Source organism: Aegilops tauschii, chromosome 2 (genome assembly GCF_002575655.3).
Source record: "Aegilops tauschii subsp. strangulata cultivar AL8/78 chromosome 2, Aet v6.0, whole genome shotgun sequence".
In the NCBI taxonomy this organism is placed as follows: Eukaryota; Viridiplantae; Streptophyta; class Magnoliopsida; order Poales; family Poaceae; genus Aegilops; species Aegilops tauschii.
This window is the reverse complement of record NC_053036.3, coordinates 643,988,520-644,060,608: the sequence shown is the minus strand read 5'-3', so window position 1 is coordinate 644,060,608 and position 72,089 is coordinate 643,988,520. Positions and strand designations below refer to the sequence as shown.

The window sequence follows — 72,089 nt, the reverse complement described above, 5'->3', positions numbered from 1 at the left end:
TTCAGGTACTTCAGGATATTCTTGACCGCTGTCCAGTGTTCCTTGCCGGGATTACTTTGGTACCTTCCTACCAAACTTACGGCAAGGTTTACATCAGGTCTGGTACACAGCATGGCATAAATAATAGAACCTATGGCTGAGGCATAGGGGATGACACTCATCTCTTCTATATCTTCTACCGTGGTCGGACATTGAGCTGAGCTCAATTTCACACCTTGTAGCACAGGCAAGAACCCCTTCTTAGACTGATCCATATTGAACTTCTTCAATATCTTATCAAGGTATGTGCTTTGCGAAAGACCTATGAGGCGTCTTGATCTATCTCTATAGATCTTGATGCCTAATATATAAGCAGCTTCTCCAAGGTCCTTCATTGAAAAACTCTTATTCAAGTAGGCCTTAATGCTGTCCAAGAGTTCTATATCATTTCCCATCAAAAGTATGTCATCTACATATAATATGAGAAATGCTACAGAGCTCCCAGTCACTTTGTTGTAAACGCAGGCTTCTCCATAAGTTTGCGTAAACCCAAATGCTTTGATCATCTCATCAAAGCGAATGTTCCAACTCCGAGATGCTTGCACCAGCCCATAAATCGAGCGTTGGAGCTTGCACACCTTGTCAGCATTCTTAGGATCGACAAAACCTTCCGGCTGCATCATACACAATTCTTCCTTAAGGAAACCATTAAGGAATGCCGTTTTGACGTCCATTTTCCATATCTCATAATCATAGAATGCGGCAATTGCTAACATGATTCGGACGGACTTTAGCTTCGCTACCGGTGAGAAAGTCTCATCGTAGTCAACCCCTTGAACTTGTCGATAACCCTTAGCGACAAGCCGAGCTTTATAGATGGTCACATTACCATCCGCGTCTGTCTTCTTCTTAAAGATCCATTTATTTTCTATGGCTCGCCGCTCAACGGGCAAGTCAGTCAAAGTCCATACTTCGTTTTCATACATGGATCCTATCTCGGATTTCATGGCTTCCAGCCATTTGTCGAAATCCGGGCCCGCCATCGCTTCTTCATAGTTCGAAGGTTCACCGTTGTCTAACAACATGATTTCCAAGACAGGGTTGCCGTACCACTCTGGTGCGGAACGTGTCCTTGTGGACCTACGAATTTCAGTAGGAGCTTGATCAGAAGTATCTTGATCATCATCATTAACTTCCTCTCTAGTCGGTGCAGGCACCTCAGGAACATTTTCTTGAGTTGCGCCCTTTTCCGGTTCAAGAGGTAATACTTCATCAAGTTCTACTTTCCTCCCACTTAGTTCTTTCGAGAGAAACTCCTTCTCTAGAAAGGACCCATTCTTGGCAACAAAGATCTTGCCTTCGGATCTGAGGTAGAAGGTATACCCAACAGTTTCTTTAGGGTATCCTATGAAGACGCATTTTTCCGACTTGGGTTCGAGCTTTTCAGGTTGAAGTTTCTTGACATAAGCATCGCATCCCCAAACTTTCAGAAACGACAGCTTAGGTTTCTTCCCAAACCATAATTCATACGGTGTCGTCTCAACGGATTTCGACAGAGCCCTATTTAAAGTGAATGCGGCAGTCTCTAAAGCATAGCCCCAAAAAGATAGCGATAAATTGGTAAGAGACATCATAGATCGCACCATATCTAATAGAGTACGATTACGACATTCGGACACACCGTTACGCTGAGGTGTTCCAGGCGGCGTGAGTTGTGAAACTATTCCACATTTTCTTAAGTGTGTACCAAATTCGTGACTCAAGTATTCTCCTCCACGATCTGATCGTAGGAACTTGATTTTCCTGTCACGTTGATTTTCAACCTCATTCTGAAATTCCTTGAACTTTTCAAAGGTCTCAGACTTGTGTTTCATCAAATAGATATACCCATATCTACTCAAGTCATCAGTGAGGGTGAGAACATAACGATAGCCACCGCGAGCCTTAACACTCATTGGACCGCACACATCAGTATGTATGATTTCCAATAAGTTGGTTGCTCGCTCCATTGTTCCTGAGAACGGAGTCTTGGTCATTTTACCCATGAGGCATGGTTCGCACGTGTCAAATGATTCGTAATCAAGAGACTCTAAAAGTCCATCTGCATGGAGCTTCTTCATGCGTTTGACACCTATGTGACCAAGGCGGCAGTGCCACAAGTATGTGGGACTATCATTATCAACCTTACACCTTTTGGTACTCACACTATGAATATGTGTAGCATTACGCTCGAGATTCATTAAGAATAAACCATTCACCATTGGAGCATGACCATAAAACATATCTCTCATATAAATAGAACAACCATTATTCTCGGATTTAAATGAGTAGCCATCTCGTATCAAACGAGATCCTGATACAATGTTCATGCTCAAACTTGGCACTAAATAACAATTATTAAGGTTCAAAACTAATCCCGTAGGTAAATGAAGAGGCAGCGTGCCGACGGCGATCACATTGACCTTGGAACCATTCCCGACGCGCATCGTCACCTCGTCCTTCGCCAGTCTCCGCTTATTCCGCAGCTCCTGCTTTGAGTTACAAATGTGAGCAACTGCACCGGTATCAAATACCCAAGAGCTACTACAAGTAGTGGTGAGGTACACATCAATTACATGTATATCACATATACCTTTTGTTTTGCCGGCCTTCTTGTCCGCTAAGTATTTGGGGCAGTTCCGCTTCCAGTGACCACTTTCCTTGCAATAAAAGCACTCAGTCTCGGGCTTGGGTCCATTCTTTGTCTTCTTCCCAGCAGCTTGCTTGCCAGGCGCGGCAACTCCCTTGCCTTCCTTCTTGAAGTTCTTCTTACCCTTGCCTTTCTTGAACTTAGTGGTTTTATTCACCATCAACACTTGATGTTCCTTCTTGACTTCTACCTCTGCTGATTTCAGCATAGCAAATACTTCAGGAATGGTCTTTTCCATCCCCTGCATATTGAAGTTCATCACAAAGCTCTTGTAGCTTGGTGGAAGCGACTGGAGGATTCTGTCAATGATCGCGTCATCCGGGAGATTAACTCCCAGCTGAGTCAAGCGGTTATGTAACCCAGACATAGTGAGTATGTGCTCACTGACAGAACTATTTTCCTCCATCTTACAGCTGAAGAATTTGTCGGAGACTTCATATCTCTCGACCCGGGCATGAGCTTGGAAAACCATTTTCAGCTCTTCGAACATCTCATATGCTCCATGTCTCTCAAAACGCTTTTGGAGCCCCGGCTCTAAGCTGTAAAGCATGCCGCACTGAACGAGGGAGTAGTCATCGGTACGTGCCTGCCAAGCGTTCATAACGTCTTGTTCTGCAGGGAGAACAGGTGCGTCACCCAGCGGTGCTTGTAGGACATAATCTTTCTTGGCAGCTATGAGGATGATCCTCAGGTTCCGGACCCAGTCCGTGTAATTGCTGCCATCATCTTTCAGCTTGGTTTTCTCTAGGAACGCGTTGAAGTTGAGGACTACGTTGGCCATTTGATCTACAAGACATATTGTAAATATTTTAGACTAAGTTCATGATAATTAAGTTCATCTAATCAAATTACTCAATGAACTCCCACTTAGATAAACATCCCTCCAGTCATCTAAGTATAACATGATCCGAGTTAACTAGGCCATGTCCGATCATCACGTGAGATGGACTAGTCAACATCGGTGAACATCTTCATGTTGATCGTATCTTCTATACGACTCATGCTCGACCTTTCGGTCTTCTGTGTTCCGAGGCCATGTCTGTACATGCTAGGCTCGTCAAGTCAACCTAAGTGTTTGCATGTGTAAATCTGTCTTACACCCGTTGTATGTGAACGTTAGAATCTATCACACCCGATCATCACGTGGTGCTTCAAAACAACGAACTGTCGCAATAGTGCACAGTTAGGGGGAACACTTTCTTGAAATTATTATGAGGGATCATCTTATTTACTACCGTCGTTCTAAGTAAACAAGATGCAAAACATGACAAACATCACATGCAATCAAATAATAATAGTGACATGATATGGCCAATATCACATAGCTCCTTTGATCTCCATCTTGGGGCTCCATGATCATCTTGTCACCGGCTTGACACCATGATCTCCATCATCGTGTCTCCATGAAGTTGCTCGCCAACTATTACTTCTACTACTATGGCTAACGCGTTTAGCAATAAAGTAAAGTAATTTACATGGCGTTTCTCAATGACACGCAGGTCATATAAAAAATAAAGACAACTCCTATGGCTCCTGCCGGTTGTCATACTCATCGACATGCAAGTCGTGATTCCTATTACAATAGCATGAACATCTCATACATCACATATAGATCATTCATCATTCATCACAACTTTGGCCATATCATATCACAAAGCACTTGCTGCAAAAACAAGTTAGACGTCCTCTAATTGTTGTTGCAAGTTTTACGTGGCTGAATTAGGGTTCTAGCAAGAACGTTTTCTTACCTACGTGAAAGACACAACGTGATTTGTCAACTTCTATTTACCCTTCATAAGGACCCTTTTCATCGAATCCGCTCCAACTAAAGTGGGAGAGACAGACACCCGCCAGCCACCTTATGCAACTAGTGCATGTTAGTCGGTGGAACCGGTCTCACGTAAGCGTACGTGTAAGGTTGGTCCGGGCCGCTTCATCCCACAATACCGCTGAAGCAAGATAAGACTAGTAGCGGCAAGAAAGTTGACAACATCTACGCCCACAACAAATTGTGTTCTACTCGTGCATAAAGAACTACGCATAGACCTAGCTCATGATGCCACTGTTGGGGAACGTTGCAGAAAACAAAAATTTTCCTACGGTTTCACCAAGATCCATCTATGAGTTCATCTAGCAACGAGTGATCGGATGCATCTACATACCTTTGTAGATTGCGAGCGGAAGCGTTCAAAGAACGGGGATGAGGTAGTCGTACACGACGTGATCCGAATCACCTATGACCAAGCGCCGAACGGACGGCACGTCCGCATTCAACACACGTACGGAGCAGATGACGTCTCCTCCTTCTTAATCCAGCAAGGGGAAAGGAGAGGTTGATGAGGATCCAGCAGCACGACGGCGTGGTGGTGGATGCAGGGCGTCACAGTAGCAGGGCTTCGCCGTGTACTACGAGGGAGAGAGGTGTAGCAGGGGAGAGGGAGGCGCCAGAGATGCAGGGTGCGGCTGCCTCCCTGCCCCCTCCCTTTATATAGTCCCCTAGGGGGGGCGCCGGCCCTAGGAGATGGGATCTCCTAGGGGGGCGGCGGCCAGGGCTGGAGTGGCCCCCAAGCCAAGGTGAGGCGCCCCCCCACTCCTAGGGTTTCAACCCTAGGCGCATGGGGTGGGCCTAGGGGGGCGCACCAGCCCACTATGGGCTGGTTCCCCTCCCCACTTTTGGCCCATGGGGCCCTCCGGGATGGGTGGCCCCACCCGGTGGACCCCCGGGACCCTTCCGGTGGTCCCGGTACAATACCGGTGACCCCGAAACTTGTCCCGATGGCCGAAACAGCACTTCCTATATATAATTCTTTACCTCCGGACTATTCCGAAACTCCTCGTGACGTCTGGGATCTCATCCGGGACTCCGAACAACATTCGGGTTACTGCATATACATATCTTCACAGCCCTAGCGTCACCGAACCTTAAGTGTGTAGACCCTACGGGTTCGGGAGACATGTAGACATGACCGAGATCGCTCTCCGGTCAATAACCAACAGCGGGATCTGGATACCCATGTTGGCTCCCACATGCTCCTCGATGATCTCATCGGATGAACCACGATGTCGAGGATTCAAACAACCCCGTATACAATTCCCTTCGTCAATCGGTATGTTACTTGCCCGAGATTCGATCGTCGGTATCCCAATACCTCGTTCAATCTCGTTACCGGCAAGTCACTTTACTCGTACCGCAATGCATGATCCCGTGACCAGACACTTGGTCACTTTGAGCTCATAATGATGATGCATTACTGAGTGGGCCTAGTGATACCTCTCCGTCACACGGAGTGACGAATCCCAGTCTCGATCCGTGTCAACCCAACAGACACTTTCGGAGATACCCGTAGTATACCTTTATAGTCACCCAGTTACGTTGTGACGTTTGGTAAACCCAAAGCACTCCTACGGTATCCGGGAGTTACACGATCTCATGGTCTAAGGAAAGGATACTTGACATTGGAAAAACTCTAGCAAACGAACTATACGATCTTATGCTATGTTTAGGATTGGGTCTTGTCCATCACATCATTCTCCTAATGATGTGATCTCGTTATCAATGACATCCAATGTCCATAGTCAGGAAACCATGACTATCTGTTGATCAATGAGCTAGTCAACTAGAGGCTTACTAGGGACATGTTGGTGTCTGTTATTCACACATGTATTACGATTTCCGGATAACACAATTATAGCATGAATAAAGACAATTATCATAAACAAGGAAATATAATAATAATGCTTTTATTATTGCCTCTAGGGCATATTTCCAACAGTCTCCCACTTGCACTAGAGTCAATAATCTAGTTACATTGTGATGAATCGAACACCCATGGAATGCTGGTGTTGATCATGTTTTGCTCTAGGGAGAGGTTTAGTCAACGGATCTGCTACATTCAGGTCCGTATGTACTTTACAAATATCTATGTCTCCATCTTGAACATTTTCACGAATGGAGTTGAAGCGACGTTTGATGTGCCTGGTCTTCTTGTGAAACCTGGGCTCCTTGGCAAGTGCGATAGCTCCAGTGTTGTCACAGAAGAGTTTGATTGGCCCCGACGCATTGGGTATGACTGCGAGGTCGGTGATGAACTCTTTCACCCAAATTGCTTCATGTGCTGCCTCCGAGGCTGCCATGTACTCCGCTTCACATGTAGATCCCGCCACGACGCTCTGCTTGCAACTGCACCAGCTTACTGCCCCACCATTCAAAATATACACGTATCCGGTTTGTGACTTAGAGTCATCCAGATCTGTGTCGAAGCTAGCGTCGACGTAACCCTTTACGACGAGCTCTTCGTCACCTCCATAAACGAGAAACATCTCCTTAGTCCTTTTCAGGTACTTCAGGATATTCTTGACCGCTGTCCAGTGTTCCTTGCCGGGATTACTTTGGTACCTTCCTACCAAACTTACACTACAGGAATCAGCTACTTTGCCGTCTGCCACGGCGGACGGCAAAGGCCTTTGCCGTCAGCCGCGGACGGCAAAAGGCTCCGGCAAAGTAGGCTTCGGTAAACAGCTACTTTGCCGTCTGCTACTGATGGCAAAGTCTTTGCCGTCCGCCGCAGACGGCAAAGAGAGCGCGGCAGACGGCAAAGAAGGCGGACGGCAATAATTGCGCTGTCAGTCCGTTAAGTGGCTAACGGCAGGCCTTTGCCGTCCGCCGCTGATGGCAAACTTTCTAGTGTCTTTGTCGTCCGCCGTATGATGTCATCTACATGTCACTACATGGCAGGTTCTTTGCCATCTGCCACGGATGGCAAATTCTTTGCCGTCTGCCACTGTAGGCAAACTGACCAAATGGGTCAGCTCCCAGGAAGCACAGCTGGATGCCACGTGCCTTCTTTGCCGTCCGCGGCCGACGGCAAAGAGCCCGTTGCCGTCGGTGGCAGACGGCAAAGAGCCTGCATATTGGCTCTTTTATCTGTTTTTTATTAAATCCAACAATTTTCATCACAAATATAGATGACATATATAGATATATTTCAAAAGGCCATTACAGAGCAAACATATAAGATATCCAACACATAACTTCATCATCCAACCATATATATTACATGCATAGTTCCATCATACATAACAAGTTCAACATAGAGGCATCCAACCATATATATTACAATAGTTTCATCCAACGATACATGCATAGTTCAACGATACAAAAGAAACAGAGAAAGGGATAAGGAGCACTCCATCTATGCAAGCTTTCGTCAAGTGAATGAACACTGCAAAATGAAAAATAAGAAAGTTAGAACAAGAAGAGTAGAACAAGTAGAAGAGTAGAACAAGAAGAAGACTAGAACAAGAAGAGTAGAACAAGAAGAAGACTAGAACAATAAGAGTATGTCATTTATGAGCTAACTTACGTGAAATGGATCATATATGAGCTAACTAAGTTGAAATGGGTCGTTTATGAGCTAGCTAAGGTGAAATGGATCATTTATGAGCTAACTTAGTTGAAATGGGTCGTTTATGAGCTAACTAAGGTCAAATGGATCGTTTTTCAGGTAACTAAGGTGAAATGGATCTTTTTTAGCTAACTTAGATGAAATGGATCATTTATGAGCTAACTTAGTTGAAATGGATCGTTTTTGAGCTAACTTAGGTGAAATGGATCATTTATGAGCTAATTTAGTTGAAATGGATCATTTATGAGCTAAGTTAGTTGAAATGGATCTTTTTGAGCTAACTTAGGTGAAATGGATCATTTTTTAGGTAACCTAGGTGAAATGGATCGTTTATGAGCTAAATTAGTTTAAATGGATCGTTTATGAGATAACCTAGGTAAGATTGGTCATTTTGGAGTTAACCTAGGTGAAATGGGTCATTTTAAAGCTAACGTAGGTAAAATGGATCATTTAGGAGCTAATCTAGGTAAAATGGGTCATTTTTGAGCTAACTTGGATGAACTGGATCATTTATAAGCTAACCTAGGTAAAATGGGTCATTTTAGAGCTAACTTAGGTAAAATGGATCGTCTATAAGCTAACTAAGCTAATTATGCAATTTTTGACATAAGTAAGCTAAGTACAGATTGTTTTAGAGCTAACTTAGGTAAGATGGATGGTTTTGGAGGTCAGTAAGCTTATTAAGTCATTTTGGAGGTGAAGAAGCTAAGTCTAGGTCATTATGGTAAGCATTGGAGGAAATAAAGCTAAGTCTAGGTCTTTATGCATGTGTTAAGCAAAACACTAGATAAACTTACCAAGATGTAGGAGGTGTAGGAGCGGGGTGGCTCGTGTCGGTAGCTGGAGAAGGATCGTGCGATGCTTGTCTGGAGTTACGCTGCACCAAAGATCATTTCCAATGTCTTGTTAGCATGATGACACTCAAATGTTAAGACTAGCAAGTAATGTCCATTCAATAAAACTCACCGTGGTCCCAGGAGCAATCACTGGCATCGGCGGAGCGGTCTGACCTGTCTTCTCGCACACAGACTGCACATTTGGTTTTGACGACTCAGTCATACTAGTTAGTAATGAGACAAACACTACATGAATGTTTTGGCTAATCTGCAGAAGAAACTTACCACAAGGAGCTCGTACATGGCCCTTGCCTGCATGTCATTCCGTGCCCTCTCCTCCTCCATCATCTTTGTCGTCCTCTCCTCCAACTCCCGCTGCCTCTCCGCCGCCTCCGCCAGAAGTTTCTCCGTTCTATCTCTCTCTCACTCTGTATAGCAGCCTGCAACACCACTCACATGACCATTTGTAATCATTGATGGAAGCGCACACAATGTAATGGAGAAAGATAACTGAGTACGTATCACTAACCTTGATGGCGAGTTGCACTGGCCGTTCACGAGGCCTTATCTCAGGAGCGGAGCTCGACTGGCGCGCCTTGATCTCCGGGAGAGTGCTAGGACAACGGATAAGTCCATTTCCAATGGCTATGGAGCCATGGGACCTCCCGCCACCAGATATCATCAACAGCTCTGGATCAATGGGACCCTGGCTCGGGTTAAAGTCCTCCCCTTTCCTCGCCTTCCCCTCATCTCTATATCTCACGAGCTTGTTGTGGGAGGAGATGTTGGTGAAGTTGTTTGCATCATCGAGGTCAGACTGAGAGAAAGCCTTGACTTTCTTGAAAGAGGCAGTGTGGGCCATGGCATACAGGTCGTACACCTCTGGCACCTTATCCGCCTTATTGTAGCGTGCCTGAAAGAGAGAAACAATGAAAATTAGTAATTAAAGGGCTCAAGCTAGCATGATGAATGAATTGCATGAATCATGAAGCAAACCACATACCCAGTTGCGCCCGAACTGATATAAGTTGGAGCTGCCTTGATGGTGTGGCACACCTTCCATTTGGGCACGTTTGTCCGTGGCCTCGTTGTGGAGGGCTAGCCATCGTTGTGAGCACCACTCATCGACCAACACCTCCCAACAATCCATCCGATCCGCACACCATCTCGGAGGCGCCTAAGTTAGCAAATAGAAACTTGAGCGCTACGGCTAAGAATTACTAAATGAAGGAACTTAAGTAGAGAAGGCCTTAAGAATTACCTTCATATACTACTCCTTACTCAGGAACTTATCGCGGCACGCCGGCTTGGTCTTCTTGATACCACGCAAGGCGTAGTAGTCTCGAACAGCCTGCACCCGAGCCTCGTGCCGTAAGTTCTGGAGTAGGCGCTTGCAGACATTCTCGATAACATGTGCCGCGTCCTCCTCGTATCCCTCCTCACACCTGTAGAATGTCTGCAATCAAATGAGACAATATTGATTAGTACAATTAATAACTAGCTAGTTGAAGATTTTTAAATGTGTAAAGGAGAAATTACCCAGAACTTTCTGATCACCATGTCTGCCCTCGTGTTGCACACGACACCGTCGATAATCTCATCCGGCGGGGCCGGGGCAGCCACGTAGTGCTCCCAGCTCAATCCAAGCTCTGGAAGCCGACCCTCACCAGGCAACGTGACAAACCCCGGGAAGTTTTGCCGGCAAAGAACTCCAAGGACGGAGTTGGGCCGGCGGACACTATGATGGTGGTCCCAACCCCTGCAGCATGACAAGGCCAACGCATTAGTTATTTGAAAAAACGTGAATGCACAAGGTACAAAAATATTAAATGCACTTACGTACCTCTCCCCATCAGGGAAAATCAACCACCTCTGCTCGCGGGTCACCGGCACGGACGGGAGCAGTGTAGCACCACGCTGGTAGACGGTGCCCCCCTCCTCCTCAAGATCAGTCGGCTCCCCGCCATCATCAGCATGGCCACTCGGCTCCTCGGGCTGATCCGGCCAGGTACCCCATCCGGACGTGTGCTCCTCCGGGGTCACGTGGGCCGAACTCTCGTGGGCCGAAGGCCAGTCGACCCGAGGCTCGTGGGCCCAAGACCCGTGGACCGGAGGCTCATGGACCAGAGTCCGTGTAGCCTCCTCCTCGGATGAGTCCACCCTAGCAGTCACGTGCTCGGGTGAAACGGCTGGGGGTGGCGGCGAGGAAGGCGCCTTAGCAGTCACCCTACCTCCTCTCCCATGACCACGTGCCCCACCTCCTCTCTTCCTACCTCGTCCCCTGCTGGGCACCGCGGTCGACGAAGAAGGGCCCGGCGGTGTGGCTATACTGTCCAGCAACGCTCGGCGGAGAGGTGCGTCTGGAATGGAAGACCTCAGACCACGCTCCCGACCAGCGCCCACCATCTTTCAACACCTGCCATGACAAACAGTAAACGAAATTAGTACAACATAAAAAAAGACCGACATGAATAATAATATGTGTATCACTTAAGTGTATCATCATCAAGTACAACATAAAAATGTAATACCTGACACTACTAATAATCTCGATCAGTATCATCAATAAATGCATAATCATCATCATCACTATAATCAATGACGGGCTCATAGGGTTCATTGGCATCAACATGTGCAAGGCCACCTTGACGTAATCGGTCAAGCATTGACAGGTCATCCGCAGCAGTAACCTCTTCTTGTTCCGGCTCTTCTTGTTCCTCCTCTGGGGTGATGTCGGATTCATTGTCGCTGTCTACTTCAATGTTTTGGGGTGAAGTATAGCGGTTCTTGAAACGCCTTTTGGAAAGACGTGTCTCTTGGAAGAATTCTCCTTCATATGTGTCTGGGTTAATGTGAGGTTCATAATCCTCTTCCTTTGGGGGAGAAAGTCTAGCACGTGGCGGCACTTCATAAATGACATCCCAACCTTTCAGATTAGGATTAGTTTGGCAGGCCCACGGTAGATAGAATACTTGGGTCGCCTGTTGAGCCATAATATAGACATCAGGAACATCTAAATGAGTGTTTTCGTTGATTTCAACTAGCCCTACATGTTCATGAGTCCTTCTAGTCTCCTTCGGCTGAAACCAATAACATTTGAAGACTACGACATTCGGTGGATTTTCACCATAGAACAGAAGTTCATAAATTGCTTCAACTCTCCCATAATACTCGGTACCTCCTTCGCCGATAGCAGATACACAACAATTTGTTGACTTTCGGTCGGCCATAGATAGCTCTTTGCCATAGGTACGAAAGCGATACCCATTGATGTCGTACTTGTCAAATGAACGGACCTTATAGTCAAAACCATTAGCGACTTGTCTCAATTCGGCGTCCATAGAATCTGAATTAGCCTACAAGTTTAATATGAAAGGATTGTTGCATTATGCACAAATTAGCGAATGATATGAAATTGTCTAATAGAAATTACCGTTTGTTTGAACCAAGAGATGAAACCGGGATAGCCACCTCCTTGCTTTGCGAGAAGCTCATACTCTTCGACGGAATCCTTTTGGATCTCCGCTCCATACGAGAATATGGTGACGTATCGACTGTATGACATATCCAGGAATAAGAGTAGTTCAAAGGAAATAGAAGTTGCGAAACAATGTACCGAGAACTTACTCGATGTACGGCCGCACTTCTATCAGGTTGTTGAAGATATACAACGAAATGGTCCGCCATTCTTCGTTATCCAAAGATACTGGATGTGAAACACTAGCTGGTGCGAGATTCCCTTTGAATAGGCTGAGGTTGGATCCACCCTTTTTAGGCTCGTCAGCATTGTACCGAGGCTTCGGATTATGCAAATGATGATTTTTGGCTTCGTAGTGCGCTGTTACGAAGTTTGCCGCCTCCTCTGTGATGAATGCCTCAGCCATCGATGCTTCAATTCTACGTTTATTTTTACATTTTTCTCGAAGCGTCTTCTGCATCCTCTCAGTTGGGTAGCACCAACGATTTTGCACGGGCCCCCCCAATCTTGCCTCGGTCGGGAGATGCAAAATCAAATGCTGCATTGGATTAAAGAAGCCCGGTGGAAAGATCTTCTCTAACTTGCAGATCAACTCCGGCGCCAACTCTTCCATTTCTTCTAGCACGCCAGGCGATAGTTCTTTCGCACAAAGAACACGGAAGAAATAGCTGAGTTCTGCCAGTACTAGCCATTCATCCTCAGGGATGAAGCCACGCAACATCACCGGCATTACCCGCTCAATCCATATGTGCCAATCATGACTCTTGAGACCAAATATCTTCAGTTTATCAAGATTCGCTCCCCTCTTTAGATTCGCTGCATACCCATCGGGGAACATCAACTGCTGTTGCACCCACAAGAGAATTTCCCTCATAGCTGGCCTTCCAAGATTGAACCATGCCTTTGGCTTCGTCCAGTTCTGCTTTCCTTTCGGTTCTTTCATGTTTTGTAACGGCCTATCACATAGCGCCTCCAGATCGACTCTAGCCTTAGTATTATCCTTTGACTTCCCATCTATGCCGAACAATGTACCAAAAAGTGCCTCGGCGATATTCTTCTCAGTGTGCATCACGTCGATGTTGTGTGGGCAAAGGAGGTCTTTGAAGTAAGGCAGATCCCATAAGCATGTTTTGTGAGTCCACGCATGCTTAGTATTATACCCCTTGAAGTACCCTGGATGTTGTGGATCTGGCTCGAGAGCGTTTAACTGATCCAGGGTCTGTTGGCCTGTCAATGCAGGTGGTGCAGAGTTTTTGACAACTCTACCCCTGATGAAGTTCTTCTTGTCTTTCCTGAACTTATGGCGAGGATCAAGGAACTGTCTATGCATGTCGAAGCAAGAAAACTTGCGACAGGCCTGAAGCCAACGAAACTCAAGAGCTCCCTTGCATGTGGGGCACGGGAACCTTCCATGCACACACCAGCCAACGAATAGCGCATACGCCGGCAAGTCATGCGTCGAGTACATGTACCAGACACGCATTATGAAGTTCCGTTTGCTAAAGGCGTCGTATTTCTTGAACCCATTATCCCAGGCTTCTTGCAATTCGTCCTTAAGCGGCTGCATGTACACATTCATATTTTTGCCCGGATAGTTGGGTCCTGGAATTATCAACGTCAGGAAAATGTTCTTTCTTTGCATAATCTGTCTGGGGGGAGATTGAGTGGAAAGACAAATACGGGCCAACAACTGTATTGGGCTGCCGTCATTCCAAACACACTGAACCCATCCGTGTTGATGCCGACTCGAGGATGCCTCAGATCTGCCGCTTTGTCAGCATGTAATTCATCAAACTTTTTCCACGCAACACCATCCGATGTGTGTACCATCATCAGATTCCCATCTGCATCTAGTTCGGTTCTTTTGCCTGTTTTGTGCCATGTCATCTGTCTGGCCGTCTCTTCAACCATGAAAAGACGTTGAAGTCTTGGTACGATTGGCATATACCGAAGAACACTAACGGGGATTTTGGTCTGTGTCTTCTCACCCATACCGTTGTCTACCACAATATACCTAGAAGACTTGCAAATGGGACAATAGTTCAAGTCCGCATAGTCAAGCCTAAATAAGGCACATCCTTTCTCACAGGCATGTATCTTCTCATAGGGCATCTTCAGTGCACGGAGGATTTTGTCCGACTGGTACAGGTTTGCAGGCATTACATGGCCTTTGGGTAGAAAGCGTCCAAATACTGTCATAATTGCGTCATAGCATTCTCTGCCCAAGTTGAACTGAGCCTTCAGAGCCATTACTTGTGAGATGGCATCCAACTGACAAAGCTCAGTGTGCTCGTGGAGCGGACGTTTCGAAGACTCCAACATTTCATTGAAGGCCTTTGCAGATTCCTCCATCTCCTCGTCCGAATCCCGAGCATCATCATAGCCTTGCACCATGTTTTCCATCCCGGTACCATGCTCGTCGGTGCGACGACGATCCACCTCAGCTCGGTCACGTTGGGCAGACTCACCATGAAATGTCCACACCGTATAATCGGGCGTAAAACCACTCTTCTGCAGGTGTTTGCCCATTTCAGCCTCTGTCTTCTTTTCCCAATTGCCGCACCGGAAACAGGGGCACCAGGTTTTCTTTTGGCCATTTGCAAATGCGGCTTGCACAAACCCCTTAGTTTTTGTGAACCATTCAGCGCTCCATTTATTCTGACCAGTGTGACCGGTATACATCCAAGCACGGTCACTCATCTTGACTTTCAGAGCTACTAGACACACAACAATTATATATGTAATTCACCATGTATATATTCATCAGTTGATCTACTTTGTCAATTTTATTACGTCCATGCAACCTACACTCTAATAGGTAATGATAGGTCCTAATCCCACCCGTGTATGTGTAGATTGGGTTTATTTTCCCATGCTATGCTCCGGATCCGACGCAAAATTTCGGCAGCACCTCCCCGCTGTTCTCCTGATACACGTCTCTGCAATAAACAGAGAGGATGTGTACCCGGAGAACAACAGGGGAGGCACTGACGAAATATATGCGTCGGATCCGGAGCAAAGCATATGGAAAAACGAACCCAATCTACACATACTCGGGCTGTCCATGGATAGCGTTGGACAATTCGAAAGAATCAAGGTTATAAATATGCAAATGCATGCATATTTATAACTATGACGCTTTCGAACGGGAGACACATATTGGTTACGCATACTGATGATTCAAGACACATATATAGCTAGCTATCAAGTTTCATCGGAATAGATCAAATAATTAATGGGGAGGAGGACTTGTCATTTGTGCTCACCCACGAACGAAGGGGCAGAGCTCGTCAAACGCACGGCGAGGTCGTCGAACACCAAACCTCGCAGCGATGAAACAACTGCACATTTAAAACTACACGATCAACACAATTATATATGATGTTTTTCATAACAAAATCGAAAAATATATGACCTAACTAATAATTCACAAATATATGACCCCGTCGGCCTCTGGAAGGCCAAAGAACACCTTTTCGGGAGGTGTCGGTGGTCGGGGTGTCCTGTCGGTGTCGGGGTGCCGTGTCGGGGTCGGGGTGCTGTTTCGGGGTCGGGGGGTCGGGGTGTCGTGTCGATGTCGGGGTAGTGCCGTGTCGGTGTCGGGGTGTTGTTTCGGGGTCGGGGTGTGGTGTCGGGGTCGGGGTGTGGTGTCGGGTCAGGCTCGGGGTCGGGGTGTCGGGTCAGGCTCGGGGGGTCGGGGTGTCGGGGTCGGGGTCGGGGTGTCGGGTCAGGCTTGGGGGGTCGGGGTGTCGGGGTCGGGGTCGGGGTGTCGAGGTCGAGGTCGGGGTCGGGGTCTCGGGGTCGGGGTCTCGGGGTCGGGGTCGGGGTCTCGGGGTCGGGGTGTCGTGTCGGGGTGCCGGGTCGGGGTCTGGGTACCGTGTCGGGTCGGGGTCGGGGTGTCGGGGTCGGGGTCGGGGTCGGGGTGTCGGGGTCGGGGTTGGGGTCGGGGTCTCGGGGTCGGGGTGTCGTGTCGGGGTGCCGGGTCGGGGTCTGGGTACCGTGTCGGGTCGGGGTGTCGGGGTCGGGGTCGGGGTGTCGGGTCAGGCTTGGGGGGTCGGGGTGTCGGGGTCGGGGTCGGGGTGTCGGGGTCGGGGTCGGGGTCGGAGTCGGGGTGTCGGGGTCGGGGTCTCGGGGTCGGGGTGTCGTGTCAGGATGCCGGGTCGGGGTCAGGGTACCGTGTCGGGTCGGGTTTTTTTTCCTTTTCTTCTTCTTCCTCTTTTTCCTTTTCTTCCTTTTTTTCCTTCTTCTTCTTCTTCTTCTTCCTCCTCCTTTCCTTTTTCCTCTTCTTCTTCTCCTCCTCTCCTCTTTTTTCTTCTTCTTCTTCCTCCTTTCCTTTTTCCTCTTCTTCGTCTCCTCCTCTCCTCTTTTTTCTTCTTCTTCTTCCTCCTTTCCTTTTTCCTCTTCTTCTTCTTCTCCTCCTCTCCTCTTTTTTCTTCTTCTTCTTCCTTTTCTTCTTTTTTCTTCTCCTCCTCCTCTTCTTCTTCTTCTCTTGATCTCTTCTTTTTCTCTTTTTCTTCTTTCCTAAAACTAAACTAAACCTAAACCTAAAACTAAAAAAACAAAAAAAGAAAAAAACTAAATCTAAACCTAAAACTAAACCTATAAACCTAAAAACTAATCCTAAAACTAAATCTAAATCTAAATTAAACATAAACCTAAAACTAAAAAAACAGAAAAAAGGAAAAAAAGGAAGAAGCTCACCTGCAGGGTGGAGGAGGGGGGCGGTGCGGCCTGGGGCGGCGGAGGAGCGGGGCGGGGCGGCCTGGGGCGGCGGAGGAGGGGGGCGGGGCGGCCTGGGGCGGCGGCGCCGGGCCCGGCCGGGGCGGCGGGGCGCGGAGGTGCCGGCGCCCAGACGGCAGGGCGACGGGGGCGACGGGGCAGGGGGGCGCCGGGGCGGCGGCGGGGGGCGCTGGGGCGGCGGCGGGGCGTGGTGCGACGGGGTGGCGAGAGGTGGGAGAGAAAGAGAGAGAGAGGGGGGTGTGGGGCGCGGCCCCGTTAACGTTACGTGGGGCCTCCCTCTTTGCCGTCCGCGGCACTTTGCCGTCCGCCTTCTTTCTCTTTGCCGTCCGCTAGCGGACGGCAAAGAGGGGGCCCGTTAGGTTTTTTTTTGCAGTTCGTCAGTGGGGGCCCTCCCTCTTTGCCGTCTGCTAGCCGACGGCAAAGAACTGGCTGATGGCAAACTTGGTCTTTGCCATCAGCCAGTTCTTTGCCGTCTGCTTTTTGGAAGCTGATGGCAAAGAGCTTCTTTGTCGTCTGCTAGCGGACGGCAAAGAACTGGCAGATGGCAAACTAGCTGATTCCAGTAGTGTTACGGCAAGATTTACATCAGGTCTGGTACACAGCATGGCATACATAATAAAACCTATGGCTGAGGCATAGGGGATGACACTCATCTCTTCTATATCTTCTGCCGTGGTCGGACATTGAGCTGAGCTCAATTTCACACCTTGTAGCACAGGCAAGAACCCCTTCTTAGACTGATCCATATTGAACTTCTTCAATATCTTATCAAGGTATGTGCTTTGCGAAAGACCTATGAGGCGTCTTGATCTATCTCTATAGATCTTGATGCCTAATATATAAGTAGCATCTCCAAGGTCCTTCATTGAAAAACTCTTATTCAAGTAGGCCTTAATGCTGTCCAAGAGTTCTATATCATTTCCCATCAAAAGTATGTCATCTACATATAATATGAGAAATGCTACAGAGCTCCCAGTCACTTTGTTGTAAACGCAGGCTTCTCCATAAGTCTGCGTAAACCCAAACGCTTTGATCATCTCATCAGAGCGAATGTTCCAACTCCGAGATGCTTGCACCAGCCCATAAATCGAGCGTTGGAGCTTGCACACCTTGTCAGCATTCTTAGGATCGACAAAACCTTCCGGCTGCATCATATACAATTCTTCCTTAAGGAAACCATTAAGGAATGCCGTTTTGACGTCCATTTGCCATATCTCATAATCATAGAATGCGGCAATTGCTAACATGATTCGGACGGACTTTAGCTTCGCTACCGGTGAGAAAGTCTCATCGTAGTCAACCCCTTGAACTTGTCGATAACCCTTAGCGACAAGCCGAGCTTTATAGATGGTCACATTACCATCCGCGCCTGTCTTCTTCTTAAAGATCCATTTATTTTCTATGGATCGCCGCTCAACGGGCAAGTCAGTCAAAGTCCATACTTCGTTTTCATACATGGATCCTATCTCGGATTTCATGGCTTCCAGCCATTTGTCGAAATCCGGGCCCGCCATCGCTTCTTCATAGTTCGAAGGTTCACCGTTGTCTAACAACATGATTTCCAAGACAGGGTTGCCGTACCACTCTGGTGCGGAACGTGTCCTTGTGGACCTACGAATTTCAGTAGGAGCTTGATCAGAAGTATCTTGATCATCATCATTAACTTCCTCTCTAGTCGGTGCAGGCACCTCAGGAACATTTTCTTGAGTTGCGCCCTTTTCCGGTTCAAGAGGTAATACTTCATCAAGTTCTACTTTCCTCCCACTTACTTCTTTCGAGAGAAACTCCTTCTCTAGAAAGGACCCATTCTTGGCAACAAAGATCTTGCCTTCGGATCTGAGGTAGAAGCTATACCCAACAGTTTCTTTAGGGTATCCTATGAAGACGCATTTTTCCGACTTGGGTTCAAGCTTTTCAGGTTGAAGTTTCTTGACATAAGCATCGCATCCCCAAACTTTCAAAAACGACAGCTTAGGTTTCTTCCCAAACCATAATTCATACGGTGTCGTCTCAACGGATTTCGACGGAGCCCTATTTAAAGTGAATGCGGCAGTCTCTAAAGCATAGCCCCAAAAAGATAGCGGTAAATCGGTAAGAGACATCATAGATCGCACCATATCTAATAGAGTACGATTTTGACGTTCGGACACACCGTTACGCTGAGGTGTTCCAGGCGGCGTGAGTTGTGAAACTATTCCACATTTTCTTAAGTGTGTACCAAATTCGTGACTCAAGTATTCTCCTCCAGGATCTGATCGTAGGAACTTGATTTTCCTGTCACGTTGATTTTCAACCTCATTCTGAAATTCCTTGAACTTTTCAAAGGTCTCAGACTTGTGTTTCATCAAATAGATATACCCATATCTACTCAAGTCATCAGTGAGGGTGAGAACATAACGATAGCCACCGCGAGCCTTAACACTCATTGGACCGCACACATCAGTATGTATGATTTCCAATAAGTTGGTTGCTAGCTCCATTGTTCCTGAGAACGGAGTCTTGGTCATTTTACCCATGAGGCATGGTTCGCACGTGTCAAATGATTCGTAATCAAGAGACTCTAAAAGTCCATCTGCATGGAGCTTCTTCATGCGTTTGACACCTATGTGACCAAGGCGGCAGTGCCACATGTATGTGGGACTATCATTATCAACCTTACACCTTTTGGTACTCACACTATGAATATGTGTAGCATTACGCTCGAGATTCATTAAGAATAAACCATTCACCATTGGAGCATGACCATAAAACATATCTCTCATATAAATAGAACAACCATTATTCTCGGATTTAAATGAGTAGCCATCTCGTATCAAACGAGATCCTGATACAATGTTCATGCTCAAACTTGGCACTAAATAACAATTATTAAGGTTCAAAACTAATCCCGTAGGTAAATGAAGAGGCAGCGTGCCGACGGCGATCACATCGACCTTGGAACCATTCCCGACGCGCATCGTCACCTCGTCCTTCGCCAGTCTCCGCTTATTCCGCAGCTCCTGCTTTGAGTTACAAATGTGAGCAACTGCACCGGTATCAAATACCCAAGAGCTACTACGAGTACTGGTGAGGTACACATCAATTACATGTATATCACATATACCTTTTGTTTTGCCGGCCTTCTTGTCCGCTAAGTATTTGGGGCAGTTCCGCTTCCAGTGACCACTTTCTTTGCAATAAAAGCACTCAGTCTCGGGCTTGGGTCCATTCTTTGGCTTCTTCCCGGCAGCTTGCTTGCCAGGCGCGGCAACTCCCTTGCCGTCCTTCTTGAAGTTCTTCTTACCCTTGCCTTTCTTGAACTTAGTGGTTTTATTCACCATCAACACTTGATGTTCCTTCTTGACTTCTACCTCTGCTGATTTCAGCATAGCAAATACTTCAGGAATGGTCTTTTCCATCCCCTGCATATTTAAGTTCATCACAAAGCTCTTGTAGCTTGGTGGAAGCGACTGGAGGATTCTGTCAATGACCGCGTCATCCGAGAGATTAACTCCCAGCTGAGTCAAGCGGTTATGTAACCCAGACATAGTGAGTATGTGCTCACTGACAGAACTATTTTCCTCCATCTTACAGCTGAAGAATTTGTCGGAGACTTCATATCTCTCGACCCGGGCATGAGCTTGGAAAACCATTTTCAGCTCTTCGAACATCTCATATGCTCCGTGTCTCTCAAAACGCTTTTGGAGCCCCGGCTCTAAGCTGTAAAGCATGTCGCACTGAACGAGGGAGTAGTCATCGGTACGGGCCTGCCAAGCGTTCATAACGTCTTGTTCTGCAGGGAGAACAGGTGCGTCACCCAGCGGTGCTTGTAGGACATAATCTTTCTTGGCAGCTATGAGGATGATCCTCAGGTTCCGGACCCAGTCCGTGTAATTGCTGCCATCGTCTTTCAGCTTGGTTTTCTCTAGGAACGCGTTGAAGTTGAGGACTACGTTGGCCATTTGATCTACAAGACATATTGTAAATATTTTAGACTAAGTTCATGATAATTAAGTTCATCTAATCAAATTACTCAATGAACTCCCACTTAGATAAACATCCCTCCAGTCATCTAAGTATAACATGATCCGAGTTAACTAGGCCGTGTCCGATCATCACGTGAGACGGACTAGTCAACATCGGTGAACATCTTCATGTTGATTGTATCTTCTATACGACTCATGCTCGACCTTTCGGTCTTCTGTGTTCCGAGGCCATGTCTGTACATGCTAGGCTCATCAAGTCAACCTAAGTGTTTGCATGTGTAAATCTGTCTTACACCCGTTGTATGTGAACGTTAGAATCTATCACACCCGATCATCACGTGGTGCTTCGAAACAACGAACTGTCGCAACGGTGCACAGTTAGGGGGAACACTTTCTTGAAATTATTATGAGGGATCATCTTATTTACTACCGTCGTTCTAAGTAAACAAGATGCAAAACATGACAAACATCACATGCAATCAAATAATAATAGTGACATGATATGGCCAATATCACATAGCTCCTTTGATATCCATCTTGGGGCTCCATGATCATCTTGTCACCGGCTTGACACCATGTTCTCCATCATCATGATCTCCATCATCGTGTCTCCATGAAGTTGCTCGCCAACTATTACTTCTACTACTATGGCTAACGCGTTTAGCAATAAAGTAAAGTAATTTACATGGCGTTTCTCAATGACACGCAGGTCATATAAAAAATAAAGACAACTCCTATGGCTCCTGCCGGTTGTCATACTCATCGACATGCAAGTCGTGATTCCTATTACAATAGCATGAACATCTCATACATCACATATAGATCATTCATCATTCATCACAACTTTGGCCATATCATATCACAAAGCACTTGCTGCAAAAACAAGTTAGACGTCCTCTAATTGTTGTTGCAAGTTTTACGTGGCTGAATTAGGGTTCTAGCAAGAACGTTTTCTTACCTACGTGAAAGACACAACGTGATTTGTCAACTTCTATTTACCCTTCATAAGGACCCTTTTCATCGAATCCGCTCCAACTAAAGTGGGAGAGACAGACACCCGCCAGCCACCTTATGCAACTAGTGCATGTTAGTCGGTGGAACCGGTCTCACGTAAGCGTACGTGTAAGGTTGGTCCGGGCCGCTTCATCCCACAATACCGCTGAAGCAAGATAAGACTAGTAGCGGCAAGAAAGTTGACAACATCTACGCCCACAACAAATTGTGTTCTACTCGTGCATAAAGAACTACGCATAGACCTAGCTCATGATGCCACTGTTGGGGAACGTTGCAGAAAACAAAAAATTTCCTACGGTTTCACCAAGATCCATCTATGAGTTCATCTAGCAACGAGTGATCGGATGCATCTACATACCTTTGTAGATTGCGAGCGGAAGCGTTCAAAGAACGGGGATGAGGTAGTCGTACACGACGTGATCCGAATCACCTATGACCAAGCGCCGAACGGACGGCACGTCCGCATTCAACACACGTACGGAGCGGATGACGTCTCCTCCTTCTTGATCCAGCAAGGGGAAAGGAGAGGTTGATGAAGATCCAGCAGCACGACGGCGTGGTGGTGGATGCAGGGCGTCACAGTAGCAGGGCTTCGCCGTGTACTACGAGGGAGAGAGGTGTAGCAAGGGAGAGGGAGGCGCCAGAGATGCAGGGTGCGGCTGCCTCCCTGCCCCCTCCCTTTATATAGTCCCCTAGGGGGGGCGGCGGCCAGGGCTGGAGTGGCCCCCAAGCCAAGGTGAGGCGCCCCCCCACTCCTAGGGTTTCAACCCTAGGCGCATGGGGTGGGCCTAGGGGGGCGCACCAGCCCACTATGGGCTGGTTCCCCTCCCCACTTTTGGCCCATGGGGCCCTCCGGGATGGGTGGCCCCACCCGGTGGACCCCCGGGACCCTTCCGGTGGTCCCGGTACAATACCGGTGACCCCGAAACTTGTCCCGATGGCCGAAACAGCACTTCCTATATATAATTCTTTACCTCCGGACTATTCCGAAACTCCTCGTGACGTCTGGGATCTCATCCGGGACTCCGAACAACATTCGGGTTACTGCATATACATATCTTCACAGCCCTAGCGTCACCGAACCTTAAGTGTGTAGACCCTACGGGTTCGGGAGACATGTAGACATGACCGAGATCGCTCTCCGGTCAATAACCAACAGCGGGATCTGGATACCCATGTTGGCTCCCACATGCTCCTCGATGATCTCATCGGATGAACCACGATGTCGAGGATTCAAACAACCCCGTATACAATTCCCTTCGTCAATCGGTATGTTACTTGCCCGAGATTCGATCGTCGGCATCCCAATACCTCGTTCAATCTCGTTACCGGCAAGTCACTTTACTCGTACCTCAATGCATGATCCCGTGACCAGACACTTGGTCACTTTGAGCTCATAATGATGATGCATTACCGAGTGGGCCCAGTGATACCTCTCCGTCACACGGAGTGACGAATCCCATTCTCGATCCGTGTCAACCCAACAGACACTTTCGGAGATACCCGTAGTATACCTTTATAGTCACCCAGTTACGTTGTGACGTTTGGTAAACCCAAAGCACTCCTACGGTATCCGGGAGTTACACGATCTCATGGTCTAAGGAAAGGATACTTGACATTGGAAAAACTCTAGCAAACGAACTATACGATCTTATGCTATGTTTAGGATTGGGTCTTGTCCATCACATCATTCTCCTAATGATGTGATCTCGTTATCAATGACATCCAATGTCCATAGTCAGGAAACCATGACTATCTGTTGATCAACGAGCTAGTCAACTAGAGGCTTACTAGGGACATATTGGTGTCTGTTATTCACACATGTATTACGATTTCCGGATAACACAATTATAGCATGAATAAAGACAATTATCATAAACAAGGAAATATAATAATAATCCTTTTATTATTGCCTCTAGGGCATATTTCCAAGAGTCACGAGCCTGGAGCGGTTGGATGCGCCTCCGAAGGAAGACCTCCAGCAAGTCCATGCCAGTCACGCCCTCGCGGACAAGCTAAACCACTTGACCAACCAGCACTTTGACTTGGGCCTTTTCTTCCGGTGCCACTTTCAGAGAAGCAGGTTTTTGAGCTCGTTCCAGAGAGAAGGGGGGGAAGCCCGGTCGACTGTCCTGGGGTCGCCTGGTCTTTACAGTAAAACCAGGTCGCCTACCAACCACGGACCGACTCGGGGAAGGTGATGGATGGAAAAGAACTTTTGCCCCTCGTCTGGATCGCCAAGCCCCTGCACAGCTGGATCACCTGCGTCCTTTCGTCACTCGACTTGGCCTTTTTGACCGATTGGGAACGGCAAGTGAAGATGTGCTTAAAGAGCCCCCAATGGGGGCGACAACCCAAGAAACCCTCACACAAAGAAATGAAAGCAGCCAGATACACGATAGAGTTGGGAGTGAAGTGGTGGAGCTGCGCTCCGAAGAAATTCAGGAAACTCCGGAAAAAAGGATGAGGAGGCAGAGAAAACCCGCGATCGATATGGGTGGCGAGGAGCACACACTCACCATCAAGAGGTTGGGGCTCGACCTCTCTCCCCGGGAGACGCGCAGCTTCGTGAGGAATGACTCCCCCCTCAACCATATCGTCGAGATCTTCCTGCCGAATCACCATCGGCATCCAGTCACCCTGGATCCAGCCTCTGGGCAGAGAAGTCCTTGAGGAAGACCCGCCCCGAGCGGACTTCTTCCCTTTCCCCTGCGCCGCCGCCTTCTTCGCGCGCTCCAGAGCGGACGTCTTGTCCTTCACCATCGTCGCCGGCAAAGCTCGAATGGACCTGCGGCACTAGGATGAGAGCGGAGGTGGCGGAGAACCTTGCGAAGGGAGAAGGAAAGGAGAGAGCACACTATTGGAAACCCCGAGCCGGCGGCTTATAAGGGGCCGCTTCCGAGTGGCTGACCGGTAGGCCCAGGCTATCCCGTCAAATCCCGCAGCCGACACGCGCGCGGTACGTGGCGAAAAAGGCAGCGCGGGGATCGAGGAGCTTCCGCCTTATCACATCCGATTACTGCGGCCGCTCCCATCCCGCGCGCTTCCCGAAAATCAAATCCCACAAAATCCGCGGGTTACAGAACGATTCGTCGGACAGAAGATCCCTTTTACACCATCATTCGGAACTTCACAAGCGAGGAAATTCACTCGACGTAAGGCCTGGAATGGATCAAGGCGACTGAAAAAGGTTGACAACGTCATCCGTGACGATTGATCCAAAACAAGGCATTCGTGTAGCACAAAAAACCAGTCGGAAAGATCCCAACTCTTTTCCCACTCTAACCTCGATCCATTCGGGGGCTAATGATGAAGCTATGTACCTAGGGTAGGGGCACGGACCTGTCCAAAGAGCCCTACCCAAGGACATCCCTAGAAGAAGTCACCTTTCAATCGACTTGAAGGTACCCACTCGACGGGTTCAAGACACTCGACCAAGAAGCTATCACTCGACCATGAAGCCAACCACTCGACTGCCAGGAGATCTAAAGTCATTCCGCAGGCAAACGGTCGATCATTAAGTAGTCTTTATGGTCATTATAGCACTTTATTAGGGGCGTTACCAGTAACGCCCAGCCTTAATGTACCTTAAACCCTGCATTACTGAGGGCAGGAGAGGGCTGGCGAACTCTATATAAGCCACCCCCCTCCTCAGTATCAAGGGTTGGCACCCTTGTCATTCTCACACATATAATCCAGTCGACCGTCTCCGGGCACCGAGACGTAGGGCTTTTACTTCCTCCGAGAAGGGCCTGAACTCGTACATCTTTGTGTGCTTACAGCTTCTACATAGCTAGGATCTAGCCTCTCCATACTTACCCCCTACATCACTGTCAGACTTAGAACCACGACAGCCAGTTCTTCTTCGACCATGGCAGAGGTAAGCTGATGGTTCCTCTCCTCTTCTCTCTCATTCTCTATGTGCCCACATGGCCATTGATGGTGGTAAACTTCATTACTGTGCAACAGTACACCATGGGCATTGTGTGCTTCCAAGATAATTCATTGGCTGTTACTTTGTTGTTGCATGGATCAGTTCTTACTGTGCGAACTAGTGGAACGTCTTACCTTGCTCAGGCCGACGGCTTCGTGTTAAATAGATGGGGCGCACCTCCCATAACAGCGCATACATGCGGTTTGGATTGCAATCTTGGAGATGAAGAAAGGAGATAGAGATAAGAGGTTACATGAGATAAACATAAGATTCTAACAACCTAACTATCTCAAACTATCTCCTATGAGATGTGCCGGTCACCTATCGTGACATGTTGCATGTTTAACACCCTTCCTTAATCACAACTGCATTAAGTTGAGATTATACTTGAAGTTTTTGAAGCTCTTGACGGACAATGCCTTTGTGAACGCATCTGCAATTTGTTCACTGGAATGCACAAACCGAATGTCAAGTTGCTTCTGAGCAACTCTTTCTCTGACAAAATGAAAATCTATCTCAACGTGTTTAGTCCTGGCATGAAACACTGGATTAGCTAAGAGATCAGTAGCACCAAGGTTATCACACCACAGACAAGGAGCTTGTTTACTCTTTATACCAAGTTCCTTCAACATGGACTGAACCCACATGATTTCAGCTGTGGCATTTGCCAGAGCCTTGTATTCTGCCTCAGTACTGGGTCTGGAGACTGTGGCTTGTTTGCGAGCACACCATGATATCAAGTTGGATCCAAAGAAAATAGCAAAACCACCAGTGGATCGTCTATCATCAAGATAACCTGCCCAATCAGAATCAGAGAAGGCACTAACAAGTGTAGAAGATGATTTGCTGAAATTAAGACCCATGCTTAATGTGTTTTTGACATATCAAACTATCCTCTTTGCAGCAGTTAAATGGACAGTTGTAGGTGCATGAAGAAACTGACAAACTTTGTTGACAGCAAAAGAAATATCAGGCCTGGTAAGAGTGAGGTATTGAAGAGCTCCTACTAGGCTCCTGTATTTTGTGCTGTCCTCTTGAGTTAAGAGAGTTCCTTGCGTGAGAGATAATTTTTCTGAGCTTGATAATGGAGTTGGTGTAGGTTTACAACCTTGCAAACCAGCTTTTCTTACCAAGTCAACTGCATACTTTTCTTGAGAGAGATGAAGTCCATCCTTGTGCTTCTTTACTTCAATCCCAAGAAAATAATGCAAGTCTCCAAGATCCTTCAAGGAAAAACCTGCACTCAAATCTTTCAACAGTCCAGTGATGGCTTCATTAGATGAGCTTGTTACAATAATATCATCAACATATATGAGGACAAATATGCATGTATTGGACTTGTTGTAGATGAACAGAGAGGTGCCAGACTTTGAGGGAACAAAACCAAGTGTTTGCATTTTGTGACAGAGACGGGAATACCATGCTCTTGGTGCCTGTTTCAAGCCATAGAGTGCTTTGTCCAATGACATAAGAGGGTGCACTTTTACTTATAAACCGAGTAGGTTGTTTCATATATACCTCCTCTTCCAGAACACCATGAAGAAACGCGTTCAGTACATCAAGTTGCCTGAGACTTCATCCCCTGGAAATAGCAACAGAGAAAACAAGACGGATAGTAGCAGCCTTAACAACCGGACTAAACGTGTCCTCATAGTCTATGCCATACCGTTGTTTAAACCCCTTTGCAACGAGCCTAGCTTTATAGCGATCAATGGTTCCATCAGATTTCCTTTTGATTCTGAATACCAACTTGCAATCAATTAAATTTTTACCCTGCTGTGGGGGAACTAAATGCCAGTTTTATTTTTCTTGAGTGCCATGTATTCTTTATTCATGGCATTCTTCCACTTTTCATCACCAAGTGCTTCCTCAAGCGTATGTGGTTCACCAGGTTCTCTGTCGAACAAACCATGCCATATTTGGTTATGTGTTTACAATTAACTGGATGTATTACCCCATGTTGTAGTCGTGTACGCCATGACGGTGGAGCAGCAGGATCACCAGCCACAGAGAATCCCGGGACAGAAACTCCTGTAGCAGAATATGCTCCCGCCGGATCTTCTGTGACTATTTCATCATGTGCAGCTTCTCCAGTCGGCGCAGAGGATCCCGGGGCCTCATCATTGGCTGATGATGACGCATCCACCTCGAAGCGGATGCCGGTCGAGCGCGTGGACGCGCGCGTGTGCGCGCTTGAGTCCGCGCCGGATCCCGCGTCAGGGCTGGGCCCCACACCTGGTGGGCGAACAGAGACGTGCTACTTGTACACGAGTGGCTGGTCGTGGAACCGCGCGCCGTCCTGGCGAGCCGCGTGCTGCCGCGTGCCGGACGCGGATTGGTGCGGGGGAGGACTCGGGCCGCCGCCACTGGAGGGTCGACGCGTGTCGCGCGCTGGGCTGGAGACAACGATGTGGTCGGCGTAGGCTGGCGCTGGCGTGTCTACCGCGCCTGCCACTGCTGATCCTGAGGGGGATCGACTGGGCACCTGCTGCGGGGCCGATCCTGAGGAGGATTTCCCTCCCAAAACCGAACACATGGAATATGGGTCTGCCGGCGCATTTTTCACTGATTTCTGCATCGTTTTCGCTGTTTTCTCCTGTAACATCATAAGAAAACTCATGCACACCATTAGTAGCAGGATTAGTCAACAATTGATCATCATAATTTGGACCCCCTTGATCAATATTGGTGAGATGAGTTGGTAGAAGAAGAATTTCTTCTCGAAGGCGAGCGCTGGCGTTTGGATGTAGGGTGGCAAACGGAAACTTTGTTTCGTCAAAGACAACGTCACGAGATATATAAACGCGACCAGTGGATATATCTAAGCACTTGACACCTTTGTGTTGAGGGCTATACCCTAGAAAGACACACTGCTTGGAACGTAGCATGAGTTTGCTTTTGTTGTATGGGCGAAGGTTGGGCCAACAAGCACACCCAAAAACACGAAGGGATTTGTAGTCTGGTTTTGTGTGAAGAAGTCTTTCTACTGGAGTTTCGTTGTTGATGACTCGACTACGGAGCATATTAATGATATGAACAGCGGTGAGAAAATCCTCATCCCAAAACTTGAGAGGCATGGAGGCCCTGCCAAGAGGGCGAGCCCAACTTCAACTATGTGCCTGTGCTTTCGTTCAGCAGAGCCATTCTGTTGGTGAGCATGAGGGCATGAAACGTGGTGTGATATGCCAAGTGTTTGGAAAAAGGAGTTTAGTTTTTCATACTCCCCCCCCATAGTCTGATTGCACTGCAATAATTTTGCTAGCAAATTTTCATTCAACCACCTTGGAAGTTTTGAAAAACTTGAAAGACATCGGATCTCTTTTTTGAGAAGTTAAATCCATACAAATTTGCTATAGTCATCTATGAAGCTTACATAATACTCGTATCTACCAACAGAAGTAGGGGCAGGACCCCACACATCAGAAAAAATTGATTGAAGTGGTTTGGTAGAAACACTAGTAGATATTGGGTATGGTAATTGATGAATTTTGGCACATTGATAGGAATCACAAATAGTTTCGACATTCCGCTCACCAACAAATGGGAGTTTATTTTTCCTAAGTAATCTTTCAACTAAAGAAAAAGCAGCATGCCCTAATTGATCGTGCCACCGTGTTGACGAGACTTTGACAACACCATTGGCTTGTTTATTGAGTCTCCTAAGCTCCGGAATCAACGGGTAAAGCCCTCGAACACATCTACCTCGATAGAGAACCTTCTTCGTTGCCTGGTCCTTGATCAAAAAGAAGTATGGATGAAATTCGAGGAAAACATGATTATCAAGGGCAATTCTATGAATAGAGAGGAGACTTTTAGTGGAACTAGGAACATGCAAGATTTTCTTAAGATGAATTGGATGATGAGGGGTACGAAAATTAGAATGACCAATGTGACAAATCTGCATACCTTCCCCACTCGCCATGTGGATGTGATCTTTGCCACGGTACTTCTCCTTCATCGTGACCTTCTCAAGTTCATTGGTTATGTGATTAGTAGCACCACTGTCAACATACCAATTTGTGTTGACGCCGTAGGATCTATCAGCCACGGAGACCACCTTTTCTTCATCTTGGGAGTCATCGTCATCTTCATCGTAACGATACCAACAGTCCTTCGCGGTGTGCCCTAGCTTACCACAAATTTGGCAGCGGGGCGTCTCTGAGCGGGCCTGATTTGGGCCATCACCACGACGACCGCGGGATGCACCGGAGCGGCCATTGGAGTTGCCGCCGCCACTGTTGCCGCCACCACCTGCTGCGGGAAGAGCCACGACCACGTGAGCCATCACCATGGTCGCGGACCGCAGCGTTGGCAGAGGAGCGGAAACCGCCGCCCGAGTGGTTGAACTGGGGCATGCGTTGATCGAAGTTGCTGAGCATGGCGTAGAGCTCAACGAGGGAGACCGGCATGATGCGGGCGTCGAGGGCGGAGACGAGGGGCTGGTAGTCGACGTCGAGGCGGTGGATGATGTAGGAGATGAGCTCGTCGACTTGGATGGCCTTCCCGGCAGCCTCAAGCTCATCGGCGAGGCCGCGGAGAGAGGCGAAGTAGGCGGCGACCGTTTGGTTGCCCATCTGGGCGTTGATGAGCGCCGTCCTGATGTTGTTCACACGGCTCATGGACTGTGACGAGAACATACCTGCCACCGTGGTCCTAAGCACGAGCGACGTGGTGACTGTGGTCACCATGACGAGCACCTCCTTGGAGAGGGTACTGAGCAAGTAGCCCAACACCTGCTGGTCCTCCCTGACCCAGATCGGGTGGGCTCAGAGCTTTCTTTGCCATCCTTGTCCTTGGTGACATGAAGCCTGGCTGGCTTCGGCGTGGTGTCGTCGACGTAGCCGAAGACACCGGCGCCACGTAGATGGGGAGTGACCTACGTGCGCCACAGCACGTAGTTCGTGCGTGTTAGCTTCTCAGTGACCTGTCCATTGAGGGTATGTTGGGAGGCGCGGGAGGAGGAGGAAGACATCAGGTAGATGGGATCTCAGTAGATGGGAAGAGATGGGGCTCTGATTACCATGTGCGGCAAAATTTCGTGTTTTGACCCTTTTGTGAAACAAAATCAAGATCTGACCCCAGTTTGAAACGTTTTCGAGATCTAACCCTTTTGCTACCGCCGGACCCTCAGGTGGTAGGGTTGCACAGTCTACCACCGGAGGTTCCGGCGGTAGGTGTGCCTGACGGCCGTCAAACCATTAACGGCTGCTTACGGACCTACCGCCATAGTCCACGGCGGTAGCCCACACAAACCTACCGCCGAGTGCCCTGGCGGTAGGTTATCATAGTCCGCATGAACTTAACTACTTTGATTTTGTCTTCAATTTTTTTTCCAGACATAAGAAACAATAAGCACAATTTCATAGACATAACATAGTTTGATCACATCCAAAAAGTTTTGCCATTACGGACTAAGAAACAAGTACCAAATAACATAGTTTGATCACATAACATAATTTAACCAAATAACATAACATAGTTCGAAGGCAACATAAGAAGTTTAACAAGTTCAACGGTCATCGACCACATAAAAGGTTTCATCCATAGGTAGCAATCAAACATGACGATCATCAACAGCCACACGCATATATAGTTTAGATGATATCGATGACGATCATCATCTTCAAGCCTTGACGGTTGGTGTTCCTAATAGTAATAAGGATGGCCTGTCCAACATGAAGATTCTTGTCAACAAGGAAGCTCTTCCACCCATCTGTGCTTAAATGTGTGCGACCGTCCGTGTCCACGCCGTATGCACAAGTAGTGACGGGGCCCCTTGCGGTAAGGCGTATTCCAGCATAGCCTTCTTCATCAGCCTCGATGCCACAACTCTCAGATAGGCTCTTTGGCAATTTCTGAATAAGAAAAACATATCAATTAATAAGTATGGATTATCTAAACTATTAACAATTCCTTGGATTCTACACTAATAACATACCATGACATGTCGATCGATCATGGTACTTGTCAGACGGGTCACGAATGGCGCCCCGATCAAGTCAGCACGTGGCAGAAAGTTGTCCCATAGGTTGCACACCTCCTGTTCGCTCAGCCTCACTCTTTGAGCACAGATGGCTTCCTCAAGTGGGTCTTCATAGTCATCATCCTCATCAAGTGGTGGTGGTGGCGCCATGTTCCTTATATAAGCATTGATTGGATAAAGTTAATTAAACATCAATATTTGTTCTAATGCAAGCAAAACAAATATCTACAATATTCACACAATAAATCATCACATATGGCTATAAGAAAGACTAAACCTAGGGTTCATCTAGGTTGGAGGGTTCATCTAGGTTCTAGGGTTCATCATATAACCTAGACAGGGTTCCTCATATGGCTATAAGAAAGACTAAACCTAGGGTTCATCTAGGTTCTAGGGTTCGTCTAGGTTCTAGGGTTCATCTAGGTTCTAGGGTTCATCATATCAACTAGAGAGGGTTGCTCGTATGGCTATAAGAAAGACTAAACCTAGGGTTCATCAACTAGGTTCATCACATTGCAATCATCTAGGTTTAGGGTTCACCATATCAACTAGGGAGGGTTCCTCATATGATTGACTCAAACTAATTGGGGGTTTGGAGGAGCTTACCTTCCTCTTTCCGTAGCCATCTCGATCCGCAAAATCCGTAAATCAACGACGAAGATCGGAGTGGGGAAGTGGAGGAGATGAGAAAATGGGCGAGAGGAAGAAGAAGGCGGCTGGGTGGGTGGGGATTAGGGGTTGGGGTGGAGTGGGCGGGCGGCTGGGTTTATAAATGCCCAAAGCCTACCGCCATGGGGCGCGGCGGTAGGAGACCACACCCTACCGCCATCAGGCCCGACGGTAGGATGCCTCCCCCCACGCCCCACTTCTGTGACCAAAAAATCGAGCAGTGCAGCGGTAGGGTTGCGCAGCCTACCGCCGAGGGCCTGGGCGGTAGGGTGTGGTCTCCTACCGCCGCGCCCCATGGCGGTAGGGTGCCTTTGTGTGGATTTTTTGCACCTTCTAAATTCTTTTGTCTTCAATTTTGGCATACAATATTTAAACAGCATATGTATGACATATAAAGCACACAATGTATGATATATGATGCACACACCACAAATCTATAAATAAGGTAGGTTCGATACACCACAAATCTATAAATAGGGTAGGTTCGGTACATAGCAATTCAACGAAACAGTTTCACGAGCAAATTCATATGGTTCACGAAGCAAATAAGCAAGTTTTTAGTTCAACGACACGGCAGCAACTTCAGTCCTTCCTTCCCCTCTTTGACTTTCGGTCCTCGTTATCCTTGGATCGCTTCTCGGCCGTCGTCTTCTTGCGGGCCGCCGGACGTGCTTTCTGAAATGGGGATGGACTCTTCCAGTCCTTCTTCGGCACATTCCTCTTCGCACGCTGGGTTGGCTGAGTTGGTGGAGGTCCATCATCATCATCGTACTCTTCCTCCTCCTCCTCATCCTCATCCTCATCGTGCTCTTCCTCTTCCTCACCATGTTCTTCTTCTGCGCCCTCTTCTTCATCTTCCTCTGCATCATCATCGTCGTCGTTCTCCTCCTTGTCATCTTGACCCGCCCTAGACGACGAGGCTACATGGCTCAATGAAGCGAGGCTACACATTGGTGCAGGAGGAAAAACATCCTCGGTGTTTGTAGCGCACCCAAGCAGGCCCACAAGCCGGCGTGCTTTGTTGACGTATTTTTCGAATATGTTAACTTCTCGAATGTCCAATGAGAACGAAAATGAACTCCGTATTACCTTCACCGTTTCCCTCAACTTGTTCTCACTAGCTCGAGTGCCAGGGACACCACTAAGCGCATCAGAGGCATGAAAAATGCTTTTGTTCAGCTCCGAAGACTGCAAAGTAGTAAAATGAGTCAATAGCATGAAAAGCTGATTTCATCCAACCGTGGGTTCAAAAGAGGTAAAAACAACATACCACTCTGTTCATGAGGGGTTCGTACTCCCTAAACCCGCCTTGAAGCTGTCTGATGCTCTCGTTGTAGGTTTCATTCTCTGAGGCGTCATCAAACAGGTCTTCGGCATCTGCTGTCGTCCACTGGGGCCTCAGACGCAGACGATGCTTGATGCCATCATCATACCACAACATGTGATCCTCATACGCGTCCCAGTCAATCTCTCTCCTCTCCGTGTCTTTGCGTCCTTTCCACTCGTTCCATTCCTTCACGTATCTCGCATGTTCAGCTTCCCAATCCGTGATTGATTGATTGTTCTTCCTACTCTTTCTGCAATGCATAAGAAAGAATGTAAAACACCCTTTTTTATGAATGTAAAGCATGAAAACAATAACTTAGAATCGATGAGGACAGCTTGTGGTACTCACTGGTGTAGGTCGTAGCCACTGGTATCGTGGCCGGCTGGTGGTGTGTGTTGCGCCTTACCAAATTGTGCGGCAACGCGTTGTGGCAAGTTGTACTCGACGGCATAGACACAAATCATGGGCACGATGCACTGGAAGAGAAGCCGATCCTTCTTGCACATTCTGTTCAGCTCGAACCCCCACTCTCGATCATCACTTTACGGCCGCCAAGTAACCTATAACCAAACAGTGGTAAGCTCAGGTGAAAGTGTTATCGAAACAATGGTAAGCTCAAGTGAAAATGTAGTTCTTATACGTGGAAAGGCGTGAGAGCATCAAGCTCGTTGCTGAAGACCTTGTACAAGGCCTTCGATTCGCCCGTGTAGACACGCACCACGTCCCCAGCGTATGCGACGGTCGGGTACCAATCATCTTCGTCATCTCCGCCATAGTCCGTCCATGCACGCGAGCGCATCTTCTCCGTACGGCCCACCGGGATTCGCTCCCACATCCAAATGGAGAGGCCCCATACACATCCACACATACCGGACGTGACTTCCGCTCTCTGGGTCACGTCGTCAAGCTACAAACCAAGTATAGATGATATGATGTCCAAATGTAAAGCAACACACGTCTGCTATTTGAAAGAAAGTGATATTCACTTACCGAACGGTATAGGTAGGCAAGTCCGGCGCCCCCCCCCAGCTGTACCCCGCATCCCAGTCCTTCAGGAAGTCGAGATACATCCATAGGGTAGAGTTCCCGGAGCAGTCCGGAAACACTACCTCCGTGAGAATGTACCACAGGTAGGCCCTGGCGTACTGCTCCACCACCCGGGGCTCAGCATCTTCCGGGCACTTGATCCGGTGCTCGAGGAGCCATGGCAGCGGTATGCCGGAAGTCTGGTTGCTCTAGCGCGGGGGGGGGGGGGGGCAGTCGCCGATGAGGCTGACAACCCTCTCGGGCCAGTTCGCCCTCTCCACTGTTCCTGTGAGAGGACGACCCTCCAGCGGTAGTGCTGTAATCATCGCCCAATCCTCAAGGGTCATGGTCATCTCCCTGCATGGAAGATGAAAGCTGTGCATCTCTGGCCGCCACCGGTCGATCAAAGCCGTGAGAGCTGAGTGAACGAGCATCGGCGGCTTACGCTTGAACTGCAGGACGAAACCCAATAGTCGGGCTCTCCTGAAGAACGGTGCGTACCGATCTTCGTACTCCATGTTAACCGTCGTCTTGCGAGCCCTCATCCGCAGTGGCGGCAGCATCTGCAAAAATCAATAACCAAAGCATAATTAGCATGGACATAATAGTTAGCAACTTGTTTTCATCAATTTGAAAGATTTGGTTTAAAATGCTAATTACCACTCCATTCTCAATGAAACGGGCACGGTGACGCTTGTCGAACCTAGGGTCAAGCATTGTGTACTTTGTGCGGATGTCGTCCGCAAGAGCTGGCCTCCTAAAAGAATTGCATAAGCACATCAAAAGATTTTTCAACATGAACTATAGTTCAACTTTACTAAGAAACACATCGATGCATAACAAAAATTAATCACATCCAACAGAACCCATGAGTTCAATCTTTGAATAATCATATATCAAGATTATTATGAACATGAACTAAATACAATACATATATAAAAGAACTAAATAAAATACTTTTATGAAGATGCAATCACCATGGTTTCAATGCATCATAACACATATTTCTCCAACAACATCCAACATGCATAATCTCATTTTTTTTCTTAAAAAATGAACTAGGGTTCAGCTTGAGGATTCATATACTACATATAACAAATATATCAAATATTCATCTCCAATATTCATCATACACTACATCCAATACTTGCATCATAGCATAGGAACATGCATCATCCATCATATAAAAAACCATTCAAATCAATTATGAACTAGGGTTCATCTTAACACAACCATACCAACTCTTCAATATAGTTCAAATCTAACACAATACAACATCTAGAATCAACCTAAATCAATCCTAGCATTAAAAAAATCAAATAGGAGTGATTTCAATCGAATAATGCGACGAATCGAAAGGTGTTTGATTAAAACTTATTGGAGGGATTGAAAGAGCTTACTTTTCTTTCTTCGGGGCCATCTCGATCCACAAATTCCATCAAGAAACGAAGAAGATCGGAGGGGGAGTGGAGGGGATAAGAGGGGATGAGAGAGGGCGACTATGAGCAAACTGCTCTGTGCTTCGTGGTGGGGCGGCTGGGTGGGGGTAGAAGGGGGTGGGGGCGGTCGACCCGCGGTTTTTATATGATGGAGCGGCGGTAGGGTGTGACGGAGGGGGCACATGTTGGGGAACGTTGCAGAAAACAAAAATTTTCCTACGGTTTCACCAAAATCCATCTATGAGTTCATCTAGCAATGAGTGATCGGATTGCATCTACATACCTTTGTAGATCACGCGCGGAAGCGTTCAAAGAACGGGGATGAGGAAGTTGTACTCGACGTGATCCAAATCACCGGAGATCCTAGCGCCGAACGGACGGCACCTCCGCGTTCAACACACGTACGGTCAGCATGATGTCTCCTCCTTCTTGATCCAGCAAGGGGAATGGAGAGGTTGATGGAGATCCAGCAGCACAACGGCGTGGTGGTGGATGCAGCAGTCACCGCAGCAGGGCTTCGTCGTTCTCTACGGAGGAGGAGGAGGCGTTGGAGGGGAGAGGGAGGCGCCAGGGGCATGGGTGCGGCTGCCCTCCCTCCCCCTCTATATATAGGGTCCCCAGGGGGGGCGCCAGCCCTGGAGATCCAATCTCCCAAGGGGGCGGCGGCCTAGGGGGGTGGAGTGCCCCCAACCGCAAGTGGGGCGCCCCCCACCCTAGGGTTCCCAACCCTAGGCGCAGGGGGAAGGCCCAAGGGGGCGCACCAGCCCACTAGGAGCTGGTTCCCCTCCCACTTCAGCCCATGGGGCCCTCCGGGATAGGTGGCCCCACCCGGTGGACCCCCGGGACCCTTTCGGTGGTCCCGGTACAATACCGGTGACCCCGAAACTTGTCCCGATGGCCGAAATAGCACTTCCTATATACAATTCTTTACCTCCGGACCATTCCGGAACTCCTCGTGACGTCCGGGATCTCATCCGGGACTCCGAACAACTTTCGTATTACTGCATATACATATCTCTACAACCCTAGCGTCACCGAACCTTAAGTGTGTAGACCCTACGGGTTCGGGAGACATGTAGACATGACCGAGACGGCTCTCCGGTCAATAACCAACGGCGGGATCTGGATACCCATGTTGGCTCCCACATGCTCCTCGATGATCTCATCGGATGAACCACCATGTCGAGGATTCAAGCAACCCCGCATACAATTCCCTTTGTCAATCGGTACGTTACTTGCCCGAGATTCGATCGTCGGTATCCCAATACCTCGTTCAATCTCGTTACCGGCAAGTCACTTTGCTCGTACCGTAATGCATGATCCCGTGACCAGACACTTGGTCACTTTGAGCTCATTATGATGATGCATTACCGAGTGGGCCCAGAGATACCTCTCCGTCATACAGAGTGACAAATCCTAGTCTTGATCCATGTCAACCCAACAGACACTTTCGGAGATACCCGTAGTATACCTTTATAGTCACCTAGTTACGTTGTGACGTTTGGTACACCCAAAGCACTCCTACGGTATCCGGGAGTTACACGATCTCATGGTCTAAGGAAAAGATACTTGACATTGGAAAAACTCTAGCAGATGAACTATACAATCTTGTGCTATGTTGAGGATTGGGTCTTGTCCATCACATCATTCTCCTAATGATGTGATCTCGTTATCAATGACATCCAATGTCCATAGTCAGGAAACCATGACTATCTGTTGATCAACGAGCTAGTCAACTAGAGGCTTACTAGGGACATGTTGGTGTCTATGTATTCACACATGTATTACGATTTCCAGATAACACAATTATAGCATGAATAAAAGAAAATTATCATGAACAAGGAAATATAATAATAATCCTTTTATTATTGCCTCTAGGGCATATTTCCAACAGTCTCCCACTTGCACTAGTCAATAATCTAGTTACATTGTGATGAATCGAACACCCATGGAATTCTGGTGTTGATCATATTTTGCTCTAGGGAGAGGTTTAGTCAACGGATCTGCTACATTCAGGTCCGTATGTACTTTACAAATTTCTATGTCTCCATCTTGAACATTTTAACGAATGGAGTTGAAGCGACGCTTGATGTGCCTGGTCTTCTTGTGAAACCTGGGCTCCTTGGCAAGTGCAATAGCTCCACTGTTGTCACAGAAGAGTTTGATCGGCCCCGACGCATTGGGTATGACTCCTAGGTCGGTGATGAACTCCTTCACCCAAATTGCTTCATGCGCTGCCTCCGAGGCTGCCATGTACTCCGCTTCACATGTAGATCCCGCCACGACGCTCTGCTTGCAGCTGCACCAGCTTACTGCTCCACCATTCAACATATACATGTATTCGATTTGTGACTTAGAGTCATCCAGATCTGTGTCGAAGCTAGCGTCGACGTAACCCTTTACGACGAGCTCTTCGTCACCTCCATAAATGAGAAACATGTCCTTAGTCCTTTTCAGGTACTTCAGGATATTCTTGACCGCTGTCCAGTGTTCCTTGCCGGGATTACTTTGGTACCTACCTACCAAACTTACGGCAATGTTTACATCAGGTCTGGTACACAGCATGGCATACATAATAGACCCTATGGCTGAGGCATAGGGGATGACACTCATCTCTTCTATATCTTCTGCCATGGTCGGACATTGAGCTGAGCTCAATTTCACACCTTGCAACACAGGCAAGAACCCCTTCTTGGACTGATCCATATTGAACTTCTTCAATATCTTATCAAGGTATGTGCTTTGTGAAAGACCTATGAGGCGTCTTGATCTATCTCTATAGATCTTGATGCCTAATATATAAGCAGCTTCTCCAAGGTCCTTCATTGAAAAACTCTTATTCAAGTAGGCCTTAATGCTGTCCAAAAGCTCTATATCATTTCCCATCAAAAGTATGTCATCTACATATAATATGAGAAATGCTACAGAGCTCCCACTCACTTTCTTGTAAACGCAGGCTTCTCCATAAGTCTGTATAAACCCAAACGCTTTGATCATCTCATCAAAGCGAATATTCCAACTCCGAGATGCTTGCACCAGCCCATAAATGGATCGCTAGAGCTTGCATACCTTGTTAGCATTCTTAGGGTCGACAAAACCTTCCAGCTGCATCATATACAATTCTTCCTTAAGGAAACCATTAAGGAATGCCGTTTTGATGTCCATTTGCCATATCTCATAATCATAGTATGCGGCAATTGCTAACATAATTCGGACGGACTTCAGCTTCGCTACCGGTGAGAAAGTCTCATCGTAGTCAACCCCTTGAACTTGCCGATAACCTTTAGTGACAAGTCTATCTTTATAGATGGTAACATTACCATCCGCGTCCGTCTTCTTCTTAAAGATCCATTTGTTTTCTATCGCTCGCCGATCATCGGGCAAGTCTGTCAAAGTCCATACTTTGTTTTCATACATGGATCCTATCTCGGATTGCATGGCTTCAAGCCATTTGTTGGAATCTGGGCCCGCCATCGCTTCTTCATAGTTCGAAGGTTCACCGTTGTCTAACAACATGATTTTCAAGACAGGGTTGCCGTACCACTCTGGTGCGGAACGTCACTACAAGAAATATGTCAACTTATGACCTTCTCTTAGTGACCCCAGCTGAATTGGTCGTAAATTCACGGCCATTTCGCTTGGAAGGGCTCAAACCCTGAAATTGCTTACACCAAATGGTCACAACGCAGACAAGAGGCGCCAATGACCTTATTTCTACCTGATTACGACCAATATAAATGGTCATTAGGTTGTGAACGTGGATGCATTGGTACTTATTGCTATGACAAGGCGCCACCTCATCAGTTTTGCCTATGTGTCATGTCCATGTGTCAATTTTTGCCCTAGGTTGTGAAGCAACCTATATTTCTGTCATTCCCAAAATTCCCAAAAAATTGGGCATTCTTTACTATCCAAATCATTGCCTCATGACAATATTCAACTCCATTTGCCTGATAAATCTACCTCGGCAAATTTCCAAAGTTTTTGTTCAACTCGAACTGTTGTGAAGGAAGTACTAGCTAGGCATATCCTAATGAGCTGAATTTTTGCCACATCTTCTATATTCCCAAATCATTGCTCTCCACAAAATTTGAGCCCCATCTAACAATACATGTGAGTGTGGCTTCAACATTCATATTTCTATCCAGTGTGGTACGTTGCAAAGCAAGTGACACCTAGGCTCCTCCATTTGAGCTGCAAATTGTCCAATATAGTTTCCTTAGTAGATGATCATCCTCAGCCAAAACTCAGGCCCATTGGCCATGTGCATTTTCCGTACCACTAATCAAACACTTGGGTGCTAATTCATGTTTGAGCATTGTTCGATCTCCTTGTGAGATTCTTCTGTTGTTATTTTCTTCCAAGCATCTACCTGGGGAGTGCCAAACCTACTAGACATGCCTAGGCTTCCCAGAACGCATGGCAACGCCACGGTCACGCGGTGACCATGCAGCGGGCATGCGAGTCTACGCGCTTTGGAGTTGGGGCCCTGGGCCACCGTCCAAACCTCAACGTATCACCACCAAACCATGTATTTATGCTTAAATAGATACTTATGTACCTAGAAATGATTTTTGAAAAAAATAAAGAGCAAACTATAAGGCAGCTGCAGTTCAAATTTGACCCGCTTCCTACTGAATCGGCGGAAATTTGTCTTTTTCACCAGAGGTGGATAAAACTTTTTTACACCCAACCATTTTGTCAACTGTGCATTAAACATGGCCTAGTATTTTATAAAATTAATTTAGTCCGTTTCTGCAACAATTATTTGGTAGTTCCTTCACAAAAAAACCTCATTGCGGGCACTCGAAAAATGGAAAATGAATTTTCCGTGCAAAGAAAATGAAAACTCCCTTAGGCAACATTGTTTGGAATTCCAAGATGCACCCGTCTGCACAATATGAGGTCATTTGAACAAACTATGCTATGAACGTGGCCATAAGATTGATCACTTGGCTTGAAAGCCATGAATCTTCACGCATGATAGCTCATTTCTGAGAACACTTTTTTTAAATAATTGTCGTATTACAAGTTTATTATTTTTCCTGAAAACTTGGTCACATATGATGACACAATGCGAAGGTTTTCCAATTTTTTGATTTTTTTATTTTTTATGCCCGTTTCAAAATGTGGTCAAAACGGCGGGAATGACTGTTCCTAGCTAGTGGTTGAATCTTGGAAATTTTTTTGTGTTTCTACGATTAAATAGATACCTATGTACCTAGAAATGATTTTTGGGAAAAATAAAGAGCAAACTATGAGGCAGCCGCAGTTCAAATTTTACCCGCTTCCTACTGAATCGGCGGAAATTTGTCTTTTTCACGAGAGGTGGATCAAATATTTTGACACCCAACCATTTGGTCAATTGTGCATTAAATATGGCCTATTATTTTATAAAAATGATTTGGTGCAATGTTGCAACAAATATATGGTAGGTCTTTCACAAAAAAACTCATTCTGGGCATTCGGAAAATAGAAAATGAATTTTTCGTCCAAAGAAAATGAAAACTTCCTTAGTAAACATTGTCTAGAATTCCAAGATGCATCCTTGTGCACAATATGAGATCATTTGAACAAACTATGCCATGAGTGTGGCCATAAGATTGATCATTTGGCTTGAAAGCCATTGATCTCCACACACGATAGCTCGTTTCTGAGAACACCTTTTTAAGTAATTACTGTATTACAAGTTTATTATTTTTCATGGTAACTTGGTCACATATAATGACACAATGCGAAGGTTTTCCAATTTTTTTTGATTTTTTTTGAATTTTTTATGCCCGTTTCAAAATGCGGTCAAAACGGCGGGCATGATCATTCCTAGCTAGTGGTTGAATCTTGGAAAACTTTTTGTGTTTCTCTGATTAAATAGATACTTTTGTACCTAAAATAGATTTTTGGGAAAAATAAATAGCAAACTATGAGGCAGCTGCAGTTCAAATTTGACCCGCTTCCAACTGAATCGGTAGAAATTTGTCTTTTCCACAAGAGGTGGATAAAAGCTTTTGACACCCAACCATTTGGTTAATTATGCATTAAATATGGCCTAATATTTTTTAAAATTGTTGCGGTCCAATTTTTAACTAATATTTGATAGGTTCTTTACATAGGTGAAACAAAAAAGAGAAACAAAAAGAAAAAACACATTTGCATAAGCTTAATTGTCATTGGTGGAGATGTTTGTGCCATGGATTGATGACATGGCACGCATCCATCCACCCACCCGCAGCCCAAACCCTAACTCCACTCCTCCCGTGTCCCGTCAGACCCCTCTCCCCCGATTCAGATCCACTCTTCGCCGCCGCTGCCACCTACCTCAAGCCGATCCCGCCACCCACGCCCACGCGCCACCACCCGGAGGAGCAGACCCCACGCCGCTCTTCCTCTGCCCGCCGACCCACCCCGTCCCGGAGGCCTCGCTCACCGCCTTCCACCGCGGGGCCGCCGCGCTCGTCCACCTTCCACCCCCTTCCTCCCGTTCGCGATCCAACCGGAGGAAACACGCAACCGCGATCGCAGAGCATCGCATGGCGTCCCCGACGCGGCCAGCCTCCGTCTGTGGCCCCTTTGGCTCCGCCCCGACCTCGCCATCTTCTCCGCTCCGACCACGACGCCGCGGCCGGATCCAGCCCGTGCGGGCGCGACGGCGGCTGGATCCACGATGGCGACAACACGCAGCGGTCCCCGTCGGCCAGATCAGGTCTGTCTCCTCCCGCAGCTGAGTCGTTTTGTCATCGATTTGCCTCGCACAGCCACGACCTCTGACCCCTTCTTGTTGATTCCATTTCGTTTCGGAATCCATGTTGATTTGACACCCAAGCCGCCGAGTTGAAGTGTTGAATGTTCCTTCCGTGTGCTTGTGCTTCAAACTGTGGGCTGAGATGAGACCATTGCTTGTGTAGGTGGGGAGAGGAAAGACAAGGAGGAGGAGGAGGAGGAGCAGGAGGAGAAGCACGCCAAGGTCACGCTCCCGACCGTCTCCAATTAAACACCATTCATGACGCCGAGGACGCCGAGAATGCCAAGCAACAAGGTACCACCTGCATTTATTCGATGACTACTAGTTGTATCCAATTTTTTGCATCGGCCGACACCCATTTGCTACCCTACTTGGTTAGCTAGTCCATCTCGTTCAATTCCCTGTTACCATCTGCAATCTTTGACGCATCCATCAAGAACTTGATTCCTCTGTTTCTAATGGCAGAACCGAAGTAGTACCACTAATTAGTAATTTATGAAAAGAAGTGCTTCTGTCAGAGTAGAACTGAAGTGTTGATGGTCTACTATCAGCACAAGCTAGAACAATGTAGTAGTGGTCCTTAGTTTAATCCGAGTTACAGTACCGGTAGTGAAAATAGATCGCCAATGTAGACGTCCAATTCAAGTTACTATATCTTTTACGCCCACTTGGAGCATTGATTGCTTCGCATCACGTGTAAGAGCTCGTACTCTAGTAGTACATTATTGTTGGCCATTATTGCTACATTTTGATCCTGGTGATGCTCTGTACTTGTTTCTACTTGCAATCATCATACAATTTTGCTCAAACAGTCAAATGTTTCCTTGATTCTGTAGGATTAGTGCGTCATGTTGCTTGTTGCTAGCTGTAGGATCTGACTTTTGGTTGTTGTTTTGGTGATGTAGGCCAAGGGAAATGACTACCGTTCCAGGGTCTCTGGTCTGGGAGCTCGTGAAGAACAACTGCTTCTTGATAAAACAGTTCGGCAACAGCAATGCCAAGGTGCGGTTCAGCAAGGAGCCCAACAACCTCTACAATGTCCACTCCTACAAGTTCTCGAGTCCGTAGCTCTTTGCAGTGTTTTTAACCCTTTTGTTTGCAAGTGTCTCTGCAAGGAGCTAACTTGCTGTGGGGCTGATGTGGTTTCAGGCTTGGCGAACAGCAAGACCGTGGCGGTCCAGCCATCAGCGGGAGAGGACAAGGCTGTTGTCCTGTCCACGACCAAGACCAAGAAGCAGAACACCCCTGCCAAGCTCCAGCACAAGACTCTGATGCACAAGGAGTTCCGCAAGATGGCGAAATCTGTCAAGAATCAGGTATTAACTCCAGAGTTTTGTACTTGAATTGCCCTTATGCTTGGTTTCTAAGCTACAACTGTAAATCACGGCTTGTCTCTGCTTCCTCCTTGAGTTCAGAGTTGTGTCATGGCATGCTTGATTTTGTGGTGGACTTGTGGCACTAATGATGCACCGTTGTTGCACTGCCTTGTCTTGACTGAATGCATCTTGTCAGGTCATCCTAAGTTCAAGGATGTATTCTCTGGTTACGAAATGATAGACGCATATGCAGTTATTATGCTTCCCAGTTTGTTGACGAGCTATTTGTTTCAACCATGGAAATATATTTATAGTGTAATCAACCTCTTGTCATGCCATCTTCTGAAGTGACCAGTAAATGTGTAGCTCATCTCTATATCAGTTGTCCAGTACTCACAGGTGTATGTTTAATACATCTTGGAGACCATTCTCTAATTGTAGTTCAACAATGTTTTCCCTCAGTCATTACAACTTGTTATTTTGAGAAGTCACTTTGTTCTGCAGGTTGTACATAACTTCAGAAAAGTCTGATGCTTGCTGGGGCTGTTCCCTTAATTATGCAAAGTTTGAAAAGTTTGAGACTGGTCTTCTAGTGCTAAGTTTTGAACACTAACTTTAATTTATGTTCCTGCAGGAAATGGACTGATTCCTTTGAAACTCCTATGTTGTAAATAGTCCCTTACTCCACTCAGGTAACTCTATAATCTGTCCTTCTTCTAGGTTTCCAGCACTCGAATCTTTCGTTAGGAGAGTTTGAAGTTGTTGGTGTATTCTCAACCATTGAGCGATTTTAGTCATCCTCTTCACTCGAGTAACAATGGTCAGAACAACTCTTGTCTAGTCTCCAGGATAATAAATCATGTTCTTCCATGTTTCCAAAAATACTTGTACTCCATGTTTCCAGAAAACAGCAGCAACACACATGTCCAAAAATACTGGAATAAATTAGCTATGGTCTGAATAGCCTTTATATTAGGATCTGGTTGAGTCTCCATGATGTTCTCTCTTAGTGTCATGTCATGTCATGAGTTGTGAGTCGTGAATATATAACTGAGTTGTATAATCCTTTCCAGGTGAGGACTTTGACCACAGAAGTACAACCAGGACAACCGTGCTGTTGGTGGTAGCTCCCAAGGTCCAAGGACGACTATATACTTTGACAGCAAAGAGCCAAGCAAGGGTGTGAACCATAGTTTCGGTTGATATTTGCCACCATGTTTTGGATTGCACGTACACTTCTTGGATATAAACTGTAATTAGGCTTGTTCAAGCTATGTTACTGCGGACGTGCAGTCTTGTATGTTTTTGTGAATGTTGATCATATGAGTTCTGGATTTGATCATATAATAAGAGAATTACTGATTCTTTGATTTTTAAATGTGTATAAATTGGAATCTGTGAATTAAAAAGACCAAATATTCTACTGGACCAAACAATATTTGGGCTCTAGAAAGGCTATGGCCCAAACAAATCACTTCGTGCATTTCTAAGAAGCTAGAACAAAAAGGATAAATGAAATAAATGTTGGGCTTGGCACATGAAGCTGATCAAAAATTGATAGAAAAAAAAATACAAAAAGGCCGAATTGTTGGGCTAGGCCCATGTAGAACACCGAATTGGACCGGGCTGAATCTTATCCATGTCAGCTTTGCCACGCTGGATCCTACGTGGCTTGGGGAGGTTGCTAGTGACCAAAAATTTGGTCAAAGAACCAACGACCTTAGAAAGAAGGTCGTTAATTTCAGTTTACGACCGCCAGCTTTTGACCTTCTGTTTTTGGTCAAAAAAAGGTCGCAAATGAAAAACTATGACCTTTCAGCGGCCAATAGTGAGGGTCACAAGTTGACATATTTCTTGTAATGCGTGTCCTTGTGGACCTACGAAGTTCAGTAGCAACTTGATTTGAAGTTTCATGATCATCATCATTAACTTCCTCTCTAGTCGGTGCAGGCACCTCAGGAACATTTTCTTGAGTTACACCACTTTCCGGTTCAAGAGGTAATACTTCATCAAGTTCTACTTTCCTCCCACTTACTTCTTTCGAGAGAAACTCTTTCTCTAGAAAGGATCCATTCTTGGCAACAAAGATCTTGCCTTCGGATCTGAGGTAGAAGGTATACCCAATAGTTTCTTTAGGGTATCCTATGAAGACGCATTTTCCGACTTGGGTTCGAGCTTTTCAGGTTGAAGTTTCTTGACATAAGCATCGCATCCCCAAATTTTTAGAAACGACAGCTTAGGTTTCTTCCCAAACCATAATTCATACGGTGTCTTCTCAACGGATTTCGACGGAGCCCTATTTAAAGTGAATGCGGCAGTCTCTAAAGCATAGCCCCAAAATGACAGCGGTAAATCGGTAAGAGACATCATAGATCGCACCATATCCAATAGAGTGCAATTACGACGTTCGGACACACCATTACGCTGAGGTGTTCCAGGCGGCGTGAGTTGTGAAACTATTCCACATTTTCTTAAGTGTGTGCCAAATTCATGACTCAAGTATTCTCCTCCACGATCTGATCGCAAAAACTTAATTTTTCTGTCACGTTGATTTTCAACCTCACTCTGAAATTCCTTGAACTTTTCAAAGGTTTCAGACTTGTGTTTCATTAAGTAGACATACCTATATCTACTCAAGTCATCAGTGAGAGTGAGAACATAACGATATCCTCCACGAGCCTCAACGCTCATTGGACTGCAAACATAAGTATGTATGATTTCCAATAAGTTGGTTGCTCGCTCCATTGTTCCGGAGAACGGAGTCTTGGTCATTTTGCCCATGAGGCATGGTTCGCATGTGTCAAATGATTCATAATCGAGAGACTCTAAAAGTCCATCAGCATGGAGCTTCTTCATGCGCTTGACACCAATGTGACCAAGGCGACAGTGCCACAAGTATGTGGGACTATCGTTATCAACTTTACATCTTTTGGTATTCACACTATGAATATGTGTAACATCACGTTCGAGATTCATTAAGAATAAACCATTGACCATCGGAGCATGACCATAAAACATATCTCTCATATAAATAGAACAACCATTATTCTCGGATTTAAATGAGTAGCCATCTCGTATTAAACGAGATCCTGATACAATGTTCATGCTCAAACTTGGCACTAAATAACAATTATTGAGGTTTAAAACTAATCCCGTAGGTAAATGTAGAGGTAGCGTGCCGACGGCGATCACATCGACTTTGGAACCATTCCCGACGCGCATCGTCACCTCGTCCTTCGCCAGTCTCCGCTTATTCCGCGGCTCCTGCTTTGAGTTACAAATATGAGCAACGGCACCGGTATCAAATACCCAGGAGCTACTACGAGCACTGGTAAGGTACACATCAATTACATGTATATCACATATACCTTTAGTGTTGCCGGCCTTCTTGTCCGCTAAGTATTTGGGGCAGTTTCGCTTCCAGTGACCCTTCGCTTTGCAATAAAAGCATTCAGTCTCAGGCTTGGGTCCATTCTTTGACTTCTTCCCGGCAACTAGCTTACCGGGTGCGGCAACATCCTTGTCGTCCTTCTTGAAGTTCTTCTTACCCTTGCCTTTCTTGAACTTGGTGGTTTTATTGACCATCAACACTTGATGTTCCTTTTTGATTTCTACCTCTGCTGATTTCAGCATTGCAAATACTTCAGGAATGGTCTTTTCCATCCCCTGCATATTGTAGTTCATCACAAAGCTCTTGTAGCTAGGTGGGAGCGACTGAAGAATTCTGTCAATGACCGCTTCCTCTGGGAGGTTAACTTCCAGCTGAGTTAAGTGGTTATGCAACCCAGACATTTTGAGTATGTGCTCACTGACAGAACTATTTTCCTCCATCTTACAGCTGAAGAACTTGTCGGAGACTTCATATCTTTCGACCCGGGCATGAGCTTGGAAAACCATTTTCAGCTCTTCGAACATCTCATATGCTCCGTGTTTCTCAAAACGCTTTTGGAGCCCCGGTTCTAAGCTGTAAAGCATGCCGCACTGAACGAGGGAGTAATCATCAGCACGTGACTGCCAAGCGTTCATAACGTCTTGGTTCTCTGGAATGGGTGCGTCACCAAGCGGTGCTTCTAGGACATAATCTTTCTTGGCAGCTATGAGGATAATCCTCAGGTTCCAGACCCAGTCCGAATAGTTGCTGCCATCATCTTTCAGCTTGGTTTTCTCTAGGAACGCGTTGAAGTTCATGTTGACATGAGCGTTGGCCATTTGATCTACAAGACATTTATGCAAAGATTTTTAGACTAAGTTCATGATAATTAAGTTCATCTAATCAAATTATTCAATGAACTCCCACTTAGATAGACATCCCTCCAGTCATCTAAGTATAACATGATCCGAGTTAACTAGGCCGTGTCCGATCATCACGTGAGACGGACTAGTCAACATCGGTGAACATCTTCATGTTGATCGTATCTTCTATACGACTCATGCTCGACCTTTCGGTCTTCTGTGTTCCGAGGCCATGTCTGTACATGCTAGACTCGTCAAGTCAACCTAAGTGTTTGCATGTGTAAAGCTGTCTTACACCCGTTGTATGTGGACGTTGGAATCTATCACACCCGATCATCACGTGGTGCTTCGAAACAACGAACTGTCGCAACGGTGCACAGTTAGGGGGAACACTTTCTTGAAATTATTATGAGGGATCATCTTATTTACTACCGTCGTTCTAAGTAAACAAGATGCAAAAACATGATAAACATCACATGCAATCAAATAATAATAGTGACATGATATGGCCAATATCACATAGCTCCTTTGATCTCCATCTTGGGGCTCCATGATCATCTTGTCACCGGCATGACACCATGATCTCCATCATCATGATCTCCATCATCATGATCTCCATCATCGTGTCTCCATGAAGTTGCTCGCCAACTATTACTTCTACTACTATGGCTAACACGTTTAGCAATAAAGTAAAGTAATTTACATGGCATTTCTCAATGAAACGCAGGTCATACAAAAAATAAAGACAACTGCTATGGCTCCTGCCGGTTGTCATACTTATCAACATGCAAGTCGTGATTCCTATTACAATAGCATGAACATCTCATACATCACATATATATCATTCATCATTCATCACAACTTTGGCCATATCACATCACAAAACACTTGCTGCAAAAACAAGTTAGACGTCCTCTAATTGTTGTTGCAAGTTTTACGTGGCTGCAATAGGGTTCTAGCAAGAACGTTTTCTTACCTACGTGAAACCCACAACATGATTTGTCAACTTCTATTTACCCTTCATAAGGACCCTTTTCATCGAATCCGCTCCAACTAAAGTGGGAGAGACAGACACCCGCCAGCCACCTTATGCAAGTAGTGCATGTCAGTCGGTGGAACCGGTCTCATATAAGCGTACGTGTAAGGTTGGTCCGGGCCGCTTCATCCCACAATACCGCTGAAGCAAAATAAGACTAGTAGCGGCAAGAAAGTTGACAACATCTACGCCCACAACAAATTGTGTTCTACTCGTGCAAAGAGAACTACGCATAGACCTAGCTTTGATGCCACTATTGGGGAACGTTGCAGAAAACAAAAATTTTCCTACGGTTTCACCAAAATCCATCTATGAGTTCATCTAGCAACGAGTGATCGGATTGCATCTATATACCTTTGTAGATCACGCGCGGAAGCGTTCAAAGAACGGGGATGAGGAAGTTGTACTCGACGTGATCCAAATCACCGGAGATCCTAGCGCCGAACGGACGACACCTCCGCGTTCAACACACGTACGGTCAGCGTGACGTCTCCTCCTTCTTGATCCAGCAAGGGGAAATGAGAGGTTGATGAAGATCCAGCAGCACGACGGCGTGGTGGTGGATGCAGCAGTCACCGCAGCAGGGCTTCGCCGTTCTCTACGGAGGAGGAGGAGGTGTTGGAGGGGAGAGGGAGGCGCCAGGGGCATGGGTGCGGCTGCCCTCGCTCCCCCCTCTATATATAGGGTCCCCAGGGGGGCGCCGGCCCTGGAGATCCAATCTCCCAAGTGGGCGGCGGCCTAGGGGGGTGGAGTGCCCCCCAAGGCAAGTGGGCCCCCCCACCCTAGGGTTCCCAACCCTAGGCGCAGGGGGAAGGCCCAAGGGGGCGCACCAGCCCACTAGGGGATGGTTCCCCTCCCACTTCAGCCCATGGGGCCCTCCGGGATAGGTGGCCCCACCCGATGGACCCCCGGGACCCTTCCGGTGGTCCCGGTACAATACCGGTGATCCCGAAACTTGTCCCGATGGCCGAAATAGCACTTCCTATATACAATTCTTTACCTCCGGACCATTCCGGAACTCCTCGTGACGTCCAGGATCTCATCCGGGACTCCGAACAACTTTCGGATTACTGCATATACATATCTCTACAACCCTAGCGTCACCGAACCTTAAGTGTGTAGACCCTACGGGTTCGGGAGACATGTAGACATGACCGAGACGGCTCTCCGGTCAATAACCAACAGCGGGATCTGGATACCCATGTTGGCTCCCACATGCTCCTCGATGATCTCATCGGATGAACCACCATGTCGAGGATTCAAGCAACCCCGCATACAATTCCCTTTGTCAATCGGTACGTTACTTGCCCGAGATTCGATCGTCGGTATCCCAATACCTTGTTCAATCTCGTTACCGGCAAGTCACTTTACTCGTACCGTAATGCACGATCCCGTGACTAGACACTTGGTCACTTTGAGCTCATTATGATGATGCATTACCGAATGGGCCCAGAGATACCTCTCCGTCATACGGAGTGACAAATCCCAGTCTTGATCCGTGTCAACCCAACAGACACTTTCGGAGATACCCGTAGTATACCTTTATAGTCACCCAATTACGTTGTGACGTTTGGTACACCCAAAGCACTCCTACGGTATCCGGGAGTTACACGATCTCATGGTCTAAGGAAAAGATACTTGACATTGGAAAAACTCTAGCAGATGAACCATACGATCTTGTGCTATGTTTAGGATTGGGTCTTGTCCATCACATCATTCTCCTAATGATGTGATCTCGTTATCAATGACATCCAATGTCCATAGTCAGGAAACCATCACTATCTGTTGATCAACGAGCTAGTCAACTAGAGGCTTACTAGGGACATGTTGGTGTCTATGTATTCACACATGTATTACGATTTCCGGATAACACAATTATAGCATGAATAAAAGACAATTATCATGAACAAGGAAATATAATAATAATCCTTTTATTATTGCCTCTAGGGCATATTTCCAACAGCACGGCGGTTGTTATCGTTGCTGACGTGGAAAAGTTTGCTACCGCCGCTGCTCTCGGCGGTAGTCTATATGATCCTACCGTCGGGCCCCCTGGCGGTAGGCAAAAGGGTCAAATCCCGAAATATTTTCAAACTGGGGTCAGATCTCGATTTTTTTTGACAAAAGGGTCAAAACACGAAATTTAAGCACCATGGGCGAACTAGCGGAATGTCTTACCTTGCTCAGGCCGACGGCTTCGTGTTAAATAGATATGGCGCACCTCCCATAACAGCGCATACATGCGGTTTGGAATACAATCTTGGAGATCAAGAAAGGAGATAGAGATAAGAGGTTACATGAGATAAACATAAGACTCTAACAACCTAACTATCTCAACTATCTCCTATGAGATGCGCCGGTCACCTATCGTGACATGTTGCATGTTTAACACTTACAAGGACTGCACTTGTCTTGTGTCAGATTCAGGATAAATTAAAGAAATCTGGTGTGTCGTCTCATGTAACTAGACTATAGATAGCACTGTCCCGGTTGGTGTAAAAACCGGGACTAAAGGTATAGGGCTTTAGTACCGACCCTTTAGTCCCGGTTCCCCAACCAGGACAATTGGGCCTTTTTCTACTAGTGAAAGGTGCCTTGCAAAGCAAAAGACTTCAATTTTTTTTGTTTAATTCCAAATCTTCCTTTCTCTGGATTTTTGGGAAGCTACTGCCGATTGTTTATCATGTGCCCTCGAACATCATAATTTTTGGGCAGCAATTGCTTTCGAATTTGCCACAAGAAATAATGCAACTAAAGGCCAAGATGGGCAAAAGATGTCTGCAGAGGATCATACATGTGGAACCAAGCAACACATGAGCACATGTGTGACATGTGAAACCAAGCGCACTATTTAAAAACTCATCCAGTGTGCTATTTTTGATTGATTTTGAGCAACCTCACAACGCCAATCAATAAACAAAGGAAGCTATACCAGTTCCCAATGACGGCTCAGAGTAGTAAATTAGCTCAAGGTAGGGGGACAGTTGGGCCAGTACTAACTGGTGTATTTGTTCAAATCAAATGTGAAACGGATGGCCTCACGAGCATGGTCAACGGGGTCATTAAACGGCCAATTCGGGAGGGCGACGGCGAGAAGCATGCACAGCGGAAACACGCGCGTGTCGGACGGTTCGGTCATCGCCGACGAGGCACGGAGTGTAGGCGTGGTGTGGCTGGGTTGGTGCAGGCGCGAAAAAGATGTGAGCTCTCTTTGTGAAGGAAGGAAGGAAGGAAGGAAGGAAGAAAGAAAGATGCTTCAGTCCGATATATGATAACTAGCACAAATGCCCGTGCGTTGCAACGGGTACAAAAAAAATGCTTAGAAACCTGAAAAACAATTCATCACTTCAACAACTTTGCAAGTAGCAAAACAACATTTAACATAATTAAAAGTACCAAGGACCATATTCTTGAAACAAAGAGAGAAAATCTAGTGATGTTTAAAGAAATAAAGAAATTCCCTTAATTGCTTGAGGTTAGAAGCAAAATGATGTGCCGTATGTTCTTGTTACCTATCTCACCCCTTGACCTATTTCCGCCCATTCTCGTCGCCTGTCCATGTTTGTTATCAACATCTCTTGAGCCTCACTGTCCTCCTTCCTGCAGTGAGCTTCTTCGCATTAATTAATGCAGCCTTCCATTGAAATGTGATGTTTCGTCGTGTATGTTGCCTGCTCAGACGGGATAACCAATAACCAGAAAAAGATGAAAATGAAAGTAGAGCACATAGTCATCTTTATTCTGTAGAGCGCATGCAGCGTGTATTGCTCTCTTAATTTCTCCCGTTTAGTTGCCCACCATATTTTCTTGGAAATCCTTTTATTATGTAGCACGCATGCAAGCGTGTCTTTCCTTTTTGCCCCATTCGATTGCCCACAATTCCTTTCCTTTTTTTTCTTCTTTCCTTTTTGCCCCATTCGATTGCCCACCTTTCTTCTTTTTTTGAGAATCCTTCCCTCCTTTGTACTTGAAATTATGTTGCCTGCTTGGAAGTCAGAACATGTGTTGGATATTTCTTCTTTTTTTTTTGAATCCTTCCCTCCTTTCTGCACACCAACTCCTCACCCTCCGATCACCAATTTCCGAGCCGGCTTATTAAGGTGATTGATGATAGGTAATTTGAACATGTATATAAGTTGATGGTTGTGCCTTTCAAAGAGTGAGGTGGTACTATTTAATAAGAATACTAACAGCTAGCACTAAATGTAGGTAGGCCTATTTCAGCTGGTTGGCGTTCATCCTACGGGATGAAAGGTCGTGAGCTCGAGTCCTCGCGCACGCTTGTTTTTTTTTCCTTTTCGCGTTACCCTGAAGCTGGGCCAACAGCCCAGCCTGCAGGCCCAAGTCGGTACGAACGTGATGTTTTTGATGTTATGGGCGGCTACATAGATTAGACCCGATTCATCCTTCCTTCCTTGGCCACATGGGCGCAGGCAGGCCGTCTCTCGTCCGTCGCGCTGCTGGACTGGATACATGAGGTACGGAGATGACCCGATCGATTAAAGCGCGCGCGGCGAGGTTGCGGATGATGACGGTCCACGTCCTGCTCACCCACAAGCTTACCAACTAGTTAGGAGTCTCTTTTCTCAGTATCTATCCTCGCATATATATAGGCAGAGCTTACTTAATTGGTTATCCTTGTTTTGAGATTGATATTGTGTATGCAGGGTCCAGAGTTTCGGCTTCCTGATCGGCCCACTGCAGGCTGCGTTAGTTTCACGTCTCTTATCTGCCGACCACAGATTTGAAGGCCGCCTGTGTTGGTTTTAGGGAAGACCTCTGGTACCATATCAACTTCTCGGCTCGCCAGACAGACGATGATGAGCACATCTTCTTCGCCGAGATACACTACGGCCGGTGCTCTGACCAACTAACCGTGGAGACATGCACTATCCTAGTTACGCGCTAATCTTCCAACGACCTATCTGATCGTCGAAACCTACGTGCAGCCCACTAGATATGATCTATTCAATACTCCATCTCTCCCTCTTTATCATTGACAGAAGAGCCGTTGGACCCAAGGTTGTCATATCGTGATTTTGAATCGGATCGGAGCTTCGATGGTAGGATCACAAATCGTAGAATCTTCACTATCAGGATTATGGAAACGTAGATTCTATGAAGTAAAATTATAGAATTAGAGGGGTTAGTTTGGATCGTAAAATCGTAGAATCATATAACAAAATGGCGATTCTCACAACCTTGGTTGGACCGTTTGTCAAGCAGCTGCGCATTGTGTCCCAATGAATCCAAGATTTTGCACCCAAATGCCGTACAACTCGGATGAGGAAAAGAGGGGCAGGAAAAGGACTTTTTCCGCGAGAGGCGTGTATGGAATGGGCACACAAAGGAACTTTTCAGCAAGAGCGATATGCTACAAACCCCCTTCTTGATAGGAGGAAATGGGCCTCGATATAGACTAGATTGACCATCATTTATGTATTTTTCTTCTTCCCATCATTAATCACATGTGTGTTTAATTTACTGCATCATTCAGGAAAATAAACCCTGTAAGAGTAACTCTAGCCGATCCCCTAAAAATAGAGGTGTACAAAGGTGGATTATAAGTTTTGGCAGCACCTAGCCAAGCACCTAAATATAAATGAGTATAATTTTGTTTTTTTAACTTATGCAATTCTAGTTTATATTGCAACTACATATTAGCACACATATATAGAAACTGAACATAAACATGAAGGTTTAAGATAATAAAAAATATAGTTTACAAACCGAATTATTCAAATCACACCCGAATGGTTTAAGTGTAGCAAATAACTTGTGAAAACACAACTAGGAAGTGGGCTGCCGGGCCACAATCTAGAGCACTTGGGCTTTGGCCCTTCAGCCTTCAAACAGTGTCCTATCTCTCGTTTCTGACTAATTAAGGATCGCTCCTTCGCGAGCCTCCCCAAGGGTCACTTTGGGCTGAGAGCCACGTGCGTGCTCTAGGCACACCCTCCAGATTTTTTTTTATTTTTTCGCACGCGTTTCTGGCTTTTAGATCGTTTTTTCGTCTTTTCACCGGTATTTCTTACCTTTTCGACAAAAAAAAATAAAAAAATGGCACGAAAAATTGTTTTTTTGCGCTTCCGCGAGAGGGTGGATTTGCTTGGAAAAAAACATTTTTTTCTTCTGCGAGAGGCACGGTTTTGCTTCCCGAGAAACACAGGTTTGCTTGAGCGAGAGGCACGGTCTTATGCGCATCATATCGTACCACGTCACACATGTTGATGGGCCCACACACAATTTACCCACATATTTATCTCCATCGCAGGCTCATCCACTCGTTTTCCCGATATTTTTTCCCATCATCGTCCCACGACCGCCATGGACAGCTCCTCCGAGCTCGCGCCCCTCCCCCTCTCTTTTTGGACCTCCCCTAGTTGTCGAAGGCTGCAGCCGAGCTTTCACACCCACCATGTACCACTACAATGCCACGGTCCTGGTCACCTGCGATGCAACGACAAGCGCGTCGGTATGAGCGGCACACGATGTGTTCATGACCACATGATTTTGCGATGCTGATTCCCATGGGATGCTACAACCGGGCGCCTTGACGACAATTGTTGTAACCAGCACCACACGGGAGCTGGAGATGACTACGCCCAGTGCTACAACCGGCGTCGAGTCGAGGTGTTGTTTTTGGTATGATGTGAGTCGACATGCTCCAACTGGCGAACCATTTTGCTGGCAGCAACTAGAATTTTTGCTGCGACCGATGAATGTGAAGCATTTTTTTGGATTCCTGCGACCAGCTAGAATTTTGTTGTGATCCGGCAACGGCAAGCCATGTTTATGCTGGAACCAGCGATATTTTCTGCTAGGGTTGATGAGAATTTTTTGTTGCGGCTGTTGATTACTGGTGATGCTACAAGCACTTGCATGTGCTACCATGAAGGTGTTGCAAGGCGGCAACAAGAAGGTGCAACCGGCGAGACGGCGAGCTAGGCCCATCGAACAATGATGAGTTGCGACCGGCGAAACGAGTTGTTGCGACCCGTAACAAGAGATGCTACAACAGGCGACACTGTGGTGATGGCGAGCCACGACGATCTGCGGTGAGTGCCAAGGATAGTGGCAGGAGATGACGATGGGGACGGGCCGTCGTGCTGGGCGAAAGGGGACAAAGGATTTTGATGCACTTGGTGTATGATATCGATTTGGGGGAAGAAACAGATTGAGACAGGTCAGGTGGGGCGCGTGATCCAACAGTGCGCGGGGCTCAGTCGGGTGGCCTCGCGACTACTGGGTACACTGTCGCGCTGGTAAGGTTTTTTATTTTTATTTTCCAAGTAAAATCTTGTTATACAGCGAAAATGTCAGATAAATTCTTTTTCTTAGAAATGAATCTCAGATAAATCTGACTACCGAGAGATGTAAAGTAGCGCGTCTTTCTTTTCTCTGCTCCTGCCACTCCTGACAGGTCCTGCCGTGCCGTACCTCACCGTGATCGCCTACGCCTCAATCCCCACCCACGCGGTCATCGCCGTTCATCACGCCACTAGGTCTCCTTCCCTTGAGGTATGAGCATCTAGGTTGTTGGTCTCTTCGTTGTATATATATTAAAAGGGAAACGTTGCGAGCCGGCGGATTGGCTGAAGCTTCGGCCGGTCGCGCACGCGCACCCGCCGCTCGATCGTGTGTGTAGCCATCCACCGCTCAGCATCTCCCGACCCACTTTGCATCGTTGGTTTTCCCTTTCTTGGCCCATCATGTGCCCTTGGCCCACCACGGCCGGTCGTTCATTCTTCAGCTTTCCTCTTATCTTCTTCTACCCCTCAAAAAAAAAATCTTCTTCTTCAAACGAGGAGCGCTCCCAGGTTTCGAGCTCCAAGGTGGGTTGGGGAAAGAGCTGCAACCGCAGCCCGATGAAGCTGCATCCGTTTGTCGGCTATGTTGTGACCGCGGCGACCAAGGCCATGCCCACACCATCATGGCGCTGCGAGCTCGAGGGATGGCGGGGGTGTTGCATGTTGCCGCCGTGGTGATTGCATGCTGGAACTAGTGTCAATTTTTGTTGCATCGACTCATGGTGGAGTTACACGCGACGGCAGGGACAACAATTTTTGTTGGAACTGTCATTGAATTTTGCTACAACCGACGAGAAAATTTGCTACATAAATTCATGGCAGATATGCAACCCGGGACGACGGCGATGACGATTTTTTCCTGCAACTGTCGTTGTCTTTTGCTATGACCAGCGATTTTTTTGCTACATCCGTTTTAATGGTGATGACTGGTGGCCGTCGTTCCTGCAACCCTGTACAACGAGCGTCGACGGCGAAAAAAAATCAACCAGCATGGGAAAAAGCTTCAACCGATGCGAAAAAAAGCTTCAACGGGTACGAGTGGTGATGCTGAGAGCTGTGTCCGGCGACACGGTGACGATGTGATTTTGTTGTGGTGATTTTTTTTGCCGGAACCAGTATATATAAGCAGTACTGCTACAACCGGCACAACGATTTGCTGCAACCGGCTAGGGCAACCAAGGGCGACATATTTTGTCGGAGCTCGAAGGCCAGATGCTGGAACCCGTCGGTGCGGCGTGCTACGACCGGCACCACGGCTTTGCTAGAACCATCCGCGTCAGGAGCTGGAACTGGAGGACAATGGATATGGCAATCGACGATAGCCAGAGTTGAAGGCTGTGACCAGCCGGCGATGTTGCAACCTCCGAGGAGGAAGCGACAAATAGAGATGGCGCGAGCGTTGGGCGCGACTGAACGGAGGCAAGGCTGTACTCGCTGCATACCCCTGTGTTGCAACTACTATGAAAAATAGCTTCAACCCTAGATGGGAAAGCTTCAGCCGCGCGTATCCCCGCGTGCACAGCGCCCCGCGGTTGCAACACCCCCGACATGGCCACGTGCCTCACCGTGCAACATTTTGCCCCTCGCCGAGGTTGTAGCTCGCCATGGCCGCCATTTGTAGCCCGACCTGTTGGCCACAACTCTTCCCTGTCCCGATTGCACACCAGATCTTGTTGTCCGTGGTTCGCAATATCCCACCCCCATCAACCTCGCCGTGCTCGTCGGCGCACTTGTAGCACCATGGCATCCATGAAAATGATTTTGTAGCAAATTCCAACGCCGATTGTAGCAAAAACCGACTATTGTTGCAGCAAAGCGTCGTCATCATCGTCGCGAGTCGCAGCTAAGACATGAAGTTTGAGGCTTTTTTCAATGCCGGTTGTAGCTTTTGTAACCGCCGGTTGCAGCTTTTCGTTGTCGTCCATGACCTTTCGTCTCTATGGTTGAAACTTTTTTCATCACCAGATGAAGCTTTTTTGTTGACAGATAAAGCTTTTTCCGTCACCGTTTGCAACTTTTCGTGGTCGCTCATAGCTTCCGCCATATACGGGTTGAAACTTTTTTTCGTCACCGGTTGAAGCTTTTTTCGTTGCCAGTTGTAGATTTTTTGGTCGTCAGTTGGAGCATTGGGCATCTCTCCCGATGCTCGATTTTTTGCTGGAAACGGTGCGAGCAAGATGTTGCAAGAGTCAGGTGCGCCCGACAAGCTACGACATCAGGGATGAGTGGCGGCGAGCACGCCGACGAGCTGCGGTCGTTGACCGGAGCTACAACAGTCGCCACAGGAGCTGCAACTGCAGGGTGTGGTTGTTGCATGGGCGAAGCCAGTGACGAGGACGGTCGGCGAGGGCTGGGACCGGCGACTAGGAAGGCCGGCGAGGGTGATGACGAGAGACAAGGACGATAGGCGAGGGGCGGCAATGGGAGAACGCATGCGGGCGGCTAGACGAAAGGGGCGATGCGATGCAGAGGGGTTCGTTCGTACGTGTGCTTTGACGAAGACGATGGGGCATCAGACGGTTCCCATCAACCAAATCAGACGGCTGCGGGCTGATCGGCCCAAATTTGGGTCGGCACGCCAGCGCCTAGTACTACCACCTTTTTTTTCCTATAACCGACGAGCCGTTCTGCTGGGGCGGTGTGATTTTTCGCCGCGGCCTGCTACAGTGAACCTTTTTTTGCTACAAACGACTAGTTGTTTTGCTTGGACAACCGAGAACTTTTTCTGCGTCTTGGCGATGGCAAGCCTTTTTTGTTTGCAGCCGGCTATCATTTTTTATGGGACCAACAACCAACGAGAATATTTTGCTGCGAGCCGCTGATGGCAAGTCATTTTTTTTTGCTGGAATCGGCAATCATTTTTTCTGGGACCGGTGAGAATTTTTGTTGTGACCGGCATCCGGCATGAAGTTTTGCTCCAACCCGACGATGGCAAACCATGTTTTGCTGCAACCGGCCATCAGTTTTGCTCGGACCGGTGAGAATTTTTATCGCGACTGGCGAGAAATTTTTCTGCGACCCTGTGATGGTAGCCATTTTTTTTGTTTGAGCTGGTGATCACTTTTGCTAGGCAGCTAGATTTTTCGTTGCGACCGGCCGACAAGATTTTTTGTTGCTGAGATTGATGGATTTTTGTTTGTTTGTTGGGATAGGGGAGATGATTTGCTAGGAGTGACGAGATGAAAAGCTGCAACCGGCAATATGATTTGCTGGGACAGCACAGGCCATGCTACAACGAAGGAAACGACGGCGAGTTGCGACGGTGATGCAGTGCGGCGGAGTTGTAACGGTAGACGGGGTATTCATGGGAGCTAGGGTATTGCTAGTCGACGAGCAAAGCATAGGGGCATGGCGCCGGTACCTCGTTTCATTCACGGGCGGGCAGACGACGGAGTGCTTGCGAGGCGACGACAGCGAGCTGCAACGACGATGCAGGGCAGCCAAGGCGAGCTGCAGCAGTGGAAGGTGGGCGTCGCGGCAAAAGCTACGACGCGTGGCAACGACTGCCGGTTCCATACAGGCGGACAACGGGGGACTCAGTTTTGCATTCGATTTCAGCGGTTTCAGTTTTGCATGACCAAACGTAATGAGCTGGACCCAACGCTTAAGGATGGGACCGGCGGAGCGACCCGGCCGGTCGACCGGCGCAGAGTAGCGCCCATATCAAAACCAATCAATCACGATTTCTGTGGCGCCCCGTCTAGATCCGCCTCCGATTAGGATCCCCGATCGATTCCGTGTTCGTATTGGCTTCTCTCTCTCTCTCTCTCTCTCTCAAGATCCCATCGGTGGGCTAGCTATCGATCTATCAGACCGCGACCGACGACGCAGACAAGACGAAGGCAGCACGTACAGCAGGAGGATCCATCCACCGACTCTATGGGAGCATGGTTCTCTTCCCCTTGGCAGATGCTGCTCGATTGGATGGCGCAGCGTATGATCCCAACTTCCCAAGGGCTTTACCTCCATTTGATGTCCCCCCTCTTGATGCGCGTCACCCTTGCACACCAGAGTACGTATGTACGCGACCCAAATCTCATGAAAACTTTAATACCTTCTTGTTTCTTCTTATTTTCAAGACAAGACATTTGTTCCATCCATTATGATTATGTTGAATCCCTGTTTTGTTTTGTTTAATTATTATTATTATTATTATTATTATTATTATTATTAATTGTTTCCTTTGACGGCAGAGAGTTCGACGACTTGCACATTTGCCGTCTCGGTCTCGCCCTCCATGCCCTCAAACATTACAACTCCAAGCACCCGGTACAATACTACTCCTACCCATCCGCAGGCTACCACCTAGTCTTCTCTCCATCTCGATCCATCCTTGCATATACACATGCACTACTGCTTTAGTTAGTTACTTGTATGCTTGTTTGAGATCCATGTCTTATATCTATATATGCATGCAGGATGCCGAGTTCTGGTCTCCTGACCAGCCCAAGGTTGCCTGCACTGGTTTCACGGAAGATATCTAGTACCACCTCAACTTCTCCGCCCACCGCAAGGAAGACGGCGACGAGCAGAGGTTCTTTGCTGAGCTACGCTTCGTCCAGTATCCACGCAGACTTATCATCAAATCATGCACCATCTTAAGTACGTGCATAATGGTTCTATTATCGCTCATACTACCCAACTCGGTCCATTCGTAGCTAATTCTCTGCCCCTCTGTGTGTCTCTCCTTCTCTGCAGAAAAGCCGTTGTGCCGCTTCAAAAGCAGCTGCACCCAAGCCACGTACAACTTGGGTGTGGGAAGAAGGAGCATGAAGAGGAACTCTACCGCGAGAGGCATCAATGGGACTGGGACCCACGTAGAAAGGATTACTTCAGGAGAGAGATGGTTGAGACACCATTCCGGTTTGGCAGATGCCCTAACTTCGGTGTGGAAAAGAGGGCCACGAAGAGGAACTCTACCGTGAGAAGAGTAAATATAGCTAGGACAGGCATATATATGTAGACTGAATTGTTAGGAGATGCCCTTCCATTAAGCACCCAACCCTAGCCGCCCCTCCACCTCACCCCCCCCCCTCCCTCTTCCCTTCCTCGCCGCCGCCTGAGGCAGCCGCCGGGCAAGCCCGGGGCGCCAAGGATGGTGGTGGCGGGGCCTCGGTTGCCCTGCATCTGCGTGGGGAACCCCGAATCTGGAGCGGCGGCTCCATTGGCAAGGCACGGCCGGCTAGCAGCTGTGCGGGCGGTGGATCTGGTGTCTCGGCCGCGCGGGCGGCGGGATCCGGTGGTCGTTGGCGGCCGCCGGCGGCTTCTACGGCGGTCGGTGCGCGCGATCTGGCGGCTCCCCTCCTCCCCTGTTCGGCGTGCGGGCCAGCCTGGTCGGGCCGCGCTTCCTCTTGGTTGCCGGTTCTGTACAGGAGGCGCTGGTGGTGGCGGGATCTAGTTCGGGCGAAATCCCTGGCCGGCTATGACCGGCCGCGCCGACAGCGATGCCTGAGGGCGCCGTTCCCCTCCTTGGAGGTGTCGGTATGGACTGATCTCCTCACTTCACCTTCCCCTAGGTCTCCCGGGCGAAAGCCCTAACTTTGTTGGGCGGCGGCGGCGCTCACGGCGCCGTTCCCTTTTTGAAGGCGCCGCTTTGGGAACCTTGGGGTTGGGTGGCGCTTGTGGGTGGTGGGCGACGGCGGTGGTGCGGCCCTATCCTAGCATGGATTTACGTCCGATGTTTGGAGATGGACTCGCGTAGGTGAAGGTCGTCGGCTGACGTCGTGGTGGCGTCAATGGCAGAGGACCTGCCAAGGCCCGCGTAGGTGGAGGTCGTCGTTTGGCGTCGTGATGGTATCGATGGCAGAGGACCTGCCAAGGTTGTCACCTCAATCTGCTCTGAAGATGGACCAGTGAAAGGTGGCGGCGACGACACATGTGAGTGCGTCAGACCGGTTTGAGCCCCGGACCCGGCAGATGGCTTGGTCGGGGCCTCCGGCTTTAGATGTTAGGCTTAGGTGAGAGGTCTGGGTATGTGGCCCAACTTGCACCCCTTCATCATTTGGATAGGAGTAGCGGCAGATATTGCCAAGATGGCGGTTTCAGGCATATTGTTGTTCTACTTTGTAAGGTCCTCGAGAATAATCAATAAAATGGCCGCATGCATCTCCCAGATGCAGAGGCCGGGGGTCATCCTCCTTTTCCAAAAACAAAAGATGTGTTCCTTGTTAGGAGGAGACTGCCTTGATGTAGACAGCAGCGACCAATATCTTTGATAACTCAACTAGCAAAGTGGCCCACTTGATGCGCGGCCTAGAATTTTATGAAGATTAATAATTATATCATATTATTTTATTTTTCTAAAGAAAATATGGAAGCAAGTGTGATGACATTTAGAAGTATAATACTTTTGCGAACATAGTTTTGTGGAAAATCACCAAAAGTATTTATTTTTTATATTAAAAAATCATTCTTAATCAAATAATAAGTTTGATTGAGAATCATTGTAAAATTTGTACCTACTAATATCTTAATATGGCAAAAATATTTGGAAGCATATTGAGTCATTTAAATTCCATAGTTGAACACATGCGAGAGCATCTCCTTTAGGGCCTCTTCGGTTCACCAGATTCGAACAAGAGTACCAAAGTGGCCCTATATTCCTATGAACCTAAGGGGTGAATAATGCGAAAAACTAAAAAGGTATATATATATTCGTGTGGTACTCGACTTGTCGTATGAAGCATAGTGGCCCTTATGGAGTTGAGTATATTAGAGTTAAATTTAGGGTTTCATGGATATATAACCACCACAAATATTGTGCTAAATAAGATATGGCATGTGCATGGAACATCCTTAGTCATCTCACTAGTAGAAAAGGGGGCAAAGGTTCAGGCCAGAAAAGGCATTAATCCCGGTTACGTTACGAACCGGAACTAATGTGAGCATTAGTCCCGATTCGAGCGGCGAGGGCGTCGGAAAGGCATTAATCCCGGTTCAAATGGGATCTTTAGTCCCGGTTGGTCCCACGAACCGGCACTAAAGGGTGCGATGCGGCAATTTTCAAATCCTACCCCCCCCCCCCTTATCCCTTTTCAGTTTTGTAAAAAGCAAAAGAAAATAATAAGAACTTCAAAAGTTGAAATCCTTCGAGATGTAGTTATGTTACCACATCTACTAGTTAGGAAAATTTAAAAACTTAAATTTGGACATGTTTTGCAAAAAGTGCAGGGAAAACGTAAACGGCTATAACTTTTGCATACGATGTCAGAAAAAACGTATAATATATCAAAATGTTCAGCACGAAAATCCACATCCGATGGGGACGGCCTATGGACTGTTTGCAAATTTGTAGAATCCTCAAATTCTAAAAGGAAAAAAAGTTATGCTCAAATTTCAGTTTTTTTTGAATTTTTGTTAAATCTGGTCAAACTATGGTCAAACTACTTATTCAAGAAGTATTAGTGTTACTAAATAATTATTCAAGAATATTAGTGTTACTAAATAATTATTTCAGTTTTTTCGAATTTTGGTCAAATCTGGTCAAACTATGGTCAAACGGTGGTCAAACTATGGTCAAACTATTTATTCAAGAAGTATTAGTGTTACTAAATAATTATTCAAGAATATTAGTGTTACTAAATAATTATTTCAGTTTTTTGAATTTTGGTCAAATCTGGTCAAACTATGGTCAAACGGTGGTCAAACTATGGTCAAACTACTTGTTCAAGAAATATTAGTATTACTAAATAATTATTGTTTTTTAGAACAATAGTTTCAAACTCAAACAGTGAAATGTGTAACTTCATGCTCAAGCTAAATTCCTGAGGGTTAATAGGATTGACATCTTACTATTGTCAGGAAAACAACAAGTGCAGACTTGGAAACGAGGGAGAATAGACCCGGAAGTTAAGCGTGCTCAGGCTGGAGTAGTGAGAGGATGGGTGACCAGGCTGGAGTAGTGAGAGGATGGGTGACCGTCTGGGAAGTTAGATGATTTGGAGTGATGAAGGGTGATTAGTGATTAGAGGTTAAATTGAGGGCCTTTAGTCCCGGTTCATATAAGAACCGGGACTAAAGGGGGAGGCTTTAGTAACGACCCTTTAGTCCCGGTTCCAGAACCGGGACTAAAGGCCTTTATGAACCGGGACTAAAGGCCCTTTATCTACTAGTGTCTTGAGTTCATGTACGAATGAGTATTATAGCATTTCAAAAATTAAGTACTATACAAATGATTATATGTTTCTTCTTACGTGTTATTAGATCAATAAAAAAATTACTGGATATTGTAACTGGTTAACCAACATTAAGAAATTATTGATAAATACAAATGACCCATCAGCATCGAAACTCTTGTCTAGAACATGAATCTTGGTAAGATAAAGATGGTTAATGTGTCGCTTGTTTTAAAACACTGAACAACTCCTTTATCATAGTGCTATAGCTATTTTTTTAAAGGGTACTGTAGGTCGTTCGAACTGCCACTAAATGAGAAGCTAAAATTCCAACTATTTTTCTTGTCGTCACCGATAGAAAAATAACCCTACATTTGCTCTTAAAACAATGCACGCTACAACTCGCACATTGTCTCCTTTATTTTTTCAAGAATAGCTATCAAGCTAAGCCGCATAACTAAGTTACATGTGGTTACCTTAGTCCCAAAATGCCTAATCGTGTAGAAATCTATTGTGCGCACACATTCTTACGCTGTATAAATGAAAGGAATGGATGGCGTGTATTAAATATTGCTTCTGGCCTTCGCAAACAGAAAGGCAATGGGATGTTAACTCAAAAATATCTATGGGGCAGAGGTAGTTATTAGTTAGACTTAATTACAAATAGTTTTCTCTTGAAAAAAAATACTATGAATGTAGATGTCTATCAGTGATAAGGAACAAATACTTGTCTGATTCATATTCTCCTTTCATCATGTGATACAAAAAAGAAACATGGAACATATTGTCTCTTTCTGGAGCATTTATTTTGTCTTTTTTGCCCAAACCTCCACGAATGTGATTCCATGGCAAAAATTGGCGCGTGTGTGTGGAAAAAACATCAATGTTTTTGCCAAAATATATATTCAGAATATTATTATTCTTTTACTATTTTTTAGAATTTACTGTTCACCCGAGCTCGTGTGAGCTCGAACTCACATACTCCATGTCCATTATCGCCACTGGTTTTCACACTAAAGCAGAAATATGCGCAGGTGCTTAAGCTTGTGATTCATGTATATTCTAGCATGGCATATCACCATCTATGTGTGTAATTAATTAGAGAACACGGCAGTTTCGACGAAAAAAAATTAGAAGCAAAGGAGCGTGTTGTGTGCAAGCAAGTACAGGTATATTTTGCCACTGCAGATCAACTTCTATGTTTGCTATTAACTAAAGAACACAACAGTTTAGGCAGACAAAAATAATAATGGGACGTGCATGGCATGGAAGGAGCAGTAAAAGCTTGAATTGTTTGAGAAAATGGACTGAGCAGTTGCCCTAGTTCTAGTCGCTGCAGATGCAGGCAAGTTTTGTTGTATGAACGGAGGGGCCGGCCGGTGCCTTCTACTGTGTATGTGTTCCGGTCGGTCGGGATCTTTCTATGCATCGATCCCTCTCAAATCTAGATCAGCAGCATATAAGGAAGAATGAATTAAAGGACGTGGAGCTGGGACGTGGCTAGCTTGTTGTGAGGCATGCTGACGGCTGTGCTAGGGCATCCCAACTTTTTGGCTGTTATATCCATCTGCTTGCCCCTCAATGTCCTGATGTTAGTTGATAGCATCATCCGCTTGTCCTCAGTGCCTTGATTTTTAGATAGTACGGACATCACCGATGACAGTGGCAACTTGTTGGATTTGGCCGCCAGATCGTTTCTTGTGTTTTGAGCGTGCATGTCTTTCCGGATGTCACTGATGGTAACGGCCGCAACAGCGGAAACTTGTTCGATTTGGGGGCCAGATCGTTTTTTGTGTTTTCTGCGTGTGTGTCTTTCGGGCTGGCGGCCATTAAATCAAGCTTCATGTAATCAATCAAACCTTTACCATCTACTCATGCCCATTAGGATGGAGCACATCGTCTCGTCCTCAATGCCTTGATGGCTAGTTTTTTTTTCTCATGCATATGAAAAGGCATCCTCATGTCATACGTTAGCTCCTTTTTTATAATACAGTAATGACGATGATGTATGGAACGTTTTTTTACTTAGTAATAATGGCAATGGTGGGTAATTATTTCATCTAAATCTGATCTAATGGCTATAAATTTAAGACTAATAAATAAACGGTAGGATGTTTCTAATTATTGTGGTAATTTCTAGGATATATCTCTTTTTTCTGGTTAACCTGTCAAATACTTTTTATATATAATAAATAAATAGATTTTGAACTCAAAATTCACTAAGCAGCATCTACATCCAAACCTAAGCAACAATTACTCAAGAGACCTAGGGTTCATATATATGAACAAAATTAGTAAAACTACTTAAACTATTGAATTTAGAGGAGAGGGAGGTGCTCAATTCATCCATTCATTCAAATATACATTCAAACAATATTGAATTTAGAGGAGAGGGAGGTGCTCATGGTGGACGCGGTGGGGCCGAGACGGGGAGGGGAGACATCCGCGTGTGCGGGAGGGCCGGCGCGTGGGGGAGAGATCGAGTAGAGAGGGAGAGTAATGAAGGAGGGTGAGGGCGGCCATGCGAAGAGGATAAGATGAGCTTAGCAGCAGCGCGAGACACGGGCCCCCGCTATTGCTAAGCCCATTAGCTGTAGCGCGGGGTTAGGGCCCACGCCGCTGCTAAGAGGGGTCGGGGAGCTCGGCCTGGACAGGCCAGAATAGCAACGCGGGTGAAGGGTCCCGCGCTACTGCTAATGGGCTTAGCAGTAGTGCAGGCACGTGACCCGCGCTGCTACTGTGGCCAGCCTATGGGGCACGATTGGGCCCACTTAGTAGTAGCGCCATTATCCCTGCACTGCTATTACCTGTCTACCTATAGGGTTTCCTCTAGTAGTGGTAGTTTTCTGCCAAAAACCTCCTCGCAAATTTAAAGAACTGCCACCCCAGCCTCAACCAACACATATAAAATGCCACCCTAGCAGACGAGCGTTCGCCAGTTATCTATTTCTGTGCGCCGGTGACTGCTTGTTTAAGTATTTGATCTATGTAAGAGCATCTCCACTAGGCTCCCCAAGACGCCCCCAAGCCATTTTTTGGGCGCCAGCGGGCAAAAAACGACCCACTCATGCCCCCAGGACCTCACTTTTCGCCAGATTTGGGCAAAAATAGCCCCGGCGACCTCAGGCCACACCCAGCCCATCGGGGGGCACTTGGGACCGCCGGCATTACTTTTTTGCATGGCTATACCCCACGGGTCAGCCTCTCTCCACTCTCTCTCTCTCCTCCTTTCTCTGCGAGGCCCACAGTGCATGCAAAAAGATCCGCCCCGCCCCGCCTCCTCCTTTCTCCCCCTCCTGCCGCATGCTACTCCAGAGCTCGCCGCCCTGCCTCCTCAGCCCCGCCTCGCCTCCTCGTGGCCCCACTCTCTCCCCGGCGCCCTTCTCGCCCCCGCCGCCGCCCCGGGCCGCCGCCGCAGCCATGCTCCCGCTCGCCCGCACGGCCCTCCGCCGCCTCCATCTCCCGCTCCGGCCGCTGCACCGCCTCCATCTCCCGCACGCTCCTCCGCCCTGGCTCCCTCCTCCCGCCTCCGTCCGCGCCCCGGCTCCGCCTCCACCCCCCCCCCCCCCCCCCCCCCGCCCGAGCTGCTCCGTCCCGGCCGCCCCGGCCTCGGTGCCTCCGCTCCCCCACGCCGTTCCCACGCGTGCACGCCCACCCTCTACCTCCGCTCCCCCGCACGCGGCCTTTGCTCGCACCTGGCTGCTCCACCCCTGCGTGCGGCCTAGCCCGCACCTGGCCACTCCACCCCCGCGCACTGCCCCGCCGCTCCAGTCGCCCACCGTGATGAAAGCCGCCTGCATCGGTTTCAGAGAAACTTTCTGGAACCACCTCGGCTTCTCGGCTCGCTCAAGGGATGCCGCCGAGAGACAACACTTCTTTGCCGCCAACTAACTGTTGAAACGTGCATCATCTTAGGTACCTAGCTAAATTTATTCTTCACGTTTCCTCGCCTCTAACCTTACCAACAAAATGTGTTTGTTGGCTACTTTTTTTTAGGGTTGTTTGTTGGCTACTTGAGTATATGTATATCATGCAACTTGATGGCTAATTCTCTATTTGTCTGTATTTATTTATTTATTCATCTCAACACATCCTCTACATTGTGTCAAAGGACGTGCATGTGGTGGTGTTCATAGTGGATGGGGTTTGTTTTCAGGTAAGTGATGGTCGATGTAAGATAGGTGGTGGATCGATGGGCATTTCATAAGTTTTCTTTCCCGTTGCAACGCACGGGCATATTTCCTAGTAACATATTATGTTACCATGAGCATCTCTCTCCTCATTAACTACTTGCCACATAAGCAAAAAAAAATTGAAATGCGCTATGTTACTAGTTAAGTTACTCCCACTATAACTGGCCTAACATTCTTGTGGCGCAACAGTCTGTGGCATAGCTGTGCGCCAAATTGAAGTTGGTGTACCCGCATAAAAAAGCATCATGTAACATGGTGATAGTCAGCATGGTACAGCCGCCATCTTCCGCATATATAGTTTGGGCATTCTTATTCGCACTCAACTTCATGTCGACCTCCATTGCCTTGAGAGCCATCATCTTCGACTCCAGGGCTCTCATCTTCTCCACCGCCGGTACCACCTCGGCTTCTCAGTTCGCCTAAGGGGTGGAACTGTGAGGCTTCACTTCTTTGAGCTATATTTTGATAGACGCTACCGCCAACTAGCCATTGAAACATGCATCATCTTAGGTACTACCTAAATTTATTTTTACAACTCTCTTAGTTTCTTACGAGCTGTGTTTGTTGGACACTTGAGTAGATTGGCTCAAACCCCTTCCCTCTGGACTCGCTCCCGCGGGCGACTCTGGAGGGTAAACCCTAGAGCCGCCAGCCGTCTCCTCTTTGAGACCAGCTTTTCTACTCTCGGGTGTAGGTACACCCGAGTTTGGAAAAAAAAGAAAAACATGATCAAACAATGTCAAAAAAATCTGCAGTTTGGGGACATGAAACTTCATCAAATGTTCAAGCTTTTTGCAAAAATTCAGCGGAAAAAAACATCAGAGGAGCTCTCGGCAAAAAAAAAAAAACAAAATCAATGTTCTAAGTTTGCGCACTGTTTGAGCATTGATTTTTTTTTTGTGAGAGCTCCTCGGATGTTGTTTTTAGCTGAAACTTTGCAAAAAGTTCAAACACTTGATGAAGCTTGTTGTCTCAAGATTTCAGATTTTTCGGACCTTGTTTTATCACATTTTTCGAAGTTTTGCAAACTCGGGTGTACCTACACCCGAGAGTAGCCACAACTTTCCCCTCCTCTTTCTCTCCTTTCCCTCACCACCGCCGGGGCGTGTCGCCGATCAAAAGTTAGCTCGCGTCGTCGATGGCGGGAATTCCTATCCCCTCGCTCGATGGCGGCAGGCGCAGGTCGTCGGCGTCGAGCAGTGGCGGCGTGCTGGCGGCGCTAAGGCGGGTGCTGGTGTGAGGGGCCGGCGCGAAGGGCGTCGCAGCGTGGCCTGGCGTGGCGGTGGCGGCGCCGACACTGGATCTATCCGATTCGGTCGCGGCCGCAGGTGGCGATTGCCCCACCGGTGGGGCTTGCTAGGCGCCCTGGGAGGTTAGTCACCACGGGTGGTGGTGCACGCGGCTAGGAGGGTCATTGTCCCACCTCCCCTTGTCATGTGGGCGCGCCACCATGGACCTAATGTCGATCTAATCTGGTTCCAGTAGGGCTCTCAATCCGGATGGGGGGCACAGCCGAGGGCTAGTGCTGCCGTCTCCCTCTCGACAAGGTCTTGGCCGGTGGGCTCCTCGCCTGGCCTTGGGTTGGGGGCGTCATGCCCAAGGGACCCGTGCCTACCCAGATCCGGGTCATGCCTGGATTGTCATGGTCGTCGTCTTCCACCCATGGTCGATGTGCTCATCGCCGTGACTCTTCCTCGCTCGGTCTGATGACTCGACGGAAGGATCAGGTGTGATCCGGAGGCATCGTTGATTTGCCCCTTCCTCCTTCACACTGATGGTACCTTATTTCAACCTGTCCCGTCGTGTGGAGTGCGCCTTGGAGTGGTGGCCTGCCGCCTGCGTGGTGAGTTGTGTTGAGGCGGTTCTAGAAGACTTGAGCTTATCGTCTGGGACTAGCTAGTTTTCCTAGTGGCATTGCTAGTCCCTATTGTTTGGTTCCCTATTTTTAGCTATGTGTGCTTCTCTTTTATAGCTGGTAACCCCAACAGTGTGGGTGTGCGTTTGTATGCTTCATCACCTTCTGTATTGGTTGTGGCTTTATTTATAAAGCCGGGTGGAAGCCTTTTCCAGTATATGTATATACTAGAAGGAGACGCACGCTTTGCATGCCATTTTTCTCTTTGTCGTTGTAAAAATACTTATATATGCAATCAATCTCTTTATTGAACAGTGCATTAAATGCTAAGCTTGCAATGTGCCTTTTTCAGAAGAAGAAAATTCACAGATAAATCATGATACTATAGGAAAATCCCTTGTATTATGATTACAATTTTTTTACCAAACTCTACTTCCCTACCGTGACATATAAATTATCCTTAGGACCATGATGAAACATATTGCAAAACCATTATTCCCGACAACTCTTCGAAGCTCTACCAATCCAAGGAGCAACTAGTATAGAAAATGGGGCTGTGGTAGAAAAATAGAAAAGATCAATCTGCGCCATCAGATCAACCGTGGATGGTGCAGATTTCAGTGGAGACTGTTGGAATTTAGTCTATTTTGGGTAGCCCAATAACTATTTATTCCTAATAAATTCTAGAGGCCCACTTAGCCCATTTGTGCAAGGAAAGGGATACTACTAAAGTTTAGTCCCACATTGCTAGTTTAGTGGGAGTTGGACCTCCTTATAAGGGAGGTTCTTTCTCCACTTGTACGAGCATG

General features: G+C 47.1%; 1 protein-coding gene across 2 annotated transcripts; it reads left to right on the top strand.

The window, feature by feature from the left end:
* Positions 1-42,709: 42,709 nt before the first annotated feature.
* On the top strand, positions 42,710-45,917 carry LOC109758751 (large ribosomal subunit protein eL28z). Of its 2 annotated transcripts, none has more exons than XM_020317620.4 (6): positions 42,710-43,184; positions 43,387-43,517; positions 44,129-44,283; positions 44,373-44,539; positions 45,174-45,231; positions 45,613-45,917. In XM_020317620.4, the coding sequence occupies exons 3-5, from the start codon at positions 44,139-44,141 to the stop codon at positions 45,183-45,185; spliced, it is 324 nt and encodes a 107-aa protein (XP_020173209.1). In that variant the 5' UTR covers positions 42,710-43,184; positions 43,387-43,517; positions 44,129-44,138; the 3' UTR covers positions 45,186-45,231; positions 45,613-45,917. The 2 variants fall into 2 exon arrangements, with proteins under 2 accessions (XP_020173209.1, XP_020173210.1); XM_020317621.4 differs by having other exon boundaries at positions 42,715-43,184; positions 44,129-44,225.
* The last annotated feature ends 26,172 nt before the right edge of the window (positions 45,918-72,089 follow it).

Coding starts and splice junctions, on each gene's coding strand:
- LOC109758751 (XM_020317620.4), top strand. CDS start 44,139: ATGACTACCGTTCCAGGGTCTCTGGTCTGGGAGCTCGTGAAGAACAAC. Junction 44,284..44,372: donor CCACTCCTACAAGTTCTCGA/GTCCGTAGCTCT, acceptor ATGTGGTTTCAG/GCTTGGCGAACAGCAAGACC.